This window comes from Talpa europaea (genome assembly GCF_964194135.1).
Source record: "Talpa europaea genome assembly, chromosome: 3".
Taxonomy (NCBI): Eukaryota; Metazoa; Chordata; class Mammalia; order Eulipotyphla; family Talpidae; genus Talpa; species Talpa europaea.
In genome coordinates this window covers 148,577,732-148,646,228 of record NC_140069.1, presented here as the reverse complement: position 1 = coordinate 148,646,228, position 68,497 = coordinate 148,577,732, and the positions used below count along the sequence as shown (strand labels likewise).

The following is a 68,497-nucleotide window of genomic DNA, read 5'->3' as shown; positions in this document are numbered from 1 at the left end:
AGGGGCGGAGACTTTCAGAGGCTGCGATGGGCTGATGGGACACTGAGCAGTCGGGAGCTCACGGGGCGGATGCACAGACCAGGCAGGGCCGGGGGGTACAGACGCCGAAGGCAGAGTTTGCCCCGAATGGAGAGAAGGGAACTTGAGGCAGAAGAGTTTGGGGAGACACTCGCGAGTTAAGACTCTAGAAGAAGTCTTAGTAGCTGTCCTGGAGACCCGGCCAGGAGTCAGAGAGGAGGGAGGACTCGGAGGAGAGAAGGGGAGAAACCTCGGGGCTGCTGAGGGGTGGGGAGAGGCAGCTGGGAGTGGGGGGCACCTGTGCGGGGAGCTGCCAGTGTGCCTTGGTCAGATGGAAGGGCAGCAGGGCCGCGGGAGGAGCTCCTGATCGGGGGTGTGTGGCTTCGAAGAACCAGAAAGTTCTTAATGCCCGTCACCAAGTCGTGATAGTTTACTCTCTTGTTATGCTGTGACTTCTGTACTTCTGGTCATTATCTTCCTGCTACTTCCTGCACATCATTTCAGGGTTTATGGGCAGTTAGATAAAGGAAGGATAAAATGTCTGGTCAACCTGACCCTTGTCTGCAACCCCGGAGGGCCTTTGGGAGCGAGGGGATTAGCTCTCAATGCTAAATGATTGACAGATGACTGCCTGATTCTTTACCCTGTCTGGCCTGAAGCTTTTTTTTTTTTTTTTTTAAAGATTTATTTATTTATACAAGAGCTGGGGTACAGCCAGAGGTGTGAGAGGGTGAGAGAATTCACCAGAGACAGAGCAGGGAGCAGAACAGGCAGACTGACTGAAATCCACTGCTGAGGGGAGCAGCGGGCGAGGCGGGAGAGTCCTGCCATGCCATGTGGGTTTTTCCCTGCCTGGCTGGGAATCGAACCTGCACTGCAGGGGCTGCGGACAGCTTCACAGCGTGGTGCTCAACTCGCTGCACCACCGGGGAGGCCCTGGCCTGAAGCTTTGAGCGTCGATTAGTCTGTCTCTCTTATGGGCTCACAGGCTCCGTGGAAACTTGAGAATTTGGGTCAAAGAAAGTTCTAGAAACAACCTGCATTGGGAAGGGCAGTCTGGTTCTGTTCCGCAAAGGACATCATAACTGAGTTAACAGGGTGAGCACAGATTGGGAGAAGATACTTGGCATGGTGAGCGACAAAGACCACACACAAAAGGGCGAAGCTTGCCCCTAGCTCACACCCCCACAAGCACCTGCTCAAAGTGGAAGACAGACCTAGAGGGAAACATCAAACTGCAAATGACCCGGAAGGAAACACAGGCGTTTTATTCTGTTTCTTAACCTTGGGTTCGTCGTGGGATTCTTAGCTGTGACCCCAAAGCACAAGCAACCAAAGGGAAAGAAAGTGTTGCTGGTGTCCTCAACATTGTAAACTCGTGCACCTCAAATACACCACCAAGAAAGGAAGAAGCCCACAACCGGGGGTGTACTTGCAAATTGTGGATCTGATACAGGATACATAAGGAGCTCTTGCAACTCAGTAATCAAAAGGCAATTTGGTTAAAAAAATGGGCAGAGTCCCGGGCTACCACTGAGGGCCCCTCTGGTCCCCCTGATGTCCTGGCATCTGCCAGAGCTTCTCGATACAGGCACCAGGCAGAGTTTAACCACCTTGAAGTCCTCTCCCAAGAGGGCCCCGGTGGTGGTCATGTGTGTGGTGTGGGAGATGAATTGGGTCTTCCCAGGAGAGGGACTGGCCAGGAAGGGGGGCGTCCCAGCACCCACATTTGCTGAGGGGTGATCTCACCTGCGGGCATGTTGCTGTAGTTGGTTAACTGCCACTTCTGTAAGGTGGTATCCAGGCTGCAGGAAGCCTCTGGGGCTGGTGGCTGGAGACGTCAGCCAGCTTGGAGTGAGGACGACGGGCCGGGCGCTGGGCCAACCTCTGAAAAGAACTGTCTCTGGCTCAATTCTGGGGGGTAAGTTTAATTTTGACCCCTTTATATGGGTGAGTTGAAGCCACTTACATTGTTTGAGAAAAACATCAGGCCCCACCTACGCTAAGCGCCCCCCGCAGCAAATCTACAGTTGAGTGCTGAGCGGAATGGCAGTTTCCCAGAACGGGACTTAGATCCGTCAGTCAGAGTCACCTGGTCGACATGGCGAGGTGACCTGCCAGGTAGACCCTGCCCCTCCCGAGCAAGGTGATCTGACCGCCCCGCAGCCCGCTCTGTGGTGCAGCCTCCTCACCCTGCTCTCTCTCACGCTGCCTACAGACGTCCAGTCCTGGGCAACGCCGAGCATCTTCTCTCTGCTGGATGGGAAGCCGCCTGCTTCACGAACCACTGAATAAAACCAATAAGATCCTGAAAAAAAAAAGAGCAAATGTGTTTTTCCACAGAAAACACACAAATGGCCAATAAACTCATGAAAAAGTGCTTGACATCGGCAGTCGTCAAGGAAACGGAAATCGAAATCCCAAGGAGACACCTTCCACACGCACTGGGTGGGCGAGACCCACCAGATAACAACCAGCGGGGGTGGCGCAGCCCGCCCGGGAGGGAGATGCGCGCTGCCTCTGCGCCCCACAGACCTTGCCTCAGACGCTGAACCTGAGCGTCTCGCTCTTTCCTCCTGTTCCGAGGACAAAGGGCCTCCTGCAAAGACCAAGCCCCTGCAGGCCCTGGCACAGACAGAACCGAGACCACCAGATGGTGACGAAAGCCGGCTGATGCCAGCCGGGTCACCAGGCCCCCGTCACGGGACGGGGCGCTGCCCCCCTCCCCTTCCCGGTCCGGTGCCACGGGTTAAACCCCCTGCTCTCTGCTGGGTGGGCCGCGGCCTCAGACCCGGGCCGGGCCGACAGATAAATGAAGCCACTTTCCTTCCCCTCCAAACTCTGTTCTTGCCGGCGAAGGGGAGCCCAGGGCAGCGATTCCAGGACCAGAGCTGGGGAGGCGGGAACCCGGAGCACTGCTGTGGGGACGGAGCGGCCGGCCTGGGGAAACGGGCCTCAGGCGACTGAACAGGGAGCTGCCTCGTGGCCAGCGAGGCCCCGCCTGAGTGAACAGCCCAGACAAGGGAGACGTGGAGGGCATGAATATGCGCCGCGGCTGCCCAAGGACAAAGGTGGAAGCAGCCCTCCGTGCCCAGCAAGTGCCCTGCTTCGGGGGGCAGCCAGGGTGCGTGCCTGCGGGCGGTTACTCCCAAGGAGCCGGGTGAGTCACGCTCCAGCCCTGCACACGCGGCGGAGCCGCAGGGAAGGGGCCCTCGTGCTGCCTGACGCCCTTCTAGGACCGTCCAGACAGGCAGAGCCGCAGGGCGGAGGTGGATTCGGGGTTGCCTAGGGCTGGGGTGGCGGGGGGAGGGGCCGGGTCTGCTCCGCTCACCCAGTTGTTCACTTTAAATGTGCGTCAGGGCGTGTGAGCGACGCCCCAACAGGCTGCTTTCTAGATGGGGACAGGAGCTAGTGTCTCAGCGCACAGGATCCCCCACAAATGAGCCAGACGAGGTTGCCCTCCCCATGGAAAAGCAAGTAGAGACTCAGTCTCGCAGCAGGGGAGACGGAGGCCGCGCGGGCTGGGGTGAGTGGTCACCCACCAACGCCGCTCAGCGAAGCCGCGGCCTCATGCCCGGTGCTGCTGAAGTGAGGAAGCCGGACGGGCCGATCACTGGCAGAGATGGGGGGCTAGGACCCTGAGCGCCGCTCGTTGGGGTGCTGACGAGCTCCTGGGGTGGGCGCAGCCCAGACTGGTCTCCTGCTTCTGGGTGTCCCTGATGCTCACCCAGATCCTGGTGGCTCCCCACACCCGAGGCTATGGGGATGCAGTGCTGAGGCAATCTGGGGGCTGTGCTGGGCGCCAGGAGCAGATGCCCACACAGCACCTCACCCGAGCAGAGCTGAGGAAGGTGGAGAGACCAGGGTGGGGAGAGAGCACACCCCATTTCCCAGGGGAATCACCTGCACACAAGCCGCTGCCACCCCAGACACAGGCAGAAGGTTGTACAGTCACACCTGGGATGGTTGCATGTGTACGGGGGGACTTGAGGGGCCGTGGAGACGTGGAGAAAGGCCCCAGCTCACACGGGCGTACGGGGCCCTGGGGCAGAGGTGCTGGGGAGCCCGAGTTCTGACTCGGGGAGGACACAGGTGTGACGTTCCGGAACTGGAGCCCCTTCCCCGGCTCATCACGCTCTGCATTCCACGCGCTGGTCCCTTCCCAAGGTAGGGGACCTTGATTTCTGAGGCGTGGTCCCTCCTGTCGTGGGGTTAATGATTATTGACAGATAATACTTGGGCAAAGATTGTGCCTGTTAAGTTCTGGGCTGCCCACTTCTCTTAAAGGGGCAGTGGCTAGGGGTGAGGACAGAAGATGCTGGGACCCCCAGGCCACATCTTGAAGTTCAGAGACGATTCAGAGGACCCAAAGGGCAGATTATCTCCCTAGAACCCCGGGAAAGAAAGGGTCCCCAGATGCTTGCCCTGGAGGCCTTGAAAGTGGGCCAGCGGCCTCACCTGGTCATGTCTCTGGCTACTGAAATCTAACACCAGAGGCCTCATCTCTGATTTGGGAAGACTGGTCTGCAAAGAGAAAGTTCTAGCATTTTCCGAAAGCAGGGCCACCAGTATGACTGCTATGCTGAGCCCGATGCTCCTTGGTAGGGTCTGTTTGTGCTTTGTGGGATGTTTAGCAGCGTCCCTGGGCTCAACTCACTAATACCTGCTCCCTCACGCCCCAAGTGGGACGGCCAGAATGTCCTCAGACATTGACAGCTGTCTCCTGGGGCGCTGACAACACCGTCCTCCTGTTGAAGCCACCTGTAGCTTGCAGCAGAGACCCGGATGCCAGTGTGGCCAGAACACAGCTGGCCCCTGAGGGTTCAGCCTGGTTACTATTGCCCAGCTTTATCGAGATATAATTGACACATCACATGGTAGACAAGGTGCAGACTTGATACACTTGTATGTTGTAATATGGCCGCCACCCTGGCCTTGGCCTACATCTCCCAACTTCTTCTTTTTGGTGACAAGATGTTTAATGCACATTCTTGGTGTCTTCAAGTAATCACCAGGCTTTGCACTAAATCCTCAGAACGTATTCACCCTCTCACTGGAAGCTGGCACCCTTTAACCAAGATCTCCCCTGCCGCCAGCTCGAGCCCCTGCTACTACCCTTCTCCTGCTATCGTGCCACGTTAGTGAGACCGTACTGTGTGTGTCTGGCTCCACCTGACTTATCTCACTCAGTTAAGGCCCTCAATGTCCATCCATGTCGTCACACATGGCAGGATTTCCTTTGTCATGGTTGAGTAATACTCCGCCGCCTATGGAGCCCACATCTTTATCCATCTGCCTGTTGATGAACATTTAGATTGTCTCCTATCTTGGCTCTCGGGACTCATGCTGCAGTAGACTTGGACGTGCAGATACCTCTCTGAGACCCTATTTTCATCTCCTTTGGATTTATTCTCAGAGGTGGGAAGCCGGGATCATATGGTTGTCGTATCTTCAATTTTTTGAGGCACCTCCGGACTGTGTCCACGGCGGCTGAGCTGATTTACCTTCCACATCCTCCCCAACACTTGCTCTTGAGTCTTCCGGGTAACAGCCATCCCAGCAGGTGTGCGGGGTACCTCAGGTGGTTTGGGTTTGCATTTCCCTGATGATCAGTGACGCTGGGCATCTCCCATGTTCCTGTATCGACGTGTCTGCTTTGAAAAATTGTCTGTTCAGTGCCTCTGCTGGCTTTTAGCCAGTTTGTGCTCTTGCTGTTGTTATTTGGATAGTAACTAACCCCTTATCAGCTGCATGACTTGCAAATATCTTGTCCCATTTCATGAGCTGCTTTTTCCCTTGGTTGACTATTTCTTTGGCTGGGCAGTTTCAAGTTGTTCCTCCATCAGGTTCCTATGAAGATCCCCACATAGTTGGGGGGTGAATGGTCAGCTGCCGAGGAGTCTTTATAAGAGATCTTGGGCTCCTGAGGGCAAAGACAGCCGAGAGGGTCTGAGTCAGTTTGGGCCTCGAGGGCGTATACTCTGGGTAGTGTCCAGGCCGCAGAAAGCTCTACCCTTTGTTTAATGCTCTATTAACCAGTGGCTGCCTTGAAGTTCTTGAGTTCTGAGCAAGGGGCCTCACTCTTCATTTGAAACTGGGCTCTGCAATATGTAGGCCGCTCCTAGCTTTAAGGCCAAAGAGGGGCAGGGCAGGGAGGCAGCCCACTGGGGTGAATGAAGGTAGATGAACAGGGCTGATAAGAGACAGGGGTGAGGCTGAATTGCAGGGGACTAGGCCAGGTGTCGGAAAGAGGCTCTGGGCGGATTGGGCCTGGCGGCAACAGCAAAAATGTAGCAGGTAATTGAGGTCAAAGTCTCAGATGACTGATTCTGAGCTTAACCCTTGCTGGCTCCAATTCTTTAATTCTCTGATTTGCTCTCCTGGCGCCTTCCTGATACAGGCCCCTTGTGGGGGAGGAGTCTGGACAAGGGCTTATTTCTCGGACAGTGAATGCTTGTTTGTGATGTGCCAGCGCTGGGTCTGGAGGGAGGTCCAGGGCTGCAGGAGTAAGACTGAGGGTCCTGTTCTGAGCCAGGTCCGCTTGGCACTGGCATCGGTGGGCATGAGGAGGCCGCCGCTGGGCGGCGCCACACACCCCCTGCACCCTGCTCCGTGAAGGACAGCCCTCGGGCGTGGAGGCTGGGCCCCATGGGCCCCTTCTTCAGCCAGGATGTTGTCGTCTTCCATTTGCTAAAACCTGTGGGAGCCTATACATAGCGATGAGACAGACATACGTGTAACACCATGCTTCACCCACATCAGCGCGGGAGCGAGGCCCCGCAGGTGTCCGGGTGAACAGGCAGAGCGAGGACTTCGCAGGGAGGGGCTGGGCCGGGCTGAAGGACATAAGCCAAGTGGCTCCGGCAGTGACTGCGGCTCGGCTGCTCCCCAGCCTGCACCCCCCATGCTGTGCTCCTTGCTGGGTGGGTGCAGTCTAGTTTCCCAAGGCTCAGGCCGAGTGAGTGGTGCTAAGGGAAGCATCCTCTCTAAAGGGAGGGGGAGCGCACAGGAGGGGGGCCCCAAGGAGGGACAGGCTGAGACCACAGGTCAGCTCTGTCTCCCCCACGCTGGGAGGGACCCTTTCACATGGGTGGGCGGTTCTGGTTTTGTGTGTTGCCCACAGCTCTGGGGGGCTGGGGTTCGCCGTGCCGCGGCCCCATGCACACGGTCTTGCTGAAGCCTTGGGCCGTCCCGCAAGCAGGCCCTTCGGAGGCCTCCCAGCCAGCAGCGGGGTCTCTCTGGCTCCCAAACCCACAGCCGCCCTCCAGGTCGTGGCTTCTGGGGCAAGGAGGTGTCAGAGCCCCAGGAACATGAGCCCTGCCCGGAGCCCTGCGGAGGGGCATGGGCAGCCCTCTGTGTGGGGGCGCGACCGGCTGTGAGAGGGGGCCCAGGGCGCTGGGAAGGACGCGCCTTTGCTCACGCTTTAGAGAAGCTTTAAGTACGGCTGACATTGATACCCGTATTAAAGCTCGAGCATCTCTGTTTCAGCGGCAATCTAGAGTCCTGGAAAGCAGGGCCAAGTCTGAAAGCAGCATTTGGGGGTAGGGAGTAGTCCTTTTTTGCACCTAAATAGGAGCTGAGTCTCTGATTTAAGCTATCGGAACCTCTGGAGAAATAACCCGGGTTCCTGGAATGGGGCCCTGCGCAGAAGCTCCTGGTCCCCGCGCTGGATGAGGCGCTCTGGCAGCCAGCTGGGGTTTGTGCTGCCCCGCACACCCAGAAGGTTCCCATTGTGTGAGCTGCTGGAGTTCATGGACTCCCTAGAGGGATGGGCTGGCCTCCCAGGGGCGAGCAGGATGCTCACTGACCCGGTGGGCATTCAGGAGGGTGAACAGGCTACCTTAGCCTTGGACACTCTGCAGGCCTCCGTGGGCCTCCTGGGCTGGAGACTCGTGAGCGCTCAGGAGAGGCCTCTGGGCCCCACACATCCAAGTCTTGGCGGCACCTGCCTGTGGTTCCTGGGTGGGCTCCCCCAGGGGGGCTCTTGGGCCAGCAATCTCTTCCCAACTCTCGACTCTCTCATCTTGGAGTTCGTTGGGGCTCAGGGAAGGGGGCCTGCCCCCCCCCCAGCCACAGGTGATTCAGGAAGCTCAGAGCAACTCGGGGTCCTCGCTGCTCTTGGGCTCCGCGAGCCTGGCCCAGGGCTTTGTCCTCCAGAGTCCTCAGCATCTGCTCTTGAGGGCTTGGGGTTGCAAGCAAGGCAGTCATAGCCTGGAAGTCCTCTGGTTCCAGTTTCTGGGGAGACAGTGGACGAGGGTGTCATGCAGCTCCTGACACCACGTTTGGGTGGACCCAGGAGCCTCGCAGCGTCCTGCCCAGGGGAGGTGCTGGGTGGCAGCACCTGGAGCTCTGGTTGTGCTGGGGGAAATTGGCTTTGTGGGGGCACGGTGCTAAGGTCCCCTCATGTTGTCCACAGGGCCCCCCGTAGCTGGACCGACCATTACCACCACATTGCAGCCAAGGAAGCCAGAGTTGGGGTCTGCACCCAGGCTGCACTGGCCTTGGGTGCACCTTGTGGCTGGGGGTGGAGGCCCCTGCTCCTGGGGGTGATACCAGGGAGGAGGCTGACCTGAGACAGCAAGGGCCACACAGCAGCCGGGCGTGGGGACTGAAGTCTGGAGCTGCACCGAGGGGGCAGTCCCCCTGCCCAGGGTGGGGCAGCAGTTCACGAAACGCTCCCCGAGGCGGTGACCTTTGCACTGGGCCTGAGGACTTAGCCCACAGAGATGGTGAGTGCCTGACCCGCGCGGGTGGCGGAGGTTATTCCAGACCTTTGGCAATGTCAGCAGCTGGCCCAGAGCGCAGAGAGATGGAAACATGTGACGGGGTGGGCTGTGCGAGTGTGGACCCAGGAACAGGTGGACAGATGAGCCGCCGTCGTGGTTATGCAGACAAGGAGGTGCTGCCCAGGAGCACGAGGAAGAGCGGAGCCCGCACATGCACCCGGGCAGGGGCGCGTCTCAGGTCATCGTGTGGAATGAGAGAAGCCAGGTGCAAAATGAAGTGCCGTGTTATTCCATTTATAGAAAGTTCTAGAAGAGACAAGAATTCACAGCAGTAGCTGCCTCTGGGCAGGGGAGCCGGCAGGTGGCAGAGTGGGAAGGGGCAGGAGAGCATTTCTGGGTCTGCTGGAAACGTTCCCACTCTGTGGGCTCAGGTTACCCAGCGCTCTGCCCCTGTAAAAGTCCATTCCATGGTGCATGCAGCGGGGGGCTAAATTATAACTCCCCTAGATGACTCCGTCCTCATCCCCAAACCCAAAAATAAATTATGTCATGAAGGGCCGACACAGATGTGAATAAATTAAGGACTGTGAGATGGGGGGATTCTCCTGGATTATCTGGGGGCCTCTCAGAAGCTGGGGATCAGGATGAGTCGTAAGAGATGTGAAAGCCAGCGGTCGGGGTGACTCCAGCAAGGGGTCATAAGTCAAGGAACATCCAGAAGACGAAGCGGGCAAGGGCGCGGTTGCTCCGAGAGCCTCCAGAAGGAGCAAACTCCGCTCACAGCTGGCCCGTTGCTCAGACCCATTTTGGACTTTGAACCCCAGCCGAGACTCTGTCCCTGCTGTTTACAGATGCTAAGCGCGGGGTGATTTCTCACGGCAACGAGAAAACAAACACTGTCCAGAAGGCGTGAGCACTGTGTTGCGTGCTGCCTCTGCTTGAAGGGAGACAAGCGCTGACGACTCCCGCTCACCGCGCGTGTCAGAGGTGCCTGGGGGCCGCGGGGGGCCACGAGAGGCCGTGGACAGCTTACCCGGCAGGCATGGGGACAAAGTGGACGGACAGGCAATGAAGGAAATGCAGCCGAGCTCCATCATTGGGTCTGGGTGGACTTGTGGGCGTTTGCTGTAAATTCCCCCCAACTTTTCTGTACGTTTGCACTTTTTTATAGTAAAGTGCTGGAAGGCAGAGGCGTGGCCCTGGCTGCGCGTGGGAGCCAAGAGCAGCAGTGTGCAGTGGGGGCGCCGGGTGGGGCTGGGGGTAGGCCAGGCAGCCAGGAGGGAGCCTGGGCCTGTGCGGACCTCGCGAGGATCCCAGAGGAAGGACAGTTTTCAACTGGGAGTAACAGAACCGGGTTTGCCTTTTCTCCTCTCAGGGCAACTGACCGCACCAGGCTGGATTTTCCGAGCAGCTGTTTACTTGATGTGAAACGCTGATCTCTGAGACGGGGTGGGGGTGGGGTAGCCCAGTCAAAGTTCCCTTCCCTCCCCTTCACTCTAAGAGGCCCCCAGATAATCCCTTCACTCCGCAGCTTCATTCCTAGAAGATGGGAGCGAAGCGCCAGGCTTTCAGGAACAGATGCAGACTCGAGAGCTGGCACTTTGCAGAGAAAGGGCAGTTAATCCTGCCCTTATCTCTAAGGCCTGCCTGTTCTTGGAGGAAAACAACATAAAGAAAAAAATCTTCAAGGCTGATATCGATTGAGTAACCGAGTGCTCATTCTGCGAAATGATGAAGCAAAAGCCCAGTTTATTCAGGAGTCGGACTGTCTGGATTCAAGTATCAGTAATGACTCTTCCCAGCTGTGGGGCCCCGGGCAAGTGGCGTGACTCCTCTGAGCCTTAGTCTTCTATTCGTAAAGCGACGTCGATACCAGTCAGTGCCTTACATGTCGAATTAAACACCCGGAGGACGACGGTGTTCTTCATGGATACCTGGCTCGGCGGCCCGCATGTCAGCGTCCTCGTCTGTTCGCTGGAATAAAGTCTCGGGGAGCCTGAGACAAGAGTTTACTAGACACAGGGCGAGGATCCCAGCCCGGGAAGCAGCGCAGGGTGCTGACGCGTGGGAGCTGCGCAGCGAGCAGCCGCGTCTGCGCTTAGAGAGTGTCGCTGATGTAACAAATGCCATCATTCTCGACGGGGCAGGGACTTCTGCTTTTTGTCTGTTGGCTCAGATCTTTCAATTTCCAAAGTTTTCTTGGCGAAAAGATGTGTCGATACTACTAGGCACAGAGGCAGCAAGGCTGGGGTTTAGTCGCTTTCCTGATTTCTAAAGACTCGTGCTGCAGGCTCAAAGGCTGGGTGTCCACCGTGCGAACCTTCCTGAAGGCTCCTCGGTCATCGGTGGGGGTGAAAGGCTGGTTTACCTGCAGGCTGCAGATTTGGGCAAGTGGCTTCACAGAACAGGGCGGACCCTGTTTCGACAACTCTATGCAGATGGTTTGTCTCCTGCCTGCTAGACAGGATGTGTGTGTGTGTGTGTGTGTGTGCGTGTGTCCCACAACACTTACAGAATGTCCACAGTTCAATGATCTACTCCTGGACAGATGGCCCGGGGGAGGACGCTCAGTCCAGTCACTCCTCTGTGTCTTTAGGACTGTTGGGGCCTGTCCTCGGTGTAGACCATCCCGAGCTCCAGACCACCTTCACTCGCTCACCCACAGGTGTCTGGAACCCAAAAAACTCCAAGCAGAATACCTGCCCCCTGCCCCCCTGCTCCTCGTCCTAGGAATGCCGCCTCTGTCCACCCAGATGCTCCAGCCAGGCCTCCCGAAGGGGCTGCATCCTCACAGCTTCGCCCGGCGGCATCTACCTGTTTGCATGACCTGCTGCATCCAGCCCCCCTTCCTGCCATTGTCCTGAGTCAGCCTAACTCCTGCAGTGGACTTTCGCTGGCCTCCCGGCTCCATCACGTACCCCCACCAATTTGTCATCCCCAAATGGCCTTTTCGCAATGGGGACAGGCCAAGACCTCCTGAGCCCCCATGGGCTGGCTCCTGTCAGCAGTGTGGCCTGACGCCCGGGCTCCCGCAATGCCCAGCGCCCGCCCTCATGTCTGCATGCTACCCCCCTTTCGGGACCACTTCATCCCTTTCCCCACGTCTGCCCTGTGGCCTGTGGCCTTTGGCTGTGATGTGCCTGGACCTTCCCGGGCTGTGCCCGCCTGGCGCTGACCTCCAGTACAGTCCTCTCGTGTGATGACTGATGCGACCTTTGTCTCCCGTCTCCGCATCCCAGCGCTCACCCGGCGCCTTGCAGGTGCTATGCTTGCTTAGTGAATGAAGGTGATTCCAGGGTGAAAGCAGAGTGAAGCTGACAAAAAGGAAACCCAGCACGTCAGTCAGGGCCTTCTCCGTGTTTCCAAGGGGGAGTGAGGCGCGTTTACAAAGGTGAGGCAGGGTGGGGGTGGGAAGCACCAAGGCCACAAGTCACTGGACACCATTTTTACCCCTGGACATGAAAGGGCAAAGGGACGGGTGGTTACCGAGGACACTGTGGGACAAAGCAGCCGACAAGGTCGTGACCTTGGAAGAACACTGCCCTCCCAGCTGCGGTTGTCTGGAGGAAGCCAATCCCTGGGTGTCGCTCCTGGCCAGGTTCCCTGCAGGTGGCTCAGCCCCCACAGGGCTCTGAGGAGGCCTGAAGGCTGACTGCAAAGGCACCCCGCCCCCCTTCCTTCTCAACCAGAGAAGCCTTTGTGGCAGGTGCAGAGGTCCGGACCTTTGGCTGCTCCTGGCACAGCAGAGTCACCGGCCCGAGGGCAGAGTCACCAGGCTGAGAGGCATGATTCCTGGCTGTCCTCCACGCTGCCCACTGGGCTCCCCGGTGCTGAGTAGAAAGCAGACCAGGCTCTGTTGCTTGCGCCCCAACAGTCGCCTCCAGCCCCCGTCTCTTTGTGCTCTGGTCTGGCACCTGTTCTATAGGAAGAAGCCCGCAGGCAAGTGTCAAGGGTGGAACCAGACTGGTTTTCTCAGTCTCTGTTCTGAGCCCCCAAATTCAACTCTCGGCTCAGGCCTGCGTCCTGGGCAAGAGGAATCTGAGATTTGGGGTCCCTAAGCAATGTGGTGCCCACCTTCCCTGGGGACGGGGGTGATCAGCTGGACACCCACACGCTATTCCGAAGAGGGAAGGGGAACCATGTGCAGGACTGACAACCTGAGGCAGCTGGGGAGCCGGCGGGTACCCGCCGAGGACGGGGCCTCCGATTGCGGGGAGTCGATCCACCTGGGGACGCGGCTCCTGGTCGCGGGGGTGCGACGGAGGTGGGGCGCAGGTGACTGCACCTCTGGGCTGAACAGGGGTGTCTGGCCCTTCTATGACCGGACCCCAGGTGCTCCAGGAAGGGGGGGCTGGACTCCCAGGGAAGCCCTTGGACGTCCTGCCGCAGTGGGGTGCGGGGCGCCAAGGCGGGGGGCACGGGGTGGGGTGCGGGGCGCCAAGGCGGGGAGCACGGGGTGGGGTGCCCCCTGGGACCACGTTCCGCGCCGCCGAAGAGCCATTGCTCAGCCCGTCAGCCGCCCTGACCCAACCTCGGCTCCGACGGGGCTCCGGGCCCGGCTCCCCTTTCGCAGCCCGGGATCCCCGCGTTCACCCCGCCGCGGCGGAGGTCCCCGCGGCGCACCTCCCGCCCCGCGCCGGGGCAGTAGCCTCAGCTCCTCCTCATTGGCTGTCAGGCTGTGAGCGGCAGGCGGGCTGTCCACTGGCTACGAGGAGCGGGTGGGGCCTGCGCTCTAGGCCCGCCCCCCGGCGCCGAGGCTGCGGACAGCGCCCCCTGGCGTCGCGGGCCTGCAGTGGCCGGGGCTGGAGCCGCGCGCGGGCGGGGCGGGCCCTGGGGATGGGGCGGCACCTGCGGGGCGATTCTTCCCTCTGCCTTCCTGGGGGCCCGGCTCCGCTTACTGCTCCCCAGGTTTGTCCCAGCCGTGGGACGCCCGCGCCCCCTTCTCGTCTCAGACAGGGACTTTATTACTTAAACGAGGCGGCTGCTTGGCTGTCTCGTAGATCTGGGCCATGTCGCCCCGAATGTTCACATCAGGCTGTGAACCCCCCAACCCCGACACGCGTGTCCCGAAGGTTTGCCTGAAGATCTTTGAGCTCGATAGAACTGCTTTATTATTCTCATGCATGCTAAGATATGACATAGATACACGTGGACATTAACGTGTGAACTCAGCTGCATGAACGGTTATAAAGCGGATTTCTACACCACATCGCAAACAGGTCACTGCCCCCCAAGCACCCCAGCCCCCTCCAGCCACCCCCTTTTTGTCCCTTGCTCCACAAGTGACCCAGAAACGCTCTTGTGCAAATCATTTCTTGGCTTTTCTCCAGGCGAGCGTTTTGCCATCTCTGCACGCACCCCGAAAGGGTAGGTATTATTTTGCCTGTTTTGGGTTTTATATAAATAGCATCTCGCTGAAGGCATATTTTTTGGTGTCTTGCATATTTTGCTCAATGTATGCAGTGTGTCCTGTTTAATAAATCCTTCATGTCTTTTGAGTGGAAGGTGATGGTGGTGCCGGGAGGTGGGTGGGGGTCACCAGGTGAATGCTTTGGGGTCACACTGTCCTCACGGAGGACCGGGCAGATGCCCCTGGGTGCTCAGCCACCACTCTGTCCGGGCTCTGCCAATATAGAGTCCGTGTTTCCAAGGACGGACGGTTCCCAGAGACGGTTCTCGCCCTCCAGTGTGTGTGGAGGGTGTTTGCCCTGGGTGGGCAGCCCTGTGTCCACCAGGCCCAGGTGGGGCAGGACCACCCAACCTCTCTGTGGGCTGCCACAGGGGCTGCCCGCTCAGGACTGGGGCACCTGCTTCCTGAAGAGTGTCCCAGCACAGACGAGGTGGCACAGGGAGAAAAACTGGCTGAGACCAGAACAGTGGGGACACCCGCCGCCCCACCCTCTATTCTGCTGGCCCCTTGGCACGATTGTCACCGGTTGTGTGAGGTGGACGCCTGTTGGAGGTGGGAGGCGACACGCTGCCTTGGCCTGTACTCCCTGTTGTCACCCAGGCTAGGCTGGGCAGGGGCAGCCACTGTTCACAGGTCCATTGCCAGGACCCACAGTCTTCACCACAGGGAGGTGTTGGTAGATGTCAGTCAATTAATAATTTTCCAAGAAATGCCTCTAGAGTGTTCTGGGAGCCCCTCCCTACTCTCGCCGACCCAAGGGTAAAGATGTTGGTGTAGACTCAAAGTCTGAAACAGCTTTGTAAAATCTACTGCCGGGTTGTGAAACATCTTTCCAACCCCCACCAAGGACCAAGGCGCAGGATCAAGGAGGTGCAACACGGGGGCCGGTCTCTGCGCCTCCTCGGGGCTTTCTTCAGAAAGGAAGGGAATAACCCAGCACCACCTTCTCTGCTCACCCAGCTTCAGAGCATCTCTCATATTTAGTTCACAACAACTGAGGCCAGAAGCCCCTGTGTCGGGAATAATCACATTTTTGACGTCAGTGACTCTCTGTTCCTCCCACCATAAACTAAAGTTAAACTTGCGATTGTTGGAACAGTTCTCTCAGAGTAAACACTGTTGCACTGCTTCTGGTGTTCCAGTGTTCATTTTGATTATCTAAGAAATTCTTTGCTTTATATCATTGAGGCTTGTATTCCAATAAGTGAAAATGCACACGCACAAATTTGTTTTCTGTTTTTTCTTGAATACTTTTTTGTAACCACTAGGTGGCAGGGCTAATCACATCTGGATTGAGACGTGGAACTCGGAATTTGAATTTAAATTCAGTCTTGTTTTAATTCTATCTTTGAGCTTGTTAAGCATTAAATTTAAAAACATATTGTCATTTTCAGGGTAAATAACGACTCTGGTGAATTAGTTTCTTCCTTAAGCTAAAGATGGTATAAATTGCTCTTCTACACAGTGTCTCTAAATCAGTCCTTTTATGGCCTGACTGGATATAAAATTCTTTCCATTCGTCATCCAGATAAATGAATGTCAACTTGGTTTGTCCTTGGGCTCAGAAGTGGTCTTTTGCATCAGAATCTGGCAACCTCCTCTGTTTGTTGCAGCTGGCTGGTCTGCTTCTCTGAGAAAACAGCCCTCCTCCACATCCTCCTGCAGCCCCTCCTCCGTGTCTGTCACTCTTTGCAGCCCTATCTCCTTCCCAACAGCCTCAGAGAGTTCTGGATTTCATTTTCCTCTTCTGCAGAAAATCAGATGTCACACCAACTCTGCCTTCTGTTGATAAAGTAATATTCAAGAATGATTGTGTATTTGAAATAGAGCTTAAAGCCTTTTTTTAGGGTTGCTTTTGCAATTTCAGATCTTTCATGATTCCATATAAATTTTAATATTTTTGTTCAGTTTCTTTGAAATATGTTGCTGGTGTTTTGATGGCGTTGCATTAAATTTGTTTATTATTTTAGGCAGGAGAGTCATTTTGACTATATTGATTCTCTCTATCCATGAGCATGGGATATCTCCCATCTCCTCTGCCGCTATCTAAGTCATTTAAAACATGACGTCTTATAGTTCTCATAGTGTAGGTATTTTACCTCTTTGTTAGGTTGATTCTGAGGTATTTAATTCTTTTCGGAGCAATAATAAATAGAGTTCTTTTGCTTCTTGTTCCTTGTTTGCATATAAAAATGCTGCGGATTTTTGAATGCTGGTTTTGTAAACTGCCACTTTGCTATGTTCATTTATTGTTTCTCATAGCCCTTTTTAAAAAAAGATTTATTTATTTATACATACAAGAGCTGGGGTACAGGCCAGAGGTTGGGGGTGAGAGGATTCACCAGAGACAGAGTGGGGAACAGAACAGGCAGACTGACTGAAATACACTGCTGAGGGGAGCAGCGGGTAAGTCAGGAGAGGTCTGCTGCCCTTTCCAAGGCCCTTGGCTGTCTCCTTGGAGTTAGGCTTTTGAAATATTCCTGCTCAGATAAGCTTGTTTCATCCGCATGGAGTATGAGTTCCACCGCATCAGCTTGCCTGGACTGTTTGTGCAAACAACGTGGGTGGATGCCGGCTTTTCTTCTGGATTTGCTGCCATTCTTCAGGCAGACGGGGCACCCACGTGACCAGCCCCCCTGAAAACCCTGGGCTCTGGGTCTTAAATGGACTTCCCAGGCCCCAAACACTGCACTCATGTTACCTGTTACCATGTGGCCCTTCCTCGTGGGAGAACAGGAAGTTGGCACGGATTCCTCCAGAGTCCACCTGATATGTGTGGATTCTGCTACATACCCCTTTGCTGTAATGAAACTTAGCGGCCAGCCCAATGATATGCTGGGTCCTGTGGGCCCGTCGGTGGAGCCACTGACCACCGGGTGGCCATGGGATGACTCAACAGCCAGATACTCCTTCCAAGATTCAGCTCTCTGAATTCCTACTCCTAATTTGAGGGTTTCCCTCATTTTCTTCACAGTTTACTCATGAATTAAAAAATACGATTCACATTTTACCAATTTTGGGAGTACAGCTTCATACCTTCACAAGTTTTAGGTGTTTTATTCATGAGACAATTACTCAGGGTTTCTATTTCAGTATATTGTTAGAGACCTTGCTTTTCAAAGGATGATTGCATCTTAGAATTATGTTATCTATTAAATAGACAAACCAAAAAACAATTCAATTGTCAAAATATCTGTCCTCTTAAATCTAAGTTATAGGAAGCGGGCTCCGAGTGTTAGCCGTCATTATTCTTCCAACCCTGGTGTCTGGAACGACAGTCCCAGGCCAAAGAATCAAAGATGAGCAACTCCCGGCCCAGATGGAGATTGGAAGCCACAGGGGCAGCATCTTAGGCCCGAATTGGCCCATGGCTGCTGCCCCAGCCAAGAGACGGCCCTGGAATAACTGAGCAGGAAGACCAGCCATGACACGTGAGTTTATTATCATCGGCGCTCAAGAGGGGGCGTGAAGCCCAAGCAGGTGGTGACAGTGAGCAAGAAGTGGGCACGGCTGCTGTGCCAGGGTGGGGGGCGGGCTGGGCCATGGCTGTGGCCGTGGGGTGGGCACTATTGGAGCATCTCTTCTTCCAGGTGCCAGATGCAGGGACACCCAGCGCAGAGGGCGTGCCAGGCCTGCAGGACAGGCAGGCTAGATTCCACTCTCTCCTACCAGTTTCTTCTGGTCTTTCTCCTAAGGGAGAGGGAGAACAGAGAGCCCCAATGGGGAGAAGAAATTCTCTTCTCCAGAGCAGCTTAATTCTGGAGCCAACCTGGTCCCACATTATCCTTACAGCACCTGATGCCAAGTGCCCCAAAGACTCACCATAGATGCGGACTCCCCTGCCTTCTGGGGTCTGGCCTAGAGGCCACTCGGTCAGGGACAGGAGGGCTTTAGGCTGGGCTGTGACTAGGGGCCATGCCCCCTGGGACTCACTGTAATGGTCCTTTTCTCCTCCCCAAACCACCAGCTTTCCATTCCTGTCTCCCCTGGACGACCCCACCCCCCACACATGTGCACATGTGCGTGAAGGCCTCACCTTCGTGGAGCAGCGTCTCTTCTGGAAGTGCAGATACAGGGGCGTCAGAGATGCCAGGAGCAGCAGAACCCACACCCCCAAGAGCATGGACTCGAGGCTTATGAAGAAGGCCTGGGACAAGGGACCAAAGCTGCAGGTGGCGGCGTGACTTGCTGAGTGTGCTCTGTCCCACGCCCTTCACCCGTGGGCGTCCCTCCCACTCATCACCCCACCTCTAGCTTCTGGAGAGGGCAGAGGAAGGAGTCCTGATGGGGGCGGGCAAGGCCCAGGTGCAGAGTGCAGCAGAAAGCGCTCTCGTCTGGAGGGGTGGGGCCTGGGCTGGGTTCCCCAGCAACCGCCACACTTGAGAAGTTGAGGGGACTCTACCCCTCTCAGCTGTACACCCCGTGATGCTGCCTCATCTCATCCTTTCAGTGCTGGTGTCTCCCCATCTGTACTCCCACTGCAGGCAGTGCCTCTGGTTTGTTTATTGAGGGGACACCAGTCCACCCCCAAAACCCCAGTGCCAGTGGCCCATCACCACACCTCCCTCTATTCTCTGCCCCAAACAACCAGCATAGATTTCGGGGTCAAAGTATTATTTCTGCAGTGTCTCGCCAGCTGTTTCCTCTGGTCAGACTCTGTTTGGGGAGGACGGCCTGGCTCCTGGCACTGAGCTGGCTGGCCCGGCCTGCCCCTACCTTCCCCATGGCCACGTAGTAGCGACACAGCTGCATCCTTTCCTCCTCCGCCGGGCTGTCTGTGCTGGGGCTCTCGGTGGGCCAGCCCCTCCAGGAGTCCCTGTAGCAGAAGTCCCCTCCGTAGAAGTAGACGTAGTCTCGGAAATTCGCAGAGCCGATGGCAATGGCGGTGATGGCCGTGGTGAAGGCCGCCAGGGCGAGCAGGGTCCTCAGGAGGGCCTGGCCGGGAGAGGGGCGGAGGGAGCTTGGGGCTCGGACTCTCCTGGAGCCCAGCCGGGGATCAGAGATGTGCTGGGGCTTCGGGGTGGCCTCCAGCTTCCGGGCCTGGGGTCCACCGCTGCCCTGCCCCCAACTCACCCAACAGATGCCCTGCTCCCAACTCACCCAACAGATGCCACCCCGTTTCTCGTAAATGAAGGCGACAGCTCCAGCCAGCACGGCCTGGGGGGAGCAGAAGCAGGTCAGGCCGGGGCAGGAGGCCGGCTCCTTCCAACGCTAACGCACCACTCTGGCTCGCTGGCGGACGCTCTGTCACGGAGCCGGGGCCACCCGCCCCCTCGGGGGACCCACTCACCACGGCTCCTGTCCAGATGGCAGCTCCCGAGCCACGCACTGAGGAGTAGTGGCCGAGGTAGAGGAGCCCCCCCAGGACCCCGCTCAGGACCCCCAGCACGATCTGCACCACCTGGAAGATGAAGGATTCCAGAGTTGGCGCCATCCTGGGCCCAGGGGCAGCGGGTGGAGGGGGCGAGAGGACCTGCCGGCCTTGAGGTCACTGGGGGCGTCCTGAGCTTGGGGAGGGGAAGGGAGGAGAGAGAGAGAAGGGGAGGAGGGCGAGGGGAGGAGAGGAGCAGCAGGGGAGGGGGACGAGGAACACTAGAGGGGGACAGGAATGGGGGGACAGGAATGGGGGTCCTCAGGGAGAAGGGGGCCCCGGGAGGGGGGAGCAGGGGCGGGGGGGAGAGCCAGCCACACGGGGGCTGTGGAGGGGGCCTCAGTCTCCACCGGCTGGAGACGGTCCCCTGCGCCCCGCAGCCCTTCTGCGCAGCCTCGCCTCCTGGCTGTTACTGGGGACCAAGAAAGTGAGGAAGGAGGCAGGACGGGGTGGAAGAGCTTGATTTCTCGTAAGCAGAGAAATCTGGCTCAGTGTCCTGTGCAGAGAGCAGGAGAAGGGTGACCCCGCCCCGCCCCCCGACATCAGGGCCCCAGAGGCTACTCACCCAGGAGGCCACCAGCAGCCGGCCAGCCGGGGAGCGGCGGGGGGCGCCAGGGGCTCCGGGGCTCAGCAGGGAGCACTTGCTCAGCAGGAGCTTCACCCCCGACTCCTGGTGCAGGTGCACGTCGATGTGGGTGGGCTGGGGGGCGGCGGGGGCTGCCTCGCCACCTGTGGTGGGGCCCGCGTCTGAAGCCATGGCCTGAGGAGGGGAGTGGCGGGGGCGATGCGGGCAGAGCCTCTCAGGTTGGGCGCCTAGTCACAGAGCAGCTGCCCAGCCAGTTCTCGGGGCAACCCCCAGATCTGCTGACCCCATGCTCCTCCTGCGACCTTCACCGCTCCACACACCCACTTCCAGCCCACGGGGGGGCCAGACCCCACCCTGGCTCTCACCCCCCAGGACCCACCCCCACGTTGAGCTTCTGTAGTGGCCACAGTCCCTTGCTGCACCCCAAGACACCTCGCGGCCTCTAAATACTGTCCTCTCCACCACCTGCCCCGAACTGCCCAGCCCAGCTGCCCCCCGCCCCCCGGTGGGCTGGGTGGAGGTGGAGGCCTGGGGAGGCCCCTGGGCATCACGCAGGGACGCACCCGCTTCTTGGCCACCACCTTCCCAGAGAACAAGGTCTGTGTGGCGCTAGGGGACCCCCCCACCGACCCGCTGCCTTGCTGGTCCCCCAAGTGCAGAGGAAGAAACGCAGACACCTGTGAGGAGGCCGCTCGGGTGGTGCCGCGCTGGGCTCTGGGTAGTGCTTGCCTCCCCTGCTCTCCTCGGCCAGGCCGGGCAGGGCAGGAGGGCGGGGAGGGCTGGGCTGGAGGAGGGCAGCGGAGCTGTTGGGGAGGCAGGGAGGAAGTGATGGAAGGGGAGTGTCTGGCTCCAGCAGCGCTTCCAGGCAGACAGCAGGCCACAGGCCAAGGGGCCTCTGCAGGGGCTTTCCAGTGGCAGCGGCTCTCTGGCTGCGGCCTGCCGGACAGCAGGCGTGAGGTGAGGCGGGCGGCCTGGGGACTGCACTGACCAGCCCCGGACACCCTGAGGCTGCCCTCGCCCCTGCTCACCGGCCCCTGCTTTCTGAGCACACCTCTGCTGGCTGTGCCAGGGCGCAGGTGAGTGTGCAGGGTATGTGCCAGGGTGTGAGTGTGCGGGGTATGTGCCAGGGCGTGAGTGTGCAGAGTGTGTGCCAGGGCGTGAGTGTGCATGTGGATGCCCGTGTGCCCTGTGCCTTCCCTGACCACCTCGGTCATCTCAAAACCAAACCCCCCACATGGGGCCCCTTGGCTCCAGCTATTTTCTGGGAAGTTTTGACACTGCAGGTCAGGGCCTCTTCCCTCCATCCCTCCCCTCTGCCCTGCTCCCTCCCACTGCCAGAGCCGGAGCTGGGGGTGTCCCAGCTCCAGGTCTGTTCCTCCCAGACCCAGACCTGCGCTCCTGGCCGCTGGCTCCCTGGGACAGCAGGTGAGCAGGGCCGGGCCAGGTGGTGCCTCCCAGGGGGTCAGCACAGGCTCCCGAGCTCTCCCTCCTCAGGACTGGCCCTCCAGGCTCCCGTCCCTCTTGCTTGATTCCCAAGGGCTGGCTCAGGAGGGAGGATGTGCGAGCAGACCTGGCCTGAGGCCCAGGGCCAAGGCGGTGGGGATTCTCCATCTGTAGCTCCAGGGACAGTGGGCGCAGCTGGGCAGTGTCCAGGCTGGCGGGGATGGGCCCCGAGCCTGGAGTCGGAGTCTTCATGGGCTCTGATCTGGGTGCAGGGGGTGGAGATGGCCTGGAACTGGGCTTGTGTGTGGCAGTGAGCAAGCCGCTGCTCAGCACCATGCCGGACGCACATCTGTCCTTCTCACCTCAGAGGAGGCCAGGCAGGAAGCACGAGAGCTCGGGGAGCACACAGGCACTGGGACGATGACTCTGCTCCCTCAGGGTCTTCCAGGGACACCACCCACAGGGACCGCATGGAAGGGATTGTTTTGGTGCTAGGCCAGGGGTGCTGAAGTGCCCTGGAGACGTAGTCCAGCTACAGCCAGAGAGAAGGCGAAAAAATAACCGAAGGGGTGGTGAAGTGAGGAGATGTTGGGGTCTAGACTAGCCTCTCACACCTGCGGGGCGGGTGGGGCTCCCCAGAGCCACCTGCAGCACAGGGGAGGGGCCGTCTAATTCCCAGGAGAATTCCATTTTTGCTCTGGGGAGCATTTGAAAACAGACTCCTTCTTGGTCCAATGTGAGTCCAGATGGTGTCAGGCCCTCCTGGGCGGAGCCTGAGGGGATATATGGAGGGAGATGCTCGAGGGGGTCGGGATTCCAGCCCAGGCGAGTCACGTGATGCCGGTGCGGGCAGCCCTGAGCGGCAGGCTGGGGAGACTGCTCTCTCTCCCTCAGCCCTGCAGTGTCTGTGCTTTCACCCTGCCTGCCCCGCCGGCCTCACCTCTGTGCACTCTCGCTCCAGCAGGCGGGATGGAGCAGAACACAGTGACCGTGAACGGGGTGGAGGTGACCTCGACGCTGTCCCAGCCGACCCACATCAACATCCACATCCACCAGGAGTCGGCCCTGGCTCAGCTGCTGAAGGCGGGGAGCTCCCTGAGGGAGTACTTCTCTCGGCCAGTGGACAGCGGCCCTTCCAAGGCCGGCATCCGCTCCAGGCAGCTGGCCCTGGGGGTAAGAGTGGGCAGCAGAGGGCACATAGGCGGTGGGGACGCGCCTTCCCTCGGAGGCAAAAAAGGGGTAGTGGGTGGAATCCTCAGGACTCCCGACTTACAGCCCTACTTGTTTTTGAAAGAGGGTTTGGGGAGCGCATCCCCAGGATGGGGAGCAGCCATGGGCCTCGTCTTTGGGGAAGGAGGGGTTCCGGTCAGAGAAGGGGGTGGGTGGCAGGTCCCTTAGAGGTTGTGGGGTCTGAGGGTCTGCAGGGCCTGTGACAGGCACTTTTGGGGAAACCACAGAGAAAACCCCAGGGGCGTAACCTAAAAGTCCTGGGCATCCTTCCGAGGGACCGGGCCACTACGTAGCGGCCCAGGCAGACCTGTGGCATCCTGCAGGTGACAGCTTTCTGCATCTGGGGTGGGGAGGGGGTGGCTTTACACAGATGAAGTGAAAGGGAGTACAAGACGGCAGGATGAGAGGCTGGGGGAGGCAGCAAAGAAGCAGGAAGCAAGGGCCAAGGTGGTCAGCGCAGGGAGCGTGGCCCAGGCTGGTGGGATTGGACGGGGCTCCGGGGCCGGGAGCCCCGAGTGGCCAGGCTGGAGTCAGCTCCGGCAGGAGGCGGATCCTGGGCTGGGCCTGGGCTCCCAGCTGCCTCAGAGCCTGGTGGGTCGGGGGTGCTGAGCAGAGGAGTCCAGACCCTCTGTGGATGGGGCTCCAGGACGCAGGGGTAAGTGGACTCGGGGTGCAGGGTATGCAGCTCGGGTGTGATGATCTGAGGTGGGCAGCACGGGCAGGCTGTGATGCCAGAGGGGCTGGGACAGTCCGGCTCTCCAGAAGGCCAGTGCTGAGTTGGGGTTCGGGGTGTCAGAGGTTTATTGGGGGACACCTCTGAGAAGGAAAGGAGGTGCAGGATCGGCTAGGGGCCTGTCAGACAGATGCTGGCTGCCAAGGGCTGTCGGTCCAGCTAAGGTGCCCGTTGCGGGGTGCATGGGATATGGAACTAGCCCTGTGCTACCACCATGCCCCCCAAAAGTGTGCTCTCGGCCTGAAAGGTGAGTGGACCGTGAACGGCTGGCCTCTGGGGACCGTCACCCACCACACCCCTCTGTGGTGCGTCCTGGGGCGAGCGAGGGGGAGGTGGGGTCAGCAGGCGCACGACCAAGTGTAATAAGTGACGAAGGACAGATGTGAGCCACCTCGGGGCACGGCGGGAGCCAGGGCCTGCTGCTTCGTGGGTGTAAAGGGGAGAGAACCTTCTGGAATCAGAGATGAAGGGGAAGAAAAACGCCACTTGGTGGGAGTGGGGCGGCTGCTGGGGACCCTGGGCTCAGAGCTGGATCTGACTTTTCCTCCATCTTGCAGGTGACGCAGGTGCTGCTGGGCGTGGTGAGCTGCATCCTGGGGGGCTTCCTCTACATCGGGCCCTGGATCCAGCTGCGTGCCACGGGCTGTGCCTTCTGGGCAGGGGCAGTGGTAAGGACTGGTGGGGCTGAGGGGGGCGTGGGGACCGGCAAGGGGAGGTTCCTCGCAGCTGGGGTCAGGGGTTTGAGGACCTGGAGGCCAAAGTCCCTTTGCCTTCAGGAAGCTGCCTTAGGGGGTGGCAGGACCCCCACACCCCCTGTGCTCCCCACAAAGGGCCAGGCTGGGAAAGGTGGGCGGCCACGCTGGCATGTCCACCGGCAAGGTGGTCTGTCGCTGGGGCCCCCTCGAGCTGACGGTGCAGGGCCCGTGGGTGCGGGTGTCGGGCCGTCCTGCAGGAGAGTAGCTGGGGTCTCTTGGGGTCTGTCTTGCAGGCGTTCGCAGCAGGAGCTGGGACCATCGTCCATGAGAAGCGGGGGCGCAAGTGCACCGTGAGTCCGGCCTCCTGCCCCAGCCTTCCCCGGGGCCCTCCGCAGCTCCGCTTTTCCCTCTGCCGTCTTGCTGTTGGGTCTTGATGCTGTGAGCTCTTTCCTGGCGGCTGGGGAGGGTTTCCGGGGCCAGCACGGGGTGGGGGGCGGGTCGGAGAGCGGCCCATCCTGGGGGTGTGGGCTCAGAGGGGGTCTCACCTGGGTTTTCTCAGAGCGGCCTCTGAGCCTGTCCCCCCGCAGGGCTGCGCGTCAGACCTGCTCACCATGGCGGCCGTGGCCACGGCCTTGGCTGCTGCCGTCCTCTGTGCCATGAGCTTCACCTGGCAGAGCGACGGCTTCATGGACTCCCTGTGTGGCCTCCAGGGCTGGGGCTGGCGCGAGGAGCAGTGCCGGGACTACATGCAGATGCTGCTGGTGAGGGCCGGCCCGGGCCACGGGGCCAGGCGGGGCCAGGCGGGCACAGGGCGGGGCCCGAGGTCTTTGCTGTGGGGGGAGGTTTCTTCACGGCTTCGGGGAGGGAGGCTTTCTTCATGGCTCAGAGATCCGATAATCAAAGAGGATGGAGCAAGGAGGAGACGTTTCAGAGAGGATCTGGGGGTGTCCTGGAGGCCGTGGCTTAAAGCCACCATTTATTAGGGCTCCCGACACCTCTGTGGGTGGGGGGCTCAGAGGGCAGATCACACTTGGGTTTTCTCAGCGAGCCTAGTCAGACATCAGTGGGGTGACGTCATCCGAAGGCTGGACGGGGCTGGACGGGGCTGGACGTCCAGGACAGTTTGCGACACGGCTGGCGCTGCGGGGACTGCAGCTGGGGGTGGGGGGCTCTCTGCCAGAGCCCGTATGGCTTCTCCACGTGGCTCAGGCTTCTCCGACCTGGCCAGCTGGGTCCCCCGGGGTGCAGCCCACTTGTGAGCATTTCAGGAAGCTGCAGGGCCCGGGAAAGGCTCCCTTGACCTTGGCATCACCAAGAATTTTCCTGGAAATGGCCTTCACGGGCCCTGGCCAGGGGTGGAGAAATAGGTCCCAGCTCTCCATAGAGGTGAGGTCTCCCTGCACGCAAGACAATTGGGGGACGCTGTGACCCCCCCCCCCAGAGCTGGTGCAGGCAGCCTGCTTTGTGGGGCAGGCAGCTGGACAGTCTGGCCGTGCTGGGAGGGGGTGAGCAGCACCCCAGCTGCGGATCCTGACCACCCGCTTTCCTTCCACGCGCCTAGAACCTGTTCCTGGGCATCCGCGCCCTGCTGCTGGTTGTCTCGCTCCTGCAGGGCATCGTCTCCTTGGCTTCCCTGGGCGTGCGCTTTCGAAGTGCGTGTGGCCAGAGGCCTCTGCCCCTGGTGAGTGGCCGGGGGGTGCTGGGGGTGGTGGGCTTGGGGGGAGTAGGCGGGCCCCTGCTGTCAGAGCTCCTGGGACCCCACAGTTCTGCTGGCAGGAATCCTCCAGCACTTGCTGGCACTTTCCTTCCAAGTCTGGGGAAGGGGACCCATTCTCTGCCGCTCACCCCTCCCGTGCTCCCTACTCACCACCACCCTCTCCTTCTGGCCAGGACTTTTGTCCCGGGCCCCATCCTCTCCGCTTTTTCCTGAATTCAGGTTCTAGACAGCTGGCTTTGCCCCCACCTTTTCCCTCTAATAACTGATCCTCTGTTTTTTCCAGGACGAGGAAGAGACAGAGAAGAAGCTGCTTGCGGAGAACTCAGTGCCTCCCTCCCCCTGCAAGGAGAAGGTCCCCTTGGTTCTGTGAAGGGGCAGAGACCCGCCCACCCGCCTCCCTGCACGCCGGGCAGAGCCCAGGGAAGACCCCGCTGGGCCCTCATGTCCCCGCCAGTGCTGCCAGGGCCTGTGGGAAGGACCGTGCTGCCTTCCAGCGCCTCCCGCGGCCCTCTCCCCTGGCCGTCCCTCCGGCCACCATGCAGCCCCCTCACCCACTGCCCACCGTCCTCACTCCAGGTCCTTGAACGCGGTGAACAGTTACGGTTGCATCCCCTGCTGAATAAAGAGAAACAATCATGAGAACAACCTTGCAGAGAAGGGCGCGGACCCTTTCTTCACGCACAAGGGCTGGCCCTTTGTGTTGGCAGGAGTGGGGTTAGAAGGGACCTGACTGATCATCCGGGGAGACGAGGGCCCAAGAAGCCAGATGCAACCGCCTCCTGCTCTGCAGCCCATGTGACAACACCCCATTTGTGGTTCAGGGGGCAGGTGTCTTTGACCTGCTGAGTTGGCCTCTAAGCATCTACAGCTCCCACCTGTGGGATTTCAGATTGTGTGAAGCAAGTGAGGGACAGGATGCTTCTCCCCTCCCCCCCACACACACTTATTATTCTTCAATTAATTGCAAATGATGCCATCAATTTAAAGCTGTCCCTGTGCACGTATGAATACGTAAGACAAGCATGCACCCTTGAGCTTTCTGGAGACAGGCGCACAGGCCTCGGTCTGCAGGGCTGAGAGCCGGGTGGTTCTGGCTTCTTCTGATGTTCTGCGTTTCCAAGTGACTTTACCCAGGTCCGTGAGGTCGGTTTTGTTACTGGGAGGATCTGGTCTGCACAGCCAAGCACCCCTGCTCAGAGCACCCCTCTGTCCCCTGCACGGCGCCCCTCACCAAGCTGTGCTGAGCGGGTGGGAGCTGCCGAAGTGAGGGGCCTGCGTGCCTTCCCCAGGGCCCTCATGGCTGCACCCTTAGAGATCTGTGAATTCATCAGCTGGTGGGAGGGCAGGTCAGCGCTGAGACCAGCCACGCAGTGCTGCCGGCCCAGTAGGTGCGGCCGGCCCGGCAGGTGCAGCCTGAGCTCCACGCCCCCCTTGACGCCTGTTTCCTAGGATCCAGTCTGCCGGGACAGCTCAGTTTGTGTGCTGAGTCCAGAGGGCCCAGCTGAGGAGCGGTAAAGGAGAATGAGTGGCGGGGGTGGGGTCCATGAGGAGGGAGGGGCAGGACTGGGTGTAAGGGGGCCCAGAAGCCTCTGCGGGGAGTCATTTTTGGGATGGTCGCAGGAGGGAGGGAGGCAGGCAGGGAGGTAGCAGATATCTTAAGCCTGAGAAGCTGTAGGGGCATATTCAGGGGAGACACTTGGGCCCTCAGGGGTGTCCAGGAGCAGGTGAGGCGCAGCAGCCCCAGTGGCAGGGGCAGGGGCAGGGGTGCAGAGGCCACAGGCCCAGCGAGGCATCTGGCCTTCCTCCCGCAGCCGCAGCCGGGGCTGGGCCAGTGGTTGGCCTGCGTGGGAGGGAAAGGGAATCTGATTTTATTCTCCTCTGTCGGGGATCGCATATCACACCCAGCAGCTCAACGCATGAATAATAGATGTGGAGCTGCACTCTCGCGCTGGAGGGACCGCATTCTCGTTAGCCTCCCAAACCACCTGGGCCTTCAAGCCCACGTCCCAGCCCATAAGCCTTTGGCCGGGAAAGCTTGTGCCCAGAACCCTACGTTCCCAGGGGTGACTGGGCCTAGTTCTCTGAAGAACAGGCGGATGCAAAAGCTCGGCCTGGCCATGAGCCCAGATGGGCAAGGTGGGGAGTGTGTAAGGACACCCATTAGCCGGGAGGCTGATAAACCACCCCTGAGGGCGCCAGCAAGATGAGCTCACTGAGAAATGACACGGTGCCTCTCCTTGGTCCTGCGTGTGTCTATGTGTCTTGCAGGGAGGGGCTGCCCTTGTCCCCGGCTGCCCTGCTCCCCAACTATCCAGCTCCCCAACTGCCCTGCTCCCCCACTGCCCTGCTCCCTGACTATCCAGCTCCCCAGCTGCTCTGTTCCCCAACTGCCCTGCTCCGTGACTATCTAGCTCCCTGACTGCCCTGGCCCCAAATGCTCTTCTCTCCAACTATCCAGCTCCCCGGCTGCCCTGCTCCCCGGCTGCCCTGCTCCCCGACTGCCCTGCTCCCCGACTGCTCTGTTCCCCGACTGCTCTGCTCCATACTATCCAGCTCCCTGACTTTCTTGGTCCCCAGCTGCCCAGCTCCCCGACTGCCTTGGTCCCCAACTGCCCTGTTCCCCGACTGTCCTGCTCCCCGATTGCCCTGGTCCCCAAATGCCCTGTTCCCCAACTACCCTGGTCCCTGAATGCCCTGGTCCCCGACTGTCCTACTCCTCGATTGCCCTGGTCCCCGACTTCCCTGGTGCCTGACTGCTGTGCTCCCCAACCGCCCTCCTCCCCGACTGCACTGCTCCCCAACTGCCCTGCTCCCCAACTGTCTTGCGGGTAGTGTCCATCCAGCCCGCAGCGGGAGGGCGTGTCCCTCAGCAGATGGTGAGCAGGTCTATGGCTGATTAGAAAAGATTCCAGTCCTCCCTGGATAGGCCCCACATTGTGAGTGGGTGTCCCTGGCGCTCCTCCCCGCCCTGTGGGCAGGGCTCGGGGGGCTCCGCTGACACGCTCTCCCGTCCCCGCTGTGCAGAGCTGCCGTCCCCGGTCACGCTTGGGGTTTGTGGTGCCTACGGGCACCACGGACTGCGCCGCTGACCGGCTCCCGCGCCGGGCTGTCCTGGACCAGGCCCTGCTGGCGCGCGGCTTCCGACACACGGCGCTCGCGGCGGGGCCTGACACCAGGCGGACAACTGCCCGGAAGCGCGGTGTGCGCAGCCCGTGACAAAGACAGCGGGTGCCTCGATTTTGTTGTTTTGTAATTTTTAAGCCATGGAAGGAAGGAGGGCAGGAGTATTAACAGGGCGGAGACAAAGGAGAAGAAACCCAGGGGGAGGGGCGCTCTGAGGCTGTCGTTGGGACTCCTCACACCCTGCTCTTCCCCCCACGTCCCGCGACTCCTCAGGCCACTGTCACACAGGGCAACGAGTCCCCCCTCGCGCCTCTCCACTCAGGCTGGCCCGTAGACGTTCAGAGAATCCTCCCAGCCTTTTGTTCTCCTTGGAGGCATCTCTCTCTCTCTTCACGGATGTTCCCGGCACAACCTCTCTGGCACGAGGTCTAGCACCAGCTCATGGTGTTTCCAGCACAACCTCTCTGGCATGAGGCCTCGCACCAGCTTACAGCATTTCCAGCGCCATCTCTTCCGTGAACTCAGACGCCGATGAGGCAGGAGGAGCAGACTCTGGTGCGCCTGCGAGAGGCCCACTTTCTCCTGAACCACCTCTGCATTGAGGCAGAGGAGAGCTGTGACAGCAGGGACTGTTTACGTCTCCCACAGCTTTCCTGTTCCACTGGCCTTGGGTGTCGGGGTTCTCTATTCCTCGTGGGTGCCCTCTCCCCCAGCAGGACCCTCCTCTCTGCCCCAAGACCCCACCCTTTTATTTCCTCTTGGGGCGGAGGGCTCTGTGCCCCAGCGTGGGCTTTGCAGGAGCCGCCCTCCCTCAGCGGACCACGCCCTCTCCTGGGCAGCCCCCCGGGCAAGGAGGGAGAGAGCGGCCGAGGGGTGATGACTAGCGCCTGCCCCTTAGTTAGGAGGCCTTGGGGGCAGGGCCAGGTTCTCTGCAGAGAGAAGACGGTCCTGGGTGCCCAAGAGCGGGGAGTCTGAGCGGCTGGCTGGGAGGCCAGCGGGGCTCCGGACCCACACCCTCATTTCCTTGGTAGGGGGGCAACTGGGCTGCTTTGCCCCCAGACTCCCGGGCGACGTCAATGAGTAGTCACTCACTCAAGAAGCAAACGCGTGTTTTCGCGACTGGGAGAGGCTGGTTTCCCTCTGCTGTCCTGTCTGGCAGAAGCGTCTTGCCACCGTGTCCTGCCGCTCGCGGGAGTTTCTCTGGCTCCTGGACAGCTTGGGGTGGAGATGTGGCCCCCCCACCCCCCGGGCCTGCAGGATCAGGAACGGCGGGTTCACGGAGCAGCAGGTGGGGGTGCCGGCCATGGTGGGCAGCACCGGGGGGCACAGGGCCTGAGTCGGGGCCGGGCGGGGAGATGGCGGTGCTGGCCAAGCCGCCTCGAGTTCTGTCTCTGGGGTTAGCTGTTTTCTGGGCGTGGAGTCTGGGGCGAGAACCCCAGCGAGGAGCAGCACGCGCAGGCCCGGGCAGGACGTGGCCCTTCCTTCCCCAGCCTGAGAAGCTGTTCAGTCCCGCCCGGTCCTCGGACAGAAAGGTCTGGTCAATACATGTCAGTTCAGTCTTTTTCCTCTTCTTTTCTCCATGGTCACTGCACGCAGCGCTCGCTCTCTTGCTGCCGGCGCCGGCCGCGTCTCTTTCCCTCAAGTTCCTGAGTCTCTGTGAACAGATGTCCCCCCTCTGACCCCTCGGCCTCCCATTACCTCTCCTCCGTCCCGGCCTGTCCTGCTCTGCTCCCACCCCCAGGCCCTTGGAGGTTTCTGAATCTTTGTTTGGAGGTTTCTGAATCTTTGTTTTCTCTTCTGCAGGAGAGCAGATGCCAGGCCCCGCTCCCCGGCTTCTGTTTATTTAGAAAAACCAGCCGTTGTTCGTCTGTTTGCACAATTCCGTCGTGGATGACCCCAAGACCTTGACCTGGGGCGGGCAACAGTCTGAGCCTATTTATTTACATTTTTGGAAAGAGTAAAACCAGAGCACAAGCAGGAAGTGCTTCTAGTTTCTTCGAGCCACTGCTTTTTTTTTTTTAATCAGTGCAGTTGGACAGTTTATTTTTTTCTTTTCTTTTCTTGTATATATTTTTTACATCATTTTTTATTTTTGCACAATGTGTGCATTTTCATCTTGGTTAGAGTCCCCGGACAATTCCCACCCCCCTTGTTTTGATCCTACTCCCTTCTCCGCCCCCCCACCCCGTAGTGTGTCTGTGGTTTGTAGCTGCTTGTTGATTTTGATTTTCACTCTATTATAATTAGTCTTAACGGTGTTGGCACCTCCCCAGGGCCCCTGCGCGTGGGCTCCTTGAGCTTCAGGACCAGCTTCCAGATTCCACTCCCGGGTCATTCCAGACCGCGTGCTCGACCTTCAAGACTCAGTTCTCTTCATTTCTCGAACTGCAGTCATGGGCTCTGGCCCCTCCCAGAGCTGGCCGGGGGCTTGGACAGGCGGGCACGGACAGGGGCTACTCCAGGCCTCTCCATGGCTCCTCCCTCTGGCCCCGAGGGGGCAGGGAAGGGGCACAAAGGGCAGGTTTTCCTAAGCGAGGGCTCAGGAGGCCGTGGAGGGGGCATTTTGCTGCTGCCATGTGGGTGGTGTCTATTCCTAGCTCAATCTGGAAGGCCCCTGGAATTCCCCTGCGTCCTCTGTGGGCTGCCTGGGTCAGTGAGGGGAAGTGTCCCAGCGAGAGCCCCGTGCCATGGCAGGAAGGGGTGGGGCGGCTTTCCCTGCCGCGGGGATTTTATTGACTCTTTCGAGGCCCAGAGACTCTTCTGAAATGTTTTGGCCAACAGGCCCCAGGCCTCTCGCCCTGCAGAGACAGAGCCCGGGCCTCACCCAGACCTGCTTTCACAAGAAAGGGGAATTAGCTTTAGAAAAAACTTGATTCAAAAAATTATGAAAATATTTCTTGACACAATCCCTTCTGAAGTAGGAAGGAGACAGCAATGTTCATTTCCAGCACCGGGTGGAAACGTCTCCGGCTTCACTTACTGGTCCAGCTGATGATTTACTGTCTTCCCCACCCCCCACTCCTCAGTCAGCTGGATTTCTGCCTATTTTTTTCGTGAGTTCCCTAGAAGTCTTTTTTAAAAAGCAGGTGCATTTTGTTGAACAGATTCTAGAGACAATCAATACCTTGAGCCTCTCTCTGCAGAATATGATGCCTCTAGAAGGTTCTTGAGAGGATGTGCCTGCCAGGAATTGTAGTTCTAGCTGATTTATTTTAACCCCACAAGTGAAAGATTTTGGTTTTCTCATTTGTTCAATGTTTGCTTCAACTTACTTATTTTTTTGAAAAAATGCTCCTTTTCTTCCTGCAGGCCCTGCCTACTCTCTTTCCTTTTTTTTTTTTAAGTTTTTATTTTATTTATTTATTTTTAAAGATTTATTTATTTATTTATCTATAAAAGAACTGGGGTACAGGCTAGATGCGTGGGGCGGGGGGGGCGAGAGGATTCACCAGAGCCAGAGCGGGGAACAGAACAGGCAGACTGACTGAAACACACTGCTGAGGGGAGCAGCGGGCGTGACATGTGGGACCCTTGCCGGCCGGCCGGGATCAAACCCACACTGCAGAGGCTGCAGACAGCTTCACAGAGCGTCGCTCAACCGTCTGCACCACCAGGGGAGGCCTCCTGCCTACTTTGTGATATCATTTTTCTCTTAAGAGTCATCCTTTTAAATTTTATTTCAAATGAAACCCTGGTGGTAAACTGGGTTTTATTTATCAGATTTTTTTTTTAATCAGATCCAGCTCAGGATGGCTGTTTTCACAGGCTATGCAATTCTAGATTTAGTTAAGTATTCCGTAAATATTTAGTAAGTATTCTTTTAAAATCATTTCCCTGTCTTTGGTGTTTTGAAGATTTATTTTGAAATGTGAGTTTAGGGTCTCCCTGGTGGTGCAGGGGTTAAAGTCTCAGTGCTATGAAGCTATCACCAGCCACTGCAGCCTGAGTTCCATCCAGGCCAGGGAGCTAGCCCCCCGCTCTGTCTCTGGTGAGTCCTCTCACCCCCCTACCCCATACCCCAACTTTGTATGCATAAATAAATAAATCTTTTTTAAAAAGTGAATTTAATTTCCCTTGAAAATTCTTCCTGACGAATCTTTTTAAAGCATTCTGAGTTTCAGAATCCATGCTTTCCCTTCTAAAGTCTGGAAAACTCTCTGAATCAGGCCTTTGGATGGTTCTGTCCTGAGCTGTGTCCACGTCTCCTCCAGGGTTTATGCGCAATGCGCCTGTGACCTTCTCCCTCGGCTTCCTCAGCTTTAACCCCCCTTTCAGCCTCCATTTTAAAGCTTTCTTTCCACCTGCTTTGTTCTGGCTACATTTTCTTAATCACTTACCAAGTAACCTGATTTTTGCCTGAGTTGTGTGCAATCTCCTTTTAAACACTCTATTAAATTTTAAATTCCATTAAAATTTTTCTAGGCATTGTCTTTGCTTCCTTTTCAGCTCCTCCTCTTTCTTGTTTTGGACACTCCCTGTTCCCGTCATATCACTGATGATCTATTTTATTTGCTCAAACTTACTACATTATTTATTTTATTTTCTGTAGGAAAGCTGCCAAATTGAGAAGTAGTTGTGATTTTTTGCTACCAACTCATGAGTGACATCTTATTTAGGGAACAGTGAAAGGGGAAATGACATTTATGAGTGCCATTTGCCTGCAGTTCTTAGGTAAGAAAGGGATCATTTATTATTTCTCTCTTTTTTTTAAAGATTTATTTTTTTTATTTTTTTATGGAACTCATGGTGTCATTTTTTTTTTTAAAGATTTATTTATTTATTTATACAAGCACTGGGTACAGTCAGAAGCGCGGGAGGGTGAGAGAATTCACCAGAGCCAGAGCGGGGAGCAGAGCAGGCAGAAGGACCGAAGGACACTGCTGAGGGGAGCAGCGGGCGGCAGGAGAGGTCTGTGCGCCATGCGGGACCCTCCTCCGGTGTCCGGGGAGCAGCCGGGGATTGAACCAGCACTGCAGAGGCTGCGGGCAGCTTCGCAACTTAGCGCTCAACCGCTGCGCCACCGGGGAGTTCCTTTTTTTGAAAATTTATTTACTTATTGTAGGGTAAGGTAAAAGTATCAGGCTTTTCTGCCCTCCCGCCATCAGGATAGATGAGGAAACCCTGCGGTCCTGAACGCATGCCTGATGGCAGCACCTGAAGTGGGTGCACCTGGGCTGAGAGACTGAGTTTATAAGGGCGGCGTCACGGGGACGCCAGCAGAAGCCAAGTACAAATGGAAGCCGAGAGAAGAAGAAGAGACGCAGAGAGAACACCAGAGAGCCCAGATAGAGTGAGGATTTGCTGGGGGCTGGGAGGACAACCAGACTCCCGCCCCCCAGTACCCCTGCCTGCTGTGTGCCTGGTAAATCTAAATAAAAGACCCGCAAAAGCCACTGAGGACTCTGACTCCTCCTTTACCTGGTCTGCTGGATCAGAAAACCTGCTCAGTGCCCTGTTCCTGTCCTTACACTTATACATACAAGAACTGGGGTGTAAGCCAGAGGTGCGGGATGGGGGAGCAGAACAGGCAGATCTACTGAAATCCACTGCTGAGGGGACCAGCGGGGAGACAGGAGAGGTCTGCTGCACCATGTGGGTTGCTCCTTGGCAAGGTCTAGGGGTCGTACTCATGCTGCAGAGGCTGGTGATTAGCTTGATAGTGCTGTCTTTAACCTCTGCACCACCAGGGAGGTCCTATTAACCCTCTTATAGGACTTTGTATCCCTCTTTCCTGAGCTGGAAGCCCCAAGGTGATGGCTGGAGCTGATGCAGCCCTGGTGCCCCCAGGAGGTCCTCATGGAGCCACCTCAGAGCTCCCGCTGCAGAATAAGGAGGAGGTAGCAGCCACAGGTGAGGTGCATGGGCCCCTGATCCAGCAGAGCCTGAAGCCGCCCCGCCCTGCAGTGTGAGTGTATGGCCCCAGGTCATCTTCTCTCCTGTCACCTGTAGCTGGAGGCTGATTCAGTCTCAGAGACTCCAGCATCATAAAAGGCACAGATGCTGGTGGCTGGGGAATCTCTAGGGCCAGACCCTGGGGTGCTGCACCTCAGGCCTCTGAGCGGGGTGCTATTCTGGGGGTGAACCCAGGTGTACGTGCTGGATTGCTGTTACTTGGGATGAAACACAGAACTGGAAACAACCCCTGGCGTGCCAGCGTGACCTCCGCACCCCCTGCTACTGCACCCCAGATTCACCAGCCTTTGAAGTGAATCTGGATCACGAAAGCGTGTGCGGCCAACAGATGCACCTGTTCTTCGCGGCGTGCAGATGAGCACATGCCTGTGTGTGAATAAACGTGTTTCTCTATCTAGGCGTCGGGCAGTTTGGGAAGGAAACCCCGAAACTAGCAACGCGGGCAGCCTCTCGGGAGGGGCGCTGGGTGCCCAGACATGAGGCGGGAGCGGGCAAAGGTCTCACTGTAACCCCCTCGAATGTTCTGAGAGTCAACGAGTTAATTAAATCATCAAACAATTGGAAAACCTCTAAGGAAGACTCCGCCGGCTCCTCTTCCACCCCCCCCCCCCCCCCCCCCCGGCCAGTTCCTCTCTGGCGTCAGCGCGAACCCTCTGGTTGGTCACTTCACTTCTGTGAAGGGGGACAGCGCGGGGCGCCCCAGACCCGGGGGCGATCCAGGAGGCGCGGAGAAGCCGGGGCTTGGGGTCTGAGGCAGAAGAACTTCAACCCCCACCAGGGCCTTCTCGGGCGAGCCCCGCCCTCCCCGGAGAGCCGGGACCCCAAGGCAGCGGGCCCTGAAGACGGGGTCCCTTTTCCAGGCGTCTTGGGGACTGATGGCCCCCCAGTCAGACTGCCGCGTGGGGAGGCGCCCCCGAAGGGCACACGCCGCGGGCCGCCTGCGCCCGCACCGGTGAGTGACCGCGAAGGCCCGACCCGCTGCGGGAGGGGGAGACGCTGGGCGCCCCGGAGAGACCCCGGGGAGCAGCAGGACACCCAGGCCCCCGCGCAGGCAGCAGGGAAGCCGGTCCGCGGGGGACGCGCGTCCCCACAGGCCGGGAGGGGCGGGAGCTGCCCGAGTAGCCCGGTGGGCGCGAGAAAATCTGGGGGAAACAAACAAAGAAGGAGGCCTGGGGTGCAGATGACAAGGCAGGAAACAGGAGAAAGCGGAGCCGAGGGGACCCCCGAGGCACAGTCCTGAGGACAGACACCACCCAGGGGCCTGTGACAGAGAGGGCAGGGGAAGGACCGGGGAGGGCTCGTGAACACAGCCTCATGGATGCCTGATGCAGGACCCGCGGGTCCACCTGCTGGAGGGAGACGGACTCGGCAGCCAGGGGCGGCCCCTCTGCTCCCCGCCTTGGAATTGCGTTTTCTAGACTGTGCAAGCGGAGTCACATTGTGTGTGTTCATTTGTTTTCAGTCTGACTTCTTTCCCTCAGCACAACCATCCTGAGGTCCGTCTACACTGCAGGCATCCTGTTCCTTTCTCACTGAGCCGTGGTGACGCCACCGTGTGAACCTTGGCTTTCCACTCACCTGTGCACAGAGTTTTGGGTTGTTCCTGATTTCTGGCTCTTCCACATAAAGCTTCTGTGAACCATCAAGTTCTTCTTTTTTTAAAGATTTACTTATTTATGTATATGAGAGCTAGGGTGCAGGCCAGAGGAACAGGCAGGGTGGTGGTGGTGAGAGGACTCACTAGAGGCAGAGTGGGGAGCAGAACAGGCAGATCTACTGAAATCCACTGCTGAGGGGAGCAGCGGGGAGACGGGAGAGGTCTGCTGCGCCCTGTGGGTAGCTCCCTGGCCAGGGATCGAACTCGTGCTGCAGAGGCTGCGGACAGCTCCACATGCTGTGCTTAACCCCTTGAGCCACCCAGGAGGCCCCACATCAAGTTCTTGATGGCCGTTCACGTTCTCCTACCGTGGACAATGTTTCGGGGTGGGTTGGTTGGAATATATCGGGGAGCGTGTCTAGTTTTTAAGAAACTCACCAACAGTTTCCAAAGGGACGGTGCCCTTTTCCATCCCAACCAGTTTCTGCACATCCTCGCCCACACGGTGTGGGGAGTCTGTCGAATTCTAGTGCAAATAATCCTTTTTAGTGACCGCATAATATTTCTACAAGATTCTACTGATGGACTTTTGTCTCATTTCCTGCCTTTTTGTCTCTGGAGACTGAGATGCCTGAGCTGCAGTGCTGGGAGTTTACTGCTGCAAGATGGAGTGTCTGGAGTAGGGTGGCTGCCCTGGAGGGCATCAATATTTTAAAAGGAAATAAATATTATTAGAGCTTTCCAAAAAGACTGTAATAATTTACATTTTACCAGCAGCGCATTAAAGTCTTTCGTCTTGCTCCCGAGTCTGACCACCATTGTTTGACAGTACTCGAATTCTTTCTGATTTTTGCAAATTTTTATTTTAACTTTAACCTGAGTGTGTCTTATGTTCCCCATCTTTCACTTGTGTATTGCTCTGTATGGCTCACCTCTGAGCAGTCTACATATTTGTTGCACATTTTCTCTTTATTTTTGTGAGCTCTTTTCATAATATAGATTTTAAATTCTTATCTTTTGTTCCAAATCTATTTTTAATCTTTAACTTTATGTATGGTGCCTGTGCCATCATAAAATATTTACAGCTGTCTTTCCTTAGGTAACTTCTGACCTGATGAGTGTCTTGATGAAGACGTAGACCTGTAGAGTGAGTAGAGTTTTCTCTATTTTGGTTTCAGATTTTTATTGCTTTGTTTGTTTACAGACAATAATGAAATCTGTGGGTGTTTATAGAGTGTGAGGAAGGAGCTCAGTTATTTCCTCCTAGTTGGGAAACCACTGGCGTTTGCACTACTCACTAATCAAAGCAATGTTTTACTTCCTTCATCACATACTTAAATCCCTTTCTCATTTGGACCCACTGGGTGCTACACACGTTGTTCCCCTGATTTGCTTGTCTGGTCTTTGTCAATTGATTAAACTCAGGCATCTTCAGCCTGTAGGAGCCTTAAGAACGTAATATTTTATTTCACACACAAAAAGCTGAGATTTCAATTCGAATTAAGTGAAATAGATATCAATTTTGCAAGAATATACCTATTTATAGTAGTATTTTCATACAAAAGCTTCTGTCTTGCATCATGTTTTTCAACGTGGTGACATTTTGTAGCTGAGCCGCCATCTGTGAGAGGGCACAGACCAGGTACCCCCTCATACAGCGAACACTCAATTTAAGCAGCTTGGCCCGGAAGCTCTCACGTCACCCTGAAGTCCCCCATCGTCGCTCTCGCCAGGACGTCATCGCCTCCCCGCTCTTCCTGACACCCTTCCCCTGCCTTTCTGTATAACTTCTGTCTGTTTGCGTTTTGGTTTTCTCCCTTATCAACCTTGTCACACATGAGACCCTGCTCTGGGTTCCTCTGATAGTTGCGTCTCCTCAGTGCATGCGACATTTATCCACGTGGATGTGGTCACCTGTATTTTGTCCATCTTGACTGCCAGGTGGGCACTTGATGATTTCTCCAACCTCCTGTGGGTGGATATTGGGGTCACTACCAGCTTTTCCTGTCGTGATCTCCCTTATAGAAATACCCTCACGAATTGAAGCCCGGTTCAATTTTAATACAAGTTTATTTAAGACCAAATGCTGAGGGGAAAAAAAAAATACCCTCACGCACGCCTGACGGAGGCCCTGGGACAGGGGAATTCAGCTGTTTGCACTTGTGTATTCACCACGTTGTTTTAAACAATCTCGGTCTTCTCGAGCATTTGAAACAAACTTCCAAACATGTTTCATCTTGAATGTTTGTAAAGACTTCAATTTCTAGCATATTATAGACAGTAACAATTTTTTTTTAATAGAGGCATGTTTTATTTATTTGTTTGTTTGTTTGTTTGTTTGTTTTGTTTATGCAAGCACTGGGTACAGTCAGAAGCGCGGGAGGGTGAGAGAATTCACCAGAGCCAGAGCAGGGAGCGGAGCAGGCAGAAGGACCGAAGGACACTGCTGAGGGGAGCAGCGGGCGGCAGGAGAGGTCTGCGCGCCATGTGGGACCCTCCTCCGGTGGCCGGGGAGCAGCCGGGGATCGAACCGGCGCCGCAGAGGCCGCGGGCAGCTTCGCAACCCAGCGCTCAACCGCTGCGCCACCAGGGAGGCGCTAGACAGTAACATTTTGAAATAAAATGACTACTTCTTTAAAGAACAATATAAATCACATGGAAGTTGGATCCAACCATACACTGTCTAAAAAATGCACACGCTCCTTCTCACAGCCAGTGAGCAATATTTTGCACCGTGTCATCCTCCTTGACTCATCTACCCCGCAGAACTGTGTCTCACTGTAGTGAATATTTATGCTGGAAGATCCTGATCCCCTTCACGTTTTTCTGTTGCAAAAATGTCTGAAAACTGAAAAAAGATCTCAGACCATAAAGCTTTAAGAGGGAAACATTTCTTTTGTATTTAGTAATTATTAGTGTCATTATTCCACAATTAATCAGTATGACATAACAATGTCACAATATTTGTAAAATAATTACTTAACAGTAGCTTTTATTTGGAAAAGCTTTTATCTTTCAGGGGCATATGTGTAACTTTCCCCATTATCCGATATGAAGCTCTGACCATCACTTGAAGGTAGAATGAGGTGATGTTCAGATCAATTCCTTCCTCTTTTTTGGCGTTAGCCGGGGCCAGCCCTGAGAAGCCTTGTCCACATAAATAATAAATGGAAATGGAAACAATTTCGTTGTGACGGTGGCACTCAACTCTGAACTCCTTCCAAGATAAATGCCCAGAGCCGCAATGCCATAGCAATGCATGGTTAATTTTTAATTGCCTATTAGTGGGTACATCTGCCTTCCTTTTTGTTGAAAACAAGAGCGGAAACTGCTTGACTTGCAAAAGGACTTTCTAGCCACGCATCGAAGGCCTTGGGCCTCTGATGACTGGAAAGTCCATCACACGGCTGCCTGTCGAACAACAAATCATGCCTCATCCTTTCCTGGAGAGGCTGGGGGGTGTCCCGCTTAACCCCATGTATCTGAAATATTTGAAAAAAATAGAAATAGTGAAACCTGATAAACCTTTTGTCAACATTTTTGGAAAAAATTTTGAGTGGAGCCGTCTGCATACAGAGAAGTGTAACAGTCGTGCCCTGAGCCCAGGGGCCCATTACTAGGCCCCAGCAAAGATCTCAATTAAACCATCTTGTCCATCCAACCCCGCATTCCTCCTCACCTGATTATTTGAAAGTTAATCCTAAATATATCGTCTCATCTGTAAACATTCCAGCACATAACGCTAAAGCTGTGGGACTCTTCCTTTTATTATCACGTCTTAAAAAGGAACATTCAGTGTTAAATATCCAGGCAGTGTTCAGTTACTCATTTGTCATAATTTTCTTTACAATTTGTTTATATGAACTTGCTGTTTACGTTGCAACTTAGAATTGGTGGCTGCACCTCCCTCTGGAGACATGACGCCCGCTGCTCCTCTCAGTGATTTCTGGTCATCATTGGTGAGCACGGCCTGGACCCAGTGATCTAGTAGCAGCTGCAAAATGATGATGCTCTCATGGTATTGTTTGTTCTGTTTACTAGCTGGGATAGTTCTAGAAAGGTAAACTTTGGCCACCGACAGCTCTTTCAGGCTGCCCCCGTCCTTTTGACGCCTCCTGCCCATGATCCTGCACACCCGTCCTGTGCGGCGCTGTAATATGCTCCGACTTGTCTTGCATTTCCCCTCCCCCAGTCCTGCAACCAGCTGCTTCTCCAAGGAGAATGGCATTTAGACACCAAGTGCTGGGCGCTGGTGTGCTCACTGCTAACGGGGTGTCACTGCTTGTATGGGAGGCGTCAGAGCTGGATCCCCATGCTTGATAATTAACATGCACACACAGACATAGCTGCGTTTATTTCTCTACTTACTGAAAACATGCTTCATTTATTCTAACGAGTTTTCAATTATGTATAAAGCAGCTCTAAACATTCACATGAGGTTTTTCTGTCAGTGTGAGTTTTCAGTTAACTTGGATACATACCTGGGCGTGAGACTGTTCAGTAGTCTGTCACTACGCTTAACGTCACAAGAGACTGCAAACATTATTTTCCAAAGTGGGGGTGCAATTGTCCATCCCCACTGGCAGTGCCTGGGAACTGCAGATGCTTTCTCGTCCTTGCTGGCCCTTGTAGCAGCAGGTGGTTGTTCTAAACATTAATTTCAGCCAGCTCACAGAGGAGAGGAGACCTCAGTGTGGTTTAATTTGCATTTCTTTAGTGACCAATGAGGTTAACTTTTTTTTATTGTGATGAGATAGACATAGCATAAAATTTACCATTTTTATGTATTTTTACTGTATTTCTGATTGAAGTAACGTTGGTTTACAACATTTGTTGGGTTCCAGGCGTCCCTCCCTGCACATCAGCTGGACTGTGAGCCCCGGAGTGTCTGCCTCACCCCGGGTGCTTGAGCCAAGGCCCCCCTCACAGCCCCGCCGCGGCCTGTGCTCACCGGCTTTATTCCGGCCCCTTGAATTGTTTTCTGGGCTTTCTCGTATTTTAAGTGCTCGGGGGTCCCCCCCTCGTGCTTTCAGCTTGATCTGTGGAATCACCCCGTGGCCGAGGGTCCCGCCCCCCCGCCCCGTCCCCGCCCCCCCCCGCCCCGTCCCCGCCTTCTCCTCCCCCTGCCCCCCCACCCCGTGCCCCTCCTGTCCGGCCCGGCAGGGGGCGCCCCTCCTCACCCCACCGACTGCCGCGGGCGCTGCGGCCACACTGATGATGGGGGGCAGGAGGGGGACCCCCCGGCGCCGAGGGTGGGGGTCTGGCTCCCCTCCCCTCTCCCCCCAGCCCACTCTCGGCTCTGCACCCCCAGGCGCCTGCTCTGACCGGGGCGCGGGAGGGAGGCCCGCGGTCTGCGCTGTCACCCCCTCTTCTGGGCGGCTCTGGGGTCCCCGGGTGGGGGCGCGTTTCCCGGCTGGCCGAGCCCTCCCGCCCCCGCCTGGGCCAGGCCGCTCGGCCGCCGGGTCCCCCCGCCGCGCTCGAGGCCCCCGACGCCGCCCCCGGGGCTCCGCAGCTGAGGGGCGCGGTCGCGGGGGGCGGGGGGCCCTGCGGGCGGCCGGCGGTGCGCGGGGCGATCCCGGGCTGCGGTCAGCTGCCCGCCGCGGGCCTGGCCTCGCCGGCTGCGGGTGTCCCGGGGCGCTGACCCTGCAGGCGGGAGTGTCCAGGGCGCGCCCCGCGGCCGGCGGCTGCCACAGCCCGCGCACCCCCGACCCCCGCGACCCCCCCATTTTACACCAGGTCGTCTTTTCAGCTGCGGGATGGACGCGGTCTGGACATCAGCCCCGTCAGAGACGTGACCAGCAGACCCCGCCCCCCAACACAAAAATTTAAAAATTTGATGGACTTTGTTTTTTTAGGTAAATCTTTCAGAGGTTTTTAAATTATGTTGATTTTTTAAAGATTTATTTCTTTATGCATACAAGAACTGGGGTGCAGGCCAGAGGTGCCGGGGGTGAGAGGATTCACCAGAGATAGAGTGGGGAGCAGGAAAAGGGGGTTCCAGGTTCCCTGCCCCACCCAAAAGGAGGGCGGAGCTGAGCAGGGAGAGAAGAAGCTGCAGAGGAGGCTGAGGAAGGAAGGAGCAGGATGGAGCCAGGAGACCTGGAGGAGGCGCATGGATCCTAGAGACACGTGAAGAAACTATGCTTGTCTTTTGGTCGTGGACTGGGTGACACAGATGTGGGTGAGACCCGTGGGGAGGTGACAATGGCAGTTTTTGTCTTGATTTTGATTTTTTCCTCCCTGACTTGTCTGGTTGTTTCTGATCCTTTTCTGTGGGTCCCGCTGGAAGGTGCTTTAGACTTGGGGCAGGCTTTGGGGCCTTGCTCTGGGCCAGTCCTGCTTGGGTGGACTTTTACCCAGGAGGGGACGGGTCACTTTGGGTGCTTGATTTGGAAACTATACTCTTTGCCTTTCCTGTGTTGTTTCCTAGTTGTATTAAAGTTCTTTTTTCATTAAAGTCTCCTATGTTTTGTGTTGATGCGGCAGATGGCAGAGCCTATTTAGAGCAGGCAGGTTTGCGGGGTCTGGTGTGCCCCCCTCCCTGCCCTGTGACAGACTGACTGAAACACTCAGTTGAGGGGAGCAGCGGGGAGACAGGAGAGGTCTGCTGCACCATGTGGGTAGCTCCTTGGCCTGGGATCAGACTTGTGCTGCAGTGGCTGCGGACAGCTTCATCGTGCTTAACCCCTTGTGCCACCAGGGTGGCCTCAAGTTCTGTTGATTGACTTGCTAAGTCGTTGACTGACTTATTATTGATGCCTCTTTGTACCAATTCACACATCATTTAAGACTTCAAAAGAGCACAGCTTTATGTCTCCACTATTTTGTATGACTACACATTAGCATATTTTGTATACACCTACATTCGAGGTCATCTTTGCATCATCTCTACCGTCTGTCACTGGACCGTGGCTCACGGTGGCACCGCAGGACTAAAACAAAACAAAAACGACAAAGCAACCCGGTAAAGCAGACACTGTGCTGTGCGCCAGGGAGGACAGGCGTCTCCACTCCGGGCTGTCAGTCACCTGGAAGGGTGGTGGGGAGGGGCAGCAGCTCCTTGAGTCAGTATAAAACTTAACAATTATTGAAACATCCTTATCTTTATATCAGTCATATTATTTATGTCAAATCACAACTGAGTGTTCCTGGCTGTCTCTCCCATGTGTAAGTCCCCACAGGCAGGGGGTTGCGACATGCAAATAACTTGTCCTTTCTCCCTCTGCTCCCTCTGCTCCCCCACCCCCTTCCTCTTACCCTTTCTCACCTTTGATACCCCCTCCTGGACCCCACCCCCTCCCCATCCCACCTTCTCTCTCAATCCCCCCTTTCCTCAGCCCCTTCCTGATCTTCACCTCCTCTCGTCCGGCCTTTAAAAAAATAAATAGAGGGCCTCCCCAGTGGCGCAGCGGTTGAGCGCTGGGTTGCGAAGCTGCCCGCAGCCTCTGCAGCACCCGTTCAATCCCTGGCTACTCCCCGGCCACCGGAGGAGGGTCCCACATGGCGCGCAGACCTCTCCTGCCGCCCGCTGCTCCCCTCAGCAGTGTACTTCGGTCCTTCTGCCTGCTCTGCTCCCCGCTCTGGCTCTGGTGAATTCTCTCACCCTCCCACGCTTCTGACTGTACCCAGTGCTTGCATAAATAAATAAATAAATAAATAAATCTTTAAAAAAAAAAATAGACTTTAATTTTGGGGAGGTGTTTTAGGTTTGTAGGAAAGTCAAGTTCCTCACAGTTCCCCTGTCATGAACACCTCATATTAATGAGGTGTAATTGCTGCAGTTGATAAGCTGATACAGCCACAGCATTATTAACTAAAGCCCATAGTGTGCAGGGGGCTCCCGTCGGATGGGGTTCGGATGTGGAGTGACATCAGAGTCTCCCAGGACGGTTCCGCTGCCCAGAAGCCCTCTGTGCTCCACCTGCTCATCCCCCCACCACCCCACACTTGCAGCCACTAACCCCTGAGTGTCTCCTCCCCCTGCCTTTTCCAGAGTGCCCACGGTTGGCTTGTTGTAGGGGCAGGAAGGGACAGCGCAGGTTTTCTATGATCCCATGCAGACGGGGTAAAGGAGAGAGTCCTGGAGCCCTCGGTGGCTTTTCAGGCTTTTATTGGGATTCACCAGGCACATGGCAGGCAGGGGTGGGGTGGGGGTGTGCCAGGAGGCGGGCAGGCCTCCCAGCCCCCAGCAAGTCCTCACTCTTCCAGGGCTCCCGGGTGTTCTCTCGTGGCCTCTGCTTCTCTCTCTTCTCGTGGTTCGGCTCTGCTCCTGGCATTCCCTGACGCCGCCCGTAGAAGCCCAGTCTCTCAGCCCAGGTGTGCCCACCTATGCATGCCCACACTTACTCCAGGTGCCACCATCCGGCAGGCATTCAGGACCGCAGGGATCCATCATCCATCCTGGGAGGGCGGAAAAGCCTGACACTCATTTACCCTGCACTTATGTAGGAGGCAGGATTTCCAGGCCAGTATCTTTACTTCGTCATGAGCATTGACGATTTCTCCACCTTTCCGAGGTGTGGCGACTCATTTCTCCTTGGGGCTGCACAACACCCACCGCCCAGGGAGCACCGCTCACTTCTCCACTCGCCTCCCAGCTTGGGGATGAACAAAGCTGCTGTGAAGCACCGCGAGAGCCGGGTACTGCTGTGTGGGCACGAGTAACCCATGTTTAGGTAACAGGACAGGAGGGAGCTGTCTAAGGCCGGACACCTTAAAGGAGACATTTGGCACATTTATGACAACCTGACGACAGACAGCAGGGGGCGCCGCTTGCCTGCTCGTGACACAGCTGTGGGGCGTTCTGTGGGTCCTGTGACTTCAAACCAGAAGATCTTCCCAGACTCTGGCTGTTTTGTTTTACTTTATCACCCGCGTCTGTGGGGGAGGAGGAACTGTTACTGATCTCCGTGGGGTCTGCCCAAGCACCCTGACAAGCCCTGGGCCTTGGGGGTCACCGGGTTTCAGTTCCTTCCCAACATGGGGTGCTTTGGTGAATAAGGGGGTCACCCACCTGCAGGACCTCACACGTGGAGGTTATTTTCGCGGAGAAGGCTGCGATTGTTGAGCACGATGTCACACGGACTTCTTCCAGGGGTATTTGCTGTTTTCCCTGTGGCGACAGGGCAGAGAACAGCCCCTCCTTTACTGCTGATGCTTCTTTCGCCAGCATGAGGAGCCCCTGGGGTGAACAGTCAGTCAGGGATGGGAGGTCATGAGGGGGCAGCATCCTGAGGGTGGTGGAGGTGACCACAGAGGGCAGGGCGGGTGTGGGCGGAGGAGCTCAGGTTTCCTTTCCTTCCTTCAAAGGCCTTTCTTGAATCAGCAACAAAATTACCTAGGATTTACAGAAAAAGCCACCAAGTGACAGAACAGGAAGCTTGACGGGAAGGCCAGGGGTGTCCCAAGGAGAGACACCCCGACTCAGGCTTGGCCCCTCAGGAAGTCCTGGAGACAGAACCAAGGTTCTTGTGGCAGTGATCGGCTTCTCTGGCCGGCAGACAGCAGCTGGTCAGGAGCTGGGCCTGGTCCCCATGGTGACGCGTGGCCGGGGCAGGCCCACCCGCGGGACGCTGGCCGCTGGCGCAGGCAGGTGGCTGCAGGCGCCTCTGAACGTGCCCTTCCCCGAGTGGGCGCAAGACGTGAGCCGCGCCTTGGTGGGGCGACTTCAGGCGTAGACATAGTCACGGCAAACCAGCTTGGAGCTGACGCGTGTCCCCCAACACAGTCATTGAGGTTTGGAGCCGTTGCTCTTTAGATCATTTTTCCTGGCAAAAACGAGGAATTTTAGAGGGTGAAGAGGAGTAACGTGTTGCATATGCAAAAACACACCTCAGCTGAAGCCCAGGTGCTGGCTGGGAGGGGGTCCTGTGAGCCCGGCCTGCTCCAGGGCAGGAGGCCTGTGCGGTTCCTGCAGAGAACGGGCCTCGCGCCACACCCGGCAGAGGGCTGAGGGCTACCTGGTCTCACCTCCCGCTTAGAGTTGTTTTCCAGGAACGACCGTGAGCTCACACGCCGGAGGGGCGAGCAGACTTACCGCTCATCTTGGGGCTGGGTACGGAGGGGGGCTTCAGAGCTCACCCCACCCTCCCCCACAAGGCCCCCCACCCCCAGGACCCAGAGGCTGCAGGGGAGCACAACCAGGCAAGGCGAGGCCCCGGCATCCCCATAAAGGCTCCATCCATGCTGACCAAGTCACGCCGTGGTGGGCGCTGCTGTCTCCAGGGAAACGTGGGTTCACCTCCATAGGGGACGTCCTGCCCCTTGGCCCCTTCAGTGGGTGCGTGGGGGACCCGAGGGCATTGATGAGAAATAGCAGGGAGGCCAGAGCCACCCAGCCCCGAGCTCAGCCCTCGCAGCAGCCAGGAGAAGTGGGAAGGAGAAGGACACCCCGGGTTGTTTTTCTCTGTGGAATATAAAGAACAAAACGACAGAGAAAACGAAAGCAAAAAAATTCTAGAAATCTGACCGTAGAATTGAGGCGGGGGTGGGGGTGGGCGGGGTGGGCAGTGGACCTGGTGGAGTCTGTGGGGGCTTTGGGGTGGGTTGGGTGGGGTGACAGGCACCTGCAGAGGTGCAAACCTGCCCCTAAATCATTCTCAGAGTTACCAACCAGCAGTTCCTTAGTAAAAAGAACAAACAAAAGACCCCGTCTCGGGGAGAGGGAGCCGTGTGGGGCACGCTGGCCCCCGGGGTGATGGCGGAGGCTGAGGGCGTGGCCGGGGGCACAGCCGGGCCCAGGTTTCCTGGGTGTCTCTGGGCTGATTCTGCTGGGGATCTGGTTTGCATAAAAGCATTGCAGACGTGGGGGAAGGAGGAACCAGAGCTGTTGTTAAAAACAAAATGAACACAAAACATCCTTCTGTTATAGGACAGGGAGAGGGGCAGCCCAAACCCCTCAAACCTGCCTATTCTAAATGGGTTCTGCCATCCGCCGCATCAACACAAAACATAGGAGACTTTAATGGGAAGGAACTTTAATAAAACTAGGAAACAATACAGGTAAGGCAAAGAGTCTAGTTTCTAAATGAAGCACCCAAAGTGACCCGTCCCCTCGTGGGTAAAACTCCATCCATATGGGATTGGCCCAGAGCAAGGCCCCAAAGCCTGCCCCAAATCTAAAGCATCTTCCCGTGGGGACCCACAGAAAAGGGTCAGAAACAACCAGACAAACCCAGAAGGAAAAGAGCAAAATCAACATCAAGATAAAAGCTGCCATTGTCCCATCCCCACGGGTCTCACCCACATCTGTGTCACCCAGTCCATGACCAAAAGGCAAGTGTAGTTTCTTCACGTGTCTCTCGGCTCCGTGTGCCTCCTCCAGGGCTCCTTCTGCCTCCATCCTGCTTCTTTCCTCAGTCTCCTCTCCAGTTTCTTCTCTCCCTGCTCAGGTCCACCCTCCCTTGGGTGGGGCAGGGAACCTGGAACCTCCCCCTTTCCTGGGGACCACCCTGTTACACTTCTTCCTCGGCTTCTCCCAGGTCCCCGGGCCCCCCTGAAGCTGCTGGGGAGGAAGCACGCCCACGACTCTGTTCCTGACCCCGGCACGTCCTCCCTGGCAGCTCGGCCTGGGCCGTGTGTCCATCTGTCACTGCCCTGGTGCTCTCTGGGGAGACCAGCAGCCAGGGCGGGAAGTGGCCTGGGAGAGGAGGGAGGGTCGCCCCAAGAGAGTTGAGGCCCTGCCAGGTAAAGGCTCGTTGCACCCTCTGTGACCCCGTCTCTGTCTCTCCCTCCCAGGCCTGCCAGTGACACTGTCAGTGCCGACACTTGGGCTTTCCAAGCCCATTTATTCCTGAATGACCGTGGTCCAGAATTATAGACTTTGGGCCTCCCTGGTGGCACAAGGGGTTAAGCACCACACTATGAAGCAATCTGCAGCCTCTGCAGCACGACTTCGATCCAGGCTGGCCAGAGAGAAACCCACATGGCGCGGCAGAGCTCTCCTGTCTCACCCGCTGCTCCCCTCAGCAGTGCATTTCAGTCAGTCTGCCTCTTCTGTTCCCTGCTCTGTCTCTGGTGAATCCTCTCATCCCCTGCATCTTTCACCTGTACCCCAGCTCCCCAGCTCTTGTGTGCATAAATAAATAAATATTAAAAAAAAAGAATTATAGACTTTAAAGGCCTAAATAACTGCAAATTGAAAGATGACTGATAGAACATCTCTCAGAAGGTGAGTTTTAGAGCAAAACGAGCCGAGGTGGCGCCCTCTGGTGATAGTGACGAGCCTCTTTCTAGTGTTTGTGCAAAAGTGCTCTCACCTGTGCCCAGTGGTGCTGACTGGGCCTGGGCACCCTGAGGCTCCTGGGCAGGGGCCCGTGGCACCTCCCTCTCTCCCTCCCCCGCCCCCAGAGTCACAGGCAACCCTGGCCCAGCAGTCACTCTCCATCTGACTTCGCGTCCAGGCCTGCTCCGCTCTGCTGACGTCCTCCCGTCTCGTCGCCTCCTCTCAGCGCCGCACACACGTTCCCGTTTCAGAGACGAGAGAGACTCAGGAGCGGGACTCACGGTGACCTGCTCAGGTGAAGTGTTTATTTTACTCTGATGGAGAAACACAACGTGAGCCACAGCAGGAGGGCGTGGCTCCAGGGGGGCCCTAGGGGCCTCGTCCCCCTTAATAAAGCGAGTTTCTCGCCTGCCCGCACCCTCCTGGGCACCGCTGGGCTGGCTGCCCTCATTACTTTCGTCCACGCCAGCGAGGTGGTCCCGTCACCCAGCAGGGTCCCTGCCTGGGTGCCCGGTCAGGTCAGGACAGCAGGTCCAGGAGACATTAGCTTGCTGTGGATGGACTGGCAAGGAGGGGGAGATGCCTTCAAGTCGGCCTCCCTGGTTCATAAAGGAAACGAGGTTATGCGGGTTTTGAGAGAAAAAAAAAGCTGATTTTCATGTCTGAAGAGTGGGCGAGGGGTGCTTGGAGGTGGGCGTGGCTGAAGCTCTTTGGCTGGCCCAGGGCGGCTCCCCCGTGGGGACCCAGGAGGAGGCTTTTCTTCAGTTCTGGCATCTGAGTTCCCGTGGGGGCCGGCGCCCCAGTAGCCCCTCCTCTGCCTTCCTCACTCCTGGCTCCAGCCAGGCTTGGAGATCAGCTCAGGGTCGGTCCCTCTCCATGCTCAGGCGGGTCACCTGCTTGTCCGGCCCAGGCGCTGCCGTGTCTGCCAAAGCAGCCGTCAAAGAGAAAGTTAGTTTTTCTCTCTGGGGCTTTAGGGTCTGTCGTTTTGTAAGACAGAGATCAGGCAGGAAGGACAGGAGTGGAAAGTAGGGGCCAATCAACTCCTAGTTGTGGGAGGCCCTGAGCATCACTTAGGGTGGAAACGGAATAGAGAGAAGGTTTTAGAAAGGGCGGCGGCAGTCGTGGAGGAAAGAGCCCAGGGGCTCTGCCCAGCTGGGGTGATGTGTCCTCCCAGCCCTGCCTGAGTTCCCTTCTTGCTTATGTTGAGGGGCAGTTGGGGTTCTCGGTGCAGCCCCGTGACGGCAGGAGGGCATGAGGCCTCCTTGACCCTGCAGCCTGGGCAGGAAGCAGCAAATCTCTCTTAGTCTGGAGGCCGGGAGGTCCAAGGTCAAGGTGCTGGTGGATTTGCCTCTAGGGAGGACCCCACTCCTGGGGCTGTGCCCTCACCTGGTGGAGAGAGGCCCCTGGACTCCTCTACTTACAGGGACACTATCCCCTAATCAAGGGGGGTCCACCCTCAAGACCCCATGGAAACCAAACCTCCTCCCAGAGGCCCTCATGCTGGGGACGGGTTTCAGCTGAGGAACCCGGAGGGAGGCAAACCCGCTTTCATGCCCCCACAGGAGGAGGAGAGCGCTCAGGGCCAGGGCAGGCCCCGCTGAGGATCGTGCTGGTGGGCAAGATGGGCTGCGGGAAAAGCGCCACCAGGAACAGCATCCTCCACCGGCAGGTGTTCGAGTCCCGGCTGGGGGCCCAGCCTGTGACCAGTACCTACCAGCAGGGGACAGGGACCTGGAACTGGAGGAGCATCCAGGTGGTCGACACGACCCCCCCTCTTTGAGGCAAAGGCTCAGACCAAGGCTAAGGACATGAGAAAATGCTGCCGGCTCTCAGGCCCCAGGCCCCACGTGCCGCTGCTGGTGACCCAGCTGGGCCGCTTCACGGAGCAGGACACGCAGGCCGCGAGGAAGGTGAAGGAGGTCTTCGGGGCAGAAGCCATGAGACACGCGATCGTCCTGTTCACCCACAAGGAGGACCTGGGCGACGGGTCCCTGCACGATTACGTGGCCCAGACGGACAACCAGAGCCTGCGGGCGCTGGTCCGGGAGTGCGGGAGGCGCTACTGAGGCTTCAACAACTGGGCCGTGGGGGAGGAGCAGAGGGCGCAGCTGGGGGAGCTGATGGTCCTGGTGGAGCAGCTGGAGAGGGAGCTGCAGGGCGCCTCCTTCCTCAAGGGCTCTGGGCCCTCCAAGGACCAGACACTCTGCGAAAAAGGGGGTGTTTTCTTGTTTGCTCTGCTGACCTGTTCCTGTTTCTCTCGCCATCTTCCACCCTCTTTCACTCCAGCTGGCATCTGCACATCAGAGCATGTTCTAAACAACACCCCGTGGGTTCACGGTCCTCCGAGTCACCGATTCTGGAATGAATGTCCTGTCCACAGAGAACAGGCTGCTGTCCCTGCAGGTCCCTCCCTTCTGCCTCGGACACTCCTGGGGGGGCCTGGACTCTGCCTGGCTGGCACGGAGCCCTGTGCCCCAGCAGAGGACAACAGCCCAGCCCTGGGCCGCCTGGTGGCCTGCAGGCGCCAACCTTAGTCTCTTTGCCCCGACAGCTCATGGATGGGCGTGATGCCTCGTTTTAGGCCAACGAGTCCCTCAGAAAGACAGTCTCTGTCTCAGATCCTTCTTGGATCTGAGGGTGATGTCTGGAGCGCCAGCCGGCATCTTGCCACTAGGGTGGGGTGAAGTCAGTGCTTGAGAGTAGAACAGAGATGACACAGACCTGAACCCCCGAGTCACTGCTCCCGAAGCCCAACTGACCTCTGAATTTCCCATTATTTCAGAATAAATCCCCTTATTGATTAAGCTATTTGAGTTTTGGTCTTTTTCTTACCTACATTTGAAAGTATTTGACTCCATATTTCTTTTTTAAAAATCCTTAAGCCTCTCACGCTTCCTCTGAAATATGAGAACACGCGTCAAGGTGGAGGACCTGGCCTGGGGACAAGTGACCAGATTTCTTTTGTTCTTAGATTTAGGTGGGACCAGGGCTCTGGTCAGGCAATGGCTCACAGACTCTGAATGAAGTGACAGATGCTCAGAGCAGGACAGTTTGGGAGGATATGGGGGAGGAGGTGGGGCGAGGAGGGCGTGGCCGGAGCCAGGACACACAGCTCAGGAGCTTGCTCCTCAGGAATTTCTTTCTTGAACATTCCCCCTGAGTAAAGGGCTGCCCAACCCTTCTCCTCCACAGCCGCTTATCTCCAGGTCACGCTCCAACCTCACCCTCCTCGAACATCCACAAAGGTGGGGACCCTCTGGGTCACAGGCAGCGCTGCTTGTGGGCAAAGTGTGGGTGCTCTGTTCCCCGTGGGAGCCTGGGAATGACCATCGGCACCCTGGCAGGAGCAACCCTCCCATAGCCCCGCCCCTCACACTTCCTCAGGCCTGGGTCACGTATCAAGGGCCTTTCCTGGAGGAAGGATGGGACCCCCCGCGATTGTCTCCCAGACTGGACATGCCCCAGAGGCCTTCACGGCCACACATCCAGATCTGAAGTCTTCACCTTTCTGCTCTCCCTCCGCAGGCCCTGGGAGTGACGGGAGCACAGTCACCAGATGCCCAGGATGACACCTGGCTGCCTCCCCGACTGCTGTCCCTCCACCTCCTCTGTGCCTCAGACCCACCCTCTCCTCCCTGCACCGCTCCCATCCACACAGCCCTGGTTCTGATCCCCCAGAGGGAATTCTTTCTCCCCAATACTCCCCCCGTCCCCAGGCTTGCCTTGTGTTTCCAACCACCCCGTGCAATCTTCCCAGTACACCAACCCTTGCCCTGTGACATAGCCCTTGGCCCTGGTAGCACAGGCCCTGGCAGTGCCATCCCTCCCTGCACCCTCTCTCCATGGGCTGATCCCACTCCCTTCCTGGGCTGTGGCCTGCCTCAGCCTGAAGTGACTCCCGGGAGAGGCCAGCACCACCCTGTCCAGGGAGCCTCTGAAGAGCCCAGTATAACCTCTTGTTGGCTGACACCCCACTTCCAAGCAACATCACGTTTACCCCATTTTTCTATGCCTTCATCCCCAGTGACTTCTTCCAAGCAGGAACCTTGTGTTATCTACCTTATGTTCCTTGCTCCCAGCAGAGAGCTGGACACTCATGGTCATGTCTTAGTGTCCGTGGAGCAGGACCAAGTGGAGCCAGGAAGGGATGGACAAATTAGGTTGGGCAGTCTGGGAAGGCTGCATGGAGGGGGTGGTCCTTGGCCTGAGAACTCTTCAAGGGTTTGAGGAGGTTACATCTGGGCCCTTGCGCAGGCTGGGAATTACTTACTTGCGGCCCTGGAGAGTAACACAGCAGCTTTACTGCCCAGGAAGGACGATGGACAGGGGTCACAGAACCAGCCACGTGCCTGCGCCCCCTCTCTCCCCTCCCCTTCCCTCCCGCCTAGGCCCCTCAGCCCCTCGGCCTGCACCCTTCCTGCAGCCCCGCTCCAGGGTGATGGCCAGGTCCTGGGGTTCACCCTCAGGCTTTTTAACAACAGCCAGAGATGCCAGCTTTTCCTCTAGGTTTTATTAACTGAAAAGGGCTGCGATCCTGCCGGGGAGGGGCTGAAAGTGCCATCACGAAGGGAAAGGAAGCCCCGACGGGCAGCAGGCAGCTCTGAAGGGAAGGCACATGCAGAGCGTGTCCCCTGTGCTCAGTGGCCGCCAGCCCCAAAGTGAATTAAAAGGGCAACCGAAACCAACACACAGACGCCAAGGAAGGTAAAAGTTCCGGGGTGAGACATCATCCAGCTACGGACTCTGAGGAACCCCCTCATCACCCCTGAGCTCTGGGTCTCTCTCAGCTCTTGCTTCTGCTTTTCCACCTGTGCCTGCACCTTGGCCTGGAAGTCCCTGAGCTCCTGCCCGCAGGCCCCGCCCCTGCCCCGCAGCAGCAGCAGCTCAGCCTGAAAGAAGAGGGCATTTCTGAGGTGGGCACCCTGCAGCTCCCTCTCCAGCTGCTCCACCAGGGCCATCAGCTCCCCCAGCTGCGCCCTCTGCTCCTCCCCCGTGGCCCGGTTGTTGAAGCCTCAGTAGCGCCTCCCGCACTCCCGGACCAGCGCCCGCAGGCTCTGGTTGTCTGTATCGGCCACGTAATCGTGCAGGGACCCGTCGCCCAGGTCGTCCTTGTGGGTGAACAGGACGATCGCGTGTCTCATGGCTTCTGCCCCGAAGACCTCCTTCACCTTCCTCGCGGCCTGCGTGTCCTGCTCCGTGAAGCGGCCCAGCTGGGTCACCAGCAGCTGCGCGTGGGGCCCCGGGGGCGGACAGCAGGTAGCAGTCCCCGACGTCCTGGGCTATCTCCCTTGTCCGGGCCTCTGCCTCAAAGATGGGGGGCGTGTCGACCACCAGGAGGCTCCTCCCGCTCCAGGTGCCCGCCTCCCTCTGGCACTTCCTGGTCACGGCCTGGGCCCCCAGCCAGGACTCGAACACCTGCCGGCGGAGGATGCTATTCCCGGTGGCGCTTTTCCCGCAGCCCGTCTTGCCCACCAGCACAAGCCTCAGTGAGGACGAAGCTGTGATCCTGTCATCTCCTGCCCAGCCTGTGTGTGAAAGAAAGAGGGAGCTTTTTGTGCCCTACTGAGTAATTCTGAGGATTCTGGTCACAGCTCCTCATGGATGCCCTGGGCCTCTTTCCAGATGGACAGTCCTATTGGAACATGTGTCAAGTTTTGGAGGCAGCTTAGGAGGCCCTTGGGCAGAAGGGGACCCCCAGGGCAAGCCGAGGCTGTACCTGTAACAGGGGGGTCCCCAGGAAACGGGGAGGTTCCAGGTTTCCTGTGCCATCCCAGGGAGGGTGGAGCTGAGCAGAGAAAGAAGCTGCAGAGGAGACTGAGGAAGAAGGGAAGCAGGATGGAGCCAGAAGGAGCCCTGGAGGAGGCACATGGAGCAGAGACACGTGAAGAAGCTGCGCTTGTATTTTGGTCGTGGACGGGGTGACACAGATGTGGGTGAGACCCGTGGGGAGGTGCCAGTGGCAGTTTTTGTCTTGATTTTGATTTTGCTCTTTTCCCTCCAGACGTGTCTGGTTGTTTCTGATCCTTTTCTGTGGGTCCCACTGGAAGATGCCTTAGACTTGTGACAGGCTTTGGGGCCTTGCTGTGGGCCAATCCTGCTTGGGTGGACTTTTACCCACAAGGGGACGGGTCACTTTGGGTGCTTGATTTAAAAACAAGATTCTTTGGCTTTCTTGTGTTGTTCATTAAATGTATTAAAGATCCTTCCCATTAAAGTCTCACATGTTTTCTGTTGATGTGGCGGATGGCAGAACCCATTTAGAGCAGGCAGGTTTGTGGGGCCTGGGCTGCCCCTCTCCCTGCCCTGTAACATACCCACAGCCCAGAGTAAGTCCTGCTACTCCAAGGAGGGGACCCCATGCCCATCCTCCAGAGCAGCCCCCAGGCCTGCAGGAAAAGGGCTTCCATGGATGGTTCTTACCAGCTTCAGGCTGAATAATGTGGATTAGAAGTCAAGAGTGAGAAAACCCCCTGGTGTGCTCGGGTGGAAGCACCCACAGCTCAGCCTGGGGAGAAAGGAAGTCTCCGAGGTCACAGCCTCGTGACCTCCACCCAGGGTCAGTTTGGGGTGTGTGCCCTTTGGGTGGGGAGTTGGGTGTTGAAATGGAGAAGCCTGAAGGAGAGCCTGGCAGTGGCCTCGGGTGGGTGGGGAAGATGTTCCAGGACATGTGCTGGGAGGATCATCTACTGGGCTGACGGGAATCCGGGAAATTATAACAAAAGTGGAGCTGGAGAGGGAGCCATGGAACCAAGAACTAGCATGGTGAAGGGCTGAAGAGGGTGAGAACGCAAGGATTCCCGCGTTTGGTGAGCCCAGATGAATTTAGTTCATTTCAGGCTCCTCAGATCGGTGGTTTATTCCTCCTGCTGCAGTGGTTTTCCTGTCCTTCAGGAGCCTGGATGCTTTGCAGCAAAATGAGAACTACACCTCCGCGGGGGAGGTTTCCTCTCTTCAGCTGAGAGCAGAAGCAGCAGCAGAAATCATTGTCTCACAATTCAGTTCCAAACCCTCCGCCCTGTGGCCAGAAGTTTCATCTCCACGTTTCCCACAGGCCGTGCAGGGCGCCCCCCCCCAGGGCGTGTGATGGTGGAGGGCAGGCGGGGGACAAAGGGCAGCTGCCTCTCTCGCCTTCAGGTTAAAACCACTGGCTTCTGCTGCCTAAGGGAGGGGCAGGGGCATGTGGGGGAAATAGTGAGCCCCCCACACCCCCAGGGCCGGAGGTCTCCAGGGCTTTGGGGCTTTCTCACCTTCAGCCATAGTCCCGTAGCTGCTCTTCTGATGTCCTTCCATTCCCTTCTGGAATAAAAACAGAAATGAAAAGTCAAGAAGGTCTGAGAACACCTCACATTCAGACACCTGAGCATCGTTATCCTCGGGGAACTATCTCCTTGGGCCATTTTCTGATCCTATTTTATTTTCAAGCATCTGTAAATCACTCAGCAGCGGTGGGGGGAGGCTGTGTCACACCCTGGACTGGAGCGTCTCTCTCCCCTCTTCTCACTCCTTACGAGAAAGCAGAAACTGTTTTTAAACAAATCCACGGAGGGTCTCCTCTCCCCTTGAGAAAGCATGAAATGAAGAAGGCATTCCCCTGGGGGGACAGGGGCCAAGCGCCCTAAGAGTCTCCTCCACTCCTCTGGCCCATCCCTGTGTTTTCCGGGACCCAGGTCACGGCTCTAGTCCCGTGAGTGTGAGTCTGTGACACTTTCCCCCACAGGCTCGGCCAAGAAAGGGATGGATTTCTTCCATCCACTCCCCTGAACTCGGGTGGGCCTCAGGGTGATTCCCTCATCTTGTCACCATGAGTGTGTATTTGGGGAGAAGGGGGCAGAGGGGACGAAGGAACATGTAGCTCATGGGGTGGGAGATACTGAGGCCACATCTGCCCTATGGGGCCTCAAGGACCTGCTCCCCTCCCCAGGGTCACTGGGCCACGGATACTCCAGGACGGGCTGCGGGGAGGGAAATGAGAAGTGAGAGGGTAAGATGAGGTGTGTATCCTGGCCTGGTTCCCGCAGCAGGGGAGTGCTGGGGGCTCCCTTTTCCTATCTGACAACCGGGTTGAAAATATTGCTCCAGCTTTATGGAACCCTGCGTGGCCCCGAGACCCACTGGGCTAAGAAGTAGAGGATCTGCTGGCCCAGGCCGGCGCGGTGGCCGTGGCTGAGTGTGACTGTGGGGTGCTTCTTCCCACACTGGTTTTCCACCCACCTAGATCTGCTCTTGCCCAGAATGCTCCCACCATCGCCCGGAGTTGGGGTAACCTGTGTGAGACCCCACCAGAAACCAGTAGCAGGAGCTAAGATGCGCACATCCATGGGGACCCTCCCTGGCTCCCCTTACCAGGCTCAGTGCTGCGGGCTAGCTGCTCCGAGGCTGTGGGCAGCGGGACAGGGAGGTCCTTGGGAAGAGTCCTGTCTGCCAAGGGACAGACCCGGGAGCCAGTGGTGCTCAGTGAGGGCGCAGCAGGAAGCCTGGCGGATGCAGTTAAGGAGGAGCCTGCGTGTGGCTGAATGGCGCAGAACACAGCTGCAGGGAGAAGAAAAATGGGGGGATTGAGGAGTGTGTCCCCAGCCCCCCAGCAGAAGGGAATCTGCTCCCGGGGTCATGGTCAAACTGTCACAAACAGGACCAGGTCCTAGGAGACTCAGCTCCCCTTAACCAGAGCTTCCTGCTAAACCTGCCCTAGTCAGGCCCCTCCCATTTCCTTTTCACAACTTGCTAAAATAAGCCCAATTTGGAGGAAAAAAATTAAGAAGGCAAGGACCAGGTCTCAGGTTCAGAAAGGCCTCCCCTCCACCCTGAACAGCCCTTGTGGGGTCGCCGTCAGCCCCCTCGGCCCCCATCCCGGGAGTACCTGCCCTGGCGACTCTCCGGGCCCTGCCTCCTCAAGCTGCAGCCACCAGAAGGCTCCTGCTGACCAGGGACAGAGAGGGCTGCCGTCCCCAGGGGGCGGGGAGAGCCGCTCCCAGGAGGCGCCTCTGACCAGCTCTCCATGCGCTGCAGGGCGGCTCTGCGCTCCCACTGGTCAGACCAGCCTGTGCTCAGGGGCTGTTGCTTAAGGGCGTGTATTCAAGTGGGGACCCCTGGCCGCGCCGTTTGTCTACCCAGGGCTCCCCGAGCGCCATGAGCGTGAAACCACCAAGCTGCACAGTGAGCCGGAGAGCACAGTGCGCGCGGCCAGGGGCCTCTCCCGAAATCTGTGCGTGTCTCCCTCCACATCTGAAGTAAGAACAGTCGGGGGAAACAACTTAAAACAATCGCTTGTTGACCCAGAGCCTCTCCAGTAAAATGAAGGGAAAGAGTGATTTTATGATCCACTGAGCACTGAGCTCGGGGGCCGTGAGGCGCAGCACAGACAAACCCCAGAGACGGCCCAGCCCAGGAACCCTTCTGTGAAAACCCCCTGCATCCATGGTCTCAGGATCAATCACGCTGGTCCTCACACGCCAGGGTCAGCCAGCCCACTAGCTGTTACCCACAGTTCATCTCACACTCACACGGTGATGGGGAGTGGGCGCCTGTGTTCACTAATTGCCTTTATTCAAAGGAAAAGTCAACTTTTTGTATCTTTATGACGAGAGTTGGGGCTGCAGGGAGCTGGGCGCCTTGAAGTCAGGCTCCTCCCCTCGCTCAGAGCCCGCGTGGATGCTCCCTGCCTTCAGGCTCACAGAGATGCCTCTCCCGTCCTTGTTCTACACAGACAGTCACAGCACCTCGGAGTAAAGATTTGATTATGTCCCTTCCAATCTGCGTGATTTTTCTGTCTTTTCTTTGTGGCCTGTGTCGCTGGCTGGACGTCCTTTCTGCTGCTGAGCACAGGGAGGAGGATGAAGCTGAGCTTGAGGGAGAATCATCGTCTTACACCTTCTTTTCTTACTCGCTTTCAGCCTCTGTGCTTTACTGATGACTAAGAGATCTAAAGTCTCCCCATATAACTTTGCATTTGTCTATTTAGCCTTTTGATTTGTTTCATTTTTCTTCCTGTATTTGGAAGCTACTGGGGGTGGATCATGTTTGGGACTGCTGGGTCTTCCTGGAAAGTCCACACATCAGCCTTAGTAACGTCTGTCTTTATTGTTCACAATAGTCCTTGTTCTATGGACGAACTTTCTACTCATAAAGCAATTCCGTTTTCTTTTCGTAAGTGTGTTTATGGTATTCCTTTCCCCGTTCTTTTACTTTCACACTGTGTTGTTATGCTAGGCAGAATTCTAGGATGGGGCCCAAGATCATGCCCCACCCCTCCACTGCTGTATACATCCCTGGCTCACCCCCTCCCCTTGCGTGTGGGCAAAAGTGTGAATAAGGTGGATGTTACTGTCTTGATTACATGGCAAAGAAAAGAGACTCTTAATGACATCTATACATGTAATTAAGCTTCCTAATCAGCTGGTTTTGGCTTAGTCCAAGGGAGGCTTGTGCTGGATGGGTCTGGCCTCACTAAGAAAGGGATTCTCCTGCCAGCTTGGAGGAAAGAAAAACATCCATGTTGTGAACTGCCTATGAGGAGAATCAGCCTCCAGGAGACTCTAGAAGGACCATAGTCCTGTAACTGCAAATCACTCAATTCTGCCAACAACCTGAGTACATTTAGGGAAGGGCCTGGAGCTCCTGGTGAGAACACAGCACGGTGGTACTTGGTGGAAACTGAGCAGAGGGCTCGCGTAAGCCTGGGACCTAACCCACAGACACTGTGCTATAATAAATGTAGGTTGCCTTACGCTCCCAGGTCTGTGTGTGTCCTTATTTTACAGAGCCTGGCTGATTGGCGAGGCCGCAATAGAAAATGAGTGCAGTAGTAGTATTTACAGGGAGTTTCTTGTAAATAGCATATAACTGGTTTCTTTCATCCAGTGTTATGGTCTCTGCTTATTATTCTGGGGCATTTAACCATTTATCACAGTCTACCTGTAAAAAATATTAGACCACTTCATGTGTAGTTTAAGAAACATAATATACTTGTGATTTCTCCCATATATTGTTTGACTTTTAGGTATGTTGTAAATTCCCCAATGCATTATTACTATTTTTGCTTTAGGTAGTCAATTAATTTTGAACAACAAAATGTTAGAAAAATGTCTTTCATATTTATCTTCTTTTTGGCATTTCTGGAGCTTTTATTTTCCTTATGTAAGATAAATTTATGTTTGGTATCATTTATTACTTTTTGTACAAAGAACTTCCAATATTTCTTGTAGTCCAGGTAAGCTGGCAAAGAATTATCTCAGCTGTTATTAGTGAGCTAGTCTTTATTTTACCTTCTTGTTTGAAAGATTTCTTTATTGTCTATAGTAATCTGTCAAACAGAATTTGCTTGCTCTGCCAATAAAGCATTCACACGCCTCTCCTACAGAGAATTCCTGTAAACCATTAAGGAGAAGATTTTCAGTTCATTGCAGCTCCACACACAATCGCCAAGACATGGATACAATCTAAGCACCCCCAGCAGAGGAGCGAGTCGAGAAGACGTGGTCTGTAACACAGTGGAGCACTACTCAGCCATCAAAAAGATAAACTCGTGACATCTGTGCCACGTGGGTGGCGCTGGAAGGGATGATGGTAAGTGAGCCAGGAGGAGAAGATAAATACCGGAGGGTGTCACTGGTGTGTGGAATCTAGAGAAACCAAACACAGGGTCAGACAAAGACAAACATGAAAACCAAGCCTTGAAGCTGACCAAAGATCTGGAGCATCTAGAGGGACAGAGGGAGGGAGAGGAGGGCAGGGGCAGGACACAGTGGACGCTGGGGAAGGGCCATGGTGGCTCAGTGACGGGAGTGCTACTGCATCTGAGCAGGGACATCCTCTACCATCAAAACCCTACCAAGGATGTCAAGCAATGGCTCTGCAATGAAAGAGAAAGAGCAGAAGGAAAGGAAGCAAGAGAGGAAGACAGAACATCCTTGTTGTTTTTCAGTGGGTGGTACTTGTTAATATCAGCCCTGATGGGCTCAGCCAGGGTCTAAATTTTTTTTAATGCTCAAAATAAAAATCCTTTTCTCTTTGCCATGAGTCCATTTTCTACTAAAACATGACTGGTGGTTTCTATTAGCTGCACGCAGACTACTGAAACACCCGAAGGATGCTTTAAAGTTAGACACATTTATTTTCAGACTGTGGACAGACAGTCAAAAGGGGAACTTGAAAACTTAAGAAGTGAGCCGGAGCCTGTGTGAAACTGAGCAGTGTTCCAAGCTCCTGTGTCTTTAAAACTGGCTCTGAAATGCCGGCTTCCTTGGGAATGAAATTCTCATTTCCCCGCTCAGCTCTGGGGATGCCGTTCCTGTCTTGTCCGCTCCCCTAAAGGCGGTTTATCTGACATATGAGGACTCAGGAAAATGCTGCTACTAAGATAGTTCATAGAAGTAGAATCACAGATCATGTATTCATTGGAATTTTCAATCAAGAACTTTGAAATAGCTGTTCCAGAATCAGCCCTTCAACCTGGCCGACCAGCCGGGGCTGGGGGTCTTGAGCTCCGGCTGGCGAGGTCAGGTCAGCTGTCCGTGTCCAAGCCTCCTGGGTGCCTATAACGCCAGGGTTAGCTGCACACTCTCTTTTAGGAGCATTGTGTGCTTTTCTGGGAGTTCTTCTTATTTCCCAGTGAGCTCATCAGTCATAAAGATTCTGCTTATTTTATCTGCATTGAACAGGAGGAGGCTTCAGAAGGTCCAGCCCACCCCACCCCTTGTCTGGGGGTTGGCTTGTGTGTTTCAGGCTCCCTGGGCTCAGTGTCAGGGATGAAATCTGGCTGAGCCTCCGTCAACACTAAGCACCTGTGATGTATGTGAAACAGACTGTCCGGGAGTGAGCGGGTCTGCGCGTGGCTGTGGGCCCTGAGTGGGCTCCACTATAGAGTAAATGCCCGTGTGTCCACCCACCATCCTCTGGGGACAAAACCACAGGACAGAATCAAGGACATGATCTCAGGACCTTCACAGCTGACTTATCACTATAATTTTGTTATATTCTGTTCAAATGTAGCTTTTATTTTATTCTATTCAGTAGCAGTAGTATTTTAAAGAAGAAAAAGTTTCCAGAGGCGTACATTGACCTTAGAGATTTGCAAATGAGAAGAATATTATATTTACAGTTTTCAAGGTTTCTGTCGCTATATTTCAAAATAGACAGTAACTTAAAATGACCTGGTTCATTGATGAAGAGAGTGATGTAAAGATGTAAACACTCACAGACCCTCACATACTGAGGCCCCGGGGACCCTCCTCCACCCCGACGTGAGCAAACACGGGTCTGGCCTATGGCCGAGGAGTCCTGCCTCTCAGGGCCGCGGTCTTTCCCAAAATCATCACAGCCTTTTGGGGAGCAGCCGGCCACATCGACAAGCCAGAGAGCAAGCGGGCAGAGCACAGGACAAGTCTGAACACAAACCGCATATTTGTACCATCCATGGAGCAGCAGGAAGAGAAATTTGCCAACAACAGAGACACAACAAAACAAGCAGCAGCGTCCTGCTCGGGGCTCTCGCCAGGCGGTTCTCCCTGGCCGCGGCGGGGCCCCTCTCTGGACCTCATGGCCTTGGTCGGGCTCCCCGCGAAGGGCTCCGACCTCCCCCTGGCCCGGTGACCAGGCCGTGCAGCTCGTGGGTGTCGTGCGCCCCCGGTTCTCCAGCCCCGGGCCTGGATCCGGGCCACGAGCTCCGGGACCAGCTCTTCGGCTCGCGGCCTTCGGGCGGGTGGTGAAGGCGCCGACGCGGCCCCACAGCGGCCAGCAGCTCCCCCAGGGCCCTGTTGTCCGGCCCTGCAGCCTCCGTCAGGGCCCCCCTGCAGGTCCTCCTGGCGGGGAAGGGGAGCCCGGTGGGGCCAGCGCGGCTCCCCGAAGCCCCCCCTCACCCCGCGCGTCCTGGCGGTGAAGCGGCCCCGCTGCGCCCCCAGCAGCAGCGCGCGGGGCCGGGCCGAGAGCGAGAGCAGCGCCCCCTCCCGGCACAGGGCGTCGGGGTGGCCCCCCGGAAACACGTCTGGGTGTCGATACCCCCAGCTCTCGCGCCCCGGGTTCCCCGGCTTGGCTGGCCAGTCCCGGGTAGGCCTGGGCGCCAGCCTGGCCTCGAGCGCGGCCCCCAGGAGGTGCTCCCCGTGGCGCTTCTGCGGGTCCCGGTCTTGCCCCCCGGGACGACTCCCAGCGGGGTGCTCCGGCGCGAGTCCCCTCGCGGGGTCCTGCGAGGTCCAGCGGGCGGGTCACCCGGGGCGGCCTGCGGGGGTTCACCAGGCGGGGAGACGGAGACGCTTCACCGGGCGGGAGGGGCGCAGCGCCCTGGGGCTAAAATGGACCCGACGTCCCCAACCTGGGCGGCTTAGGGTTTCCAGGGCCTGGGAGTGCTGGGCCTGCAGGGGCGCCCCCTGGGTTCTTGAAAAAGGACCCCCGGGGGAGAGGGGAGAGGAGAGGAGGTGGCTCTCCTCCTGGGAGACGCGCCCGGCTCTCCCGGCTGCGGGTTTCCGCCGTGGAGTCCCCAGGGAGTGCGGGACCTGATCCCCCACCCTCCCTGTGCGGGCTCTCCGGGGCTCCCGGGCGGCCTCCGCGGGCCCAGAGCTGCCGCACCCCAGCCGGCCTGGCCTCGGGGTCCCTCCCTCAGGGTAGCAGCCGCGGCCGCGCCCACCCCCCGGCCAGGGCGCTGCTGGTGCCGCGTCCGGCCCGACACCGTCTGCGGGAAAGACCCCCTGGACGCCCCTTCCAGGCGCGGGTGTCCGAGCGCGGCGCGCGGGGCTCTGGGGGAGAAGCTGCTGCTGCTGCTGCTGCTGCTGGAACACGGGCCCGCAGTGACCCCTTCCAGGCTGCTCCCTCGAGGCACCGCAGCCGGGGGCGCCGGCCCCGCTCCCGGCACCAGGGGGCTGGACACACAGACCGGGCCCGGGGGAGGCGGGGACCCGCGGGCTCTGCGGGGGGGAGGGAGGAGCCCCGGGGGGCGCGGGCGAGGGAGCCCCGGGCGGGGACGGGCGGCCACCGCATGTCCAGCGGGTCACGGAGGCCGAGGGCGGGGCCGCGGGGGGCGGGGGAGCCCCCGCAGCGCCGGGACCAGACCCCAGGCCGCGCTCAGGGCCCCCGCGGCGGGGGCTCGGGCCGGCGGGCCGGGCCGGGGTCTCCTCATCCCGGGGCCGGGCCGTGTCCTCCGGGCGGGGCCGGGGCGGGCTCGGGAGGGCGAGGCCCGCGGAGAAGGACGCGCACGGCCGCGCCCAGGCCGAGCCCCCCGGAGCCGCGGGCTGTCGGGGGCCGGGGCGGGAGGGGCGCAGGTGAAGCCTCAGGTGGGACCCGGGTCAAGGAGGGGTCACGGGTGGCCCCGCAGGCCGGCTACGACCGCGCGCCCTGGGCACAGCCAGGGTCCGCGGCTGCCCCTCCGCCGCCCGCGCGGGGGGAGGGACCCTCGGGAGACGGAGCCCTCGGGCCGGGGCGGCGCTGGCGGGGGCGGGGTGGGCGCGGGGCGCGGTGGGGGGCGTCGGGTCCCCCTGAGCTCTCCGGGGCGCTGGGCCTCCCCCCGCCCCAGAGGACGCGGGTCCCGTGAGCTCCACCCCGAGGTGCCGACTGGGCGCTGCCAGCCCACCCAGAGCTGCGCCCCCCCCTGTTTTTTATGAGAAAGGAAATAAATTTTAATGAATTAATTACGTGATCACTCAATTTCAAAAATAGTTTTTAAAAATAAGGTTTCTCCATCTCCCCCGACCCCCCGTCACTACTCTCCTCCTCTGCGGGGCGACACTGCGCAGGCCTTGCTGGCTGAGGGGCCAGAGGACACCCCAGGGAGGGGGGTTGCACCGGTGGCCCCAGGAGGAGTCTGGGGAGGGGGGGAGTGAAGGTGAGGACGGGGCTGGGGCCGCAGGGAGCTCTCGGTGCTCTGGGGGCGGGGGGAGCCCCAGGAGGCGGAGGTCAGGCTGTGCAGACTCGAGGCTGGAGCGGGAGGCGGGTGAGCTGTCCGGGACCCGCGTGTTTCCTGAGGGAAGTGGGAGCCGCCCGGGGCTGACTGTTCCCGTGAGACCGGGGTCGGTGTGGGGGTGGGGAGCCCTGTCCCCCCTCCGGCTTCAGGCTGTGCACAGAGCAGCTCCCCAGGCCTGCTGCTGCCCCTTCAACCCCCTCAGTCCCCCCCCCCCCTGCAGTGCAAGAAGCAGCGCTGTGGTCCCCAGAGCCCTGGCCGTGACCTTTGAGGGGCCCCTGCTTCCTGACCCCATCCTGACACCTCCACGTTCCCAGCAGGGATTTAGCTGCCTTGGGGCCACGGACCGGCTCTCTGCCCTCAGGCGCGTCAGAGCCTGATTTCATCTTAAAACAGGAAAAGCTCACACACTCCGGAGACAGTCGGCACTGCCTGCTCGGAAGCAGGAGCCCGGGGTTCAGGGCCGCAGCTTGTGCAGAAGCACCCGGAGCGCCGAGGCGCACACGCAGGGGCCTTGCTGGGGTTCTCAGTCAGAAGGAGTCGGTGGAGCCTGAACAGTGGATGTCCAGGGTCACCCACGCGGTGCCACTGGCGTGCGGCCAAGGGCCTGGCTTTGAGAGTCGCTGCTGACCTGGGCGCTCTGGCATCTGCATGTCCAGGCGGGTCCCCACCCACGGGGTCCCAGCTGGGAGCTGGGGCTGCACCAACAACCAATGCAAGTAGGAGGTTCTCCCCGAGGCCCCTCCACTCCTGGCCCTGGTCTTCACACAGGCCTTTCAGGCCGCTCCTCCTCACCCACGAGGCCCAGTGAGAGGACCCCAATTTGGCTTTCTCCCCCGAGGCCGCTGCATTTCTGGTGCCCTCCCTCCCTCCCTCTCTAAGGAGCGCCTCAGCTGGCCTGATCCGAGGCCGGGCTCCTCCACGCGCCTGAGCACAGCGGCTGTCCCGCTTCCCCACCATCACCCGAGGGAGGCTCTGTTCCTGCACACGTGCTGGCCTCCACTCCAAAGTCTGCTTCCCTGAGTTGGGGGGGTCAGGACGTTGCCTCTCCCCAGGTGTCCAGGTCCAGCCGATGCTGGTCGGCGGCCACAACTGATGGCGGGGATGTGGACACAGCAGGTGGGCCGAGGAGCCCACGGGGCCCCGGGAGGAAGTGGGCCCTTGGTGTATCCCCAAATAGAGTCAGAGGTGTCTGCTGTGCCCCATGGGCCAGGGGAGGCGGTCGGGGCAAGAAAACCCCACTCTGGCTTCGCCTGGTGTCTTCACACATGGCCGAGAGGACAAAACCAACACCCGAGGAGAGACGGACGGAGTCCGGGGCCTGGTGGACAGGCGGGGAGGAGGGGCCTGTGCCCTCGGGCTGGGGTGAGGACGTCACTCAGGGGCTGCCCCCGAAGGAGGGGTTTGGAGACGTGCGGGGCTTTGGGGACAGCCAGGCAGACGGGTGGGGGACACGGCACAGGAGGATGACTCGGAGGCAGAGAGCATGACCTGGCGGGGAGAGCAGGCGGGTCGCCCGAGAAGGAGGCGCAGGCGCTGTTGGTCGTCCAGGCGAGCCCCGTGCTTCAGCTCCGCTCGCGGGGCGCCGTCAGCAGCATGGAGGTCGGCGTGACTCCTGCTTCCGTGTCAGCACAAAGACGCAAGAGAGGGAGAGTCAGGCCAGGGCTGCTCAGGGGCTGGGGAGGGGCCAGGCCTGCGCCTCCTCTCCGGCCCCCACGGCCGCGGCTGCGTCTCTCAGAGGCGGCAAAATGGCGGGAGCTGGGCTGGGCCGAAGCCTGAGCCTGACGCGCACCCGAGGGCCCCAGAGCCCGACCCGGGACCGCGGGGAGGGTCTCCTGAGCCGCAGACGTGATGAGTTTGAGCTCTGTAGTCTCGGTGGCTGCAGGATAAGTAGACAAGTGGAGCTGGGGCCGGAGGGACGTTACCTTTCACCCCCAGACACTCCCTCTCCCTCCTCCACACCCCGAGTCCCCCAGTCCCCATGGCGAGTCTGGGCCTCCTTTTCCCCTTCCCTCTCCCCTCCTCGCACCCTGTCAGGAGCGTCCTGGGCCCGTCCTCACTGTGCGCGGGGCCTGGGGCAGCAATGCCTGGACACTCCCCCTCAGTCCCGGCCTGGGCTCCCGACAGGCCCCGGAGGCTCCAGGCCTGAGACCCCCAAGGGAGAGCAGAGCCCCTGGGTCCCCGGACAGGCTGACCCCTGTGCCCAGGGGGCTCCTCGGAGAGCTGCCACACAAGTGAGCACACTCGCACATGTATACTCATTCACACACGTGTACTCACACACATTCACACTCATACATGTATATGCACACTCACACATGTATACTCATTCACACACATATACTCACTCACACACACGTATACTCACACTCACACACCTGACCACACACACTCACCCTCCACCCATATTCAGTGGACATAGGGGCAGATTCCGGCTCCACCTGAGAAGTCCCTGGGGCTGCATCAGCCGCCTGCTGTCCATCCACGTCAGGCAGGGACACAGACCCCACCGCTCAACGGCGGGAGCAAGGTCAGGGTGCAGGGACAAGGAAGATGAGACACTGCCACGGCCTCACATGGGGACACACATATCACATGAGTGTCACCACAGACTGGGAAGGAAGCTGAGGTTGACATTACTCCCAAAACATGTGCCATATTCTTGACAGCATCTCCATGACCCAATTCACAATGTCGTCAAACACTGCACCTAGCTTCGTCCTCTACATTTTTTATTTGCTCTTCACATTGCCTCCACAGCACTGCGATTTTTCTTTCCCTGTCTCCCTGGGGTTTATCAGCATCTTCTTCTTCCACCTGTTTAATTTTATTATTCAATTGATTCGTGTAGATTTTCTTCAAGTTCCCCACCTTTTCTTTGAGCTTTTTCTCTATATCCTTGTAGATGTTGTCAGAGAAGCAGGCCCCTCTGTTGCTCTGCACGATGTTCTCTATCAGCTCCACCAGCTCCTGCACCTGAGCCTCCTTCTTGGCCTCCCCTGCCCTGTTGTTGAAGGCGCAGCAGCCCCCAGCCTCCCTGATGATGCTTCTTGGCTTCACACCCGCCTGTGCTATAAACTCGCTCAGGCTGCGATTCTCCAAATCTTCCTTGCCCATGAACAAGAAGATCATGTGCTTCATGATGGAATCCCTGAAGAGGTTCTTGATAAACACCACTGTTTTCTGCTCCTCCTCTGTGTAGGGGTTGGACAGCCGCATCACCATGACTATAGCGTGGGGCACTGGCTTATCTCCATACAGATGGTGATCAGGCTCTCCTTGGTGTCAAAGAACCCCGGGGTGTCAACCACAAGAAGCCCCCTCCCCCGCCACACCCCGGCTGCGGCCTGGCAGTGCTTGGTAACAGCGTGGGGACCAAATTTAGATTCAAATACTTTTTCCCAAGGATGGTGCTTCTTGTGGCACTTTTCCCACTTCTGGTCTCCCCACAAGCACAATCTTCAGAAGGTCAGCCATGGTCCACCAGGAGGTCTGAAGGGCAGGTACTTTTAAGATTTTAATAAGAAATAAAAAAAAAGATTCAGATAAATATCCGAATCTTCATGTTCTCTTTGCACACCCTGCTGGTTGTGTAAATGGCGCCCGTCTCCTAAGGCAGGGGTTCACTGAATTCACTCTCTGGTGTCGTCTTACTGCTCTGGTGTCTGCTGACGGGGCCTCTGTCCTGTGAGGAAAGCAGCGCCCACAGTGTTACATCTGTTCCTCCTTTTTCCTCGTGAGTCACACATTTTCTGATCTCGGACAGACTCGGGTATTTGCTTTTGATCTGAAACCTGAGGGAGCTGGTGGGAGCACGTAGTGTTCCCTCTAG

General features: G+C 57.6%; 2 protein-coding genes and 1 pseudogene across 5 annotated transcripts; 2 read left to right on the top strand and 1 right to left on the bottom strand.

Annotated features, from left to right (window-relative positions):
* Positions 1-18,393: 18,393 nt before the first annotated feature.
* On the bottom strand, positions 18,394-20,282 carry TMEM176A (transmembrane protein 176A; the record flags this gene model as incomplete). Its single annotated transcript, XM_084230742.1, has 5 exons — positions 18,394-18,411; positions 18,871-19,089; positions 19,255-19,311; positions 19,445-19,555; positions 20,091-20,282. The coding sequence occupies 5 exons, from the start codon at positions 20,280-20,282 to the stop codon at positions 18,394-18,396; spliced, it is 597 nt and encodes a 198-aa protein (XP_084086868.1).
* Positions 20,283-21,007: 725 nt separating this feature from the next.
* TMEM176B (transmembrane protein 176B) lies at positions 21,008-26,563 on the top strand. Of its 3 annotated transcripts, none has more exons than XM_084230390.1 (7): positions 21,008-21,187; positions 22,519-22,727; positions 24,075-24,185; positions 24,506-24,562; positions 24,800-24,973; positions 25,774-25,893; positions 26,213-26,563. In XM_084230390.1, exons 2-7 carry the CDS (start codon positions 22,524-22,526, stop codon positions 26,297-26,299), a joined length of 753 nt encoding a protein of 250 aa, XP_084086516.1. In that variant the 5' UTR covers positions 21,008-21,187; positions 22,519-22,523; the 3' UTR covers positions 26,300-26,563. The 3 variants fall into 3 exon arrangements, with proteins under 3 accessions (XP_084086516.1, XP_084086517.1, XP_084086518.1); XM_084230391.1 differs by having other exon boundaries at positions 21,171-21,187; positions 22,516-22,727; XM_084230392.1 differs by lacking the exon at positions 21,008-21,187 and adding an exon at positions 21,468-21,536 and having other exon boundaries at positions 22,516-22,727.
* An 8,242-nt stretch (positions 26,564-34,805) lies between these two features.
* LOC311169048 (GTPase IMAP family member 3-like) lies at positions 34,806-52,111 on the top strand (annotated as a pseudogene). Its single transcript has 3 exons — positions 34,806-34,902; positions 50,348-51,002; positions 51,978-52,111. The product of its transcript is annotated as a GTPase IMAP family member 3-like (transcript).
* The last annotated feature ends 16,386 nt before the right edge of the window (positions 52,112-68,497 follow it).

What these genes read in the sequence shown, in the direction of transcription:
- TMEM176B (XM_084230390.1), top strand. Translation starts at nt 22,524, where the DNA reads ATGGAGCAGAACACAGTGACCGTGAACGGGGTGGAGGTGACCTCGACG. An exon ending in CCAGGCAGCTGGCCCTGGGG is followed by an intron (nt 22,728 to 24,074) that starts GTAAGAGTGGGC and finishes TCCATCTTGCAG; the next exon opens with GTGACGCAGGTGCTGCTGGG. An exon ending in CCTTCTGGGCAGGGGCAGTG is followed by an intron (nt 24,186 to 24,505) that starts GTAAGGACTGGT and finishes TCTGTCTTGCAG; the next exon opens with GCGTTCGCAGCAGGAGCTGG.